Source organism: Saccostrea cucullata, unplaced genomic scaffold (genome assembly GCF_032062105.1).
Source record: "Saccostrea cucullata isolate Sc308-1 unplaced genomic scaffold, CSIRO_AGI_Scuc_v1 ctg363, whole genome shotgun sequence".
In the NCBI taxonomy this organism is placed as follows: Eukaryota; Metazoa; Mollusca; class Bivalvia; order Ostreida; family Ostreidae; genus Saccostrea; species Saccostrea cuccullata.
In genome coordinates this window covers 188,018-260,106 of record NW_026927640.1, presented here as the reverse complement: position 1 = coordinate 260,106, position 72,089 = coordinate 188,018, and the positions used below count along the sequence as shown (strand labels likewise).

General features: G+C 34.1%; 5 protein-coding genes across 18 annotated transcripts; 4 read left to right on the top strand and 1 right to left on the bottom strand.

The window, feature by feature from the left end:
- Nucleotides 1-5,701: 5,701 nt before the first annotated feature.
- On the top strand, nt 5,702-22,412 carry LOC134275090 (regulatory-associated protein of mTOR-like). Of its 2 annotated transcripts, none has more exons than XM_062757343.1 (30): nt 5,702-6,110; nt 8,183-8,440; nt 8,668-8,748; nt 9,036-9,182; nt 9,349-9,527; nt 9,674-9,733; nt 9,894-9,994; nt 10,437-10,581; nt 10,813-10,993; nt 11,214-11,297; nt 11,428-11,538; nt 11,695-11,769; nt 11,856-11,921; nt 12,108-12,206; nt 12,319-12,411; nt 12,645-12,782; nt 13,103-13,229; nt 14,617-14,849; nt 15,296-15,390; nt 15,637-15,799; nt 16,043-16,256; nt 16,660-16,774; nt 17,786-17,910; nt 18,334-18,441; nt 18,708-18,814; nt 19,068-19,198; nt 19,341-19,427; nt 19,754-19,870; nt 20,268-20,397; nt 21,700-22,412. In XM_062757343.1, exons 1-30 carry the CDS (start codon nt 5,952-5,954, stop codon nt 21,766-21,768), a joined length of 3,798 nt encoding a protein of 1,265 aa, XP_062613327.1. In that variant the 5' UTR covers nt 5,702-5,951; the 3' UTR covers nt 21,769-22,412. The 2 variants fall into 2 exon arrangements, with proteins under 2 accessions (XP_062613327.1, XP_062613326.1); XM_062757342.1 differs by having other exon boundaries at nt 13,103-13,259.
- Nucleotides 22,413-26,591: 4,179 nt separating this feature from the next.
- Nucleotides 26,592-30,411, bottom strand: LOC134275088 (microtubule-associated protein 1A-like). 12 transcript variants are annotated; one of them, XM_062757337.1, is made up of 6 exons: nt 30,309-30,411; nt 28,589-29,195; nt 28,071-28,127; nt 27,559-27,584; nt 27,484-27,516; nt 26,592-27,441 (listed from the first exon to the last, which is right to left on the bottom strand). In XM_062757337.1, the coding sequence occupies exons 2-6, from the start codon at nt 29,193-29,195 to the stop codon at nt 26,839-26,841; spliced, it is 1,326 nt and encodes a 441-aa protein (XP_062613321.1). In that variant the 5' UTR covers nt 30,309-30,411; the 3' UTR covers nt 26,592-26,838. The 12 variants fall into 12 exon arrangements, with proteins under 12 accessions (XP_062613321.1, XP_062613322.1, XP_062613324.1 ...); XM_062757338.1 differs by having other exon boundaries at nt 26,592-27,420; XM_062757340.1 differs by having other exon boundaries at nt 26,592-27,378.
- Nucleotides 30,412-32,398: 1,987 nt separating this feature from the next.
- On the top strand, nt 32,399-46,868 carry LOC134275087 (cyclin-dependent kinase 1-like). 2 transcript variants are annotated; one of them, XM_062757329.1, is made up of 8 exons: nt 32,399-32,476; nt 32,710-32,777; nt 42,374-42,530; nt 44,947-45,070; nt 45,354-45,524; nt 45,739-45,902; nt 46,098-46,239; nt 46,443-46,868. In XM_062757329.1, exons 2-8 carry the CDS (start codon nt 32,741-32,743, stop codon nt 46,554-46,556), a joined length of 909 nt encoding a protein of 302 aa, XP_062613313.1. In that variant the 5' UTR covers nt 32,399-32,476; nt 32,710-32,740; the 3' UTR covers nt 46,557-46,868. The 2 variants fall into 2 exon arrangements, with proteins under 2 accessions (XP_062613313.1, XP_062613312.1); XM_062757328.1 differs by having other exon boundaries at nt 32,408-32,483; nt 32,718-32,777.
- Nucleotides 46,869-49,851: 2,983 nt separating this feature from the next.
- LOC134275086 (xylosyltransferase oxt-like) lies at nt 49,852-64,831 on the top strand. Its single transcript, XM_062757326.1, is given in 13 exon segments — nt 49,852-50,006; nt 50,366-50,714; nt 51,439-51,567; nt 51,910-52,074; nt 52,696-52,862; nt 53,325-53,524; nt 53,611-53,691; nt 54,190-54,406; nt 54,598-54,774; nt 54,865-54,912; nt 54,914-54,971; nt 55,066-55,403; nt 63,428-64,831. Coding segments are annotated over 13 exon segments (2,736 nt in total). The 5' UTR covers nt 49,852-49,862; the 3' UTR covers nt 64,091-64,831.
- Nucleotides 64,832-66,999: 2,168 nt separating this feature from the next.
- LOC134275085 (UPF0489 protein C5orf22 homolog) lies at nt 67,000-70,929 on the top strand. Its single transcript, XM_062757325.1, has 4 exons — nt 67,000-67,426; nt 68,184-68,245; nt 68,820-68,945; nt 69,407-70,929. Exons 1-4 carry the CDS (start codon nt 67,147-67,149, stop codon nt 70,544-70,546), a joined length of 1,608 nt encoding a protein of 535 aa, XP_062613309.1. The 5' UTR covers nt 67,000-67,146; the 3' UTR covers nt 70,547-70,929.
- The last annotated feature ends 1,160 nt before the right edge of the window (nt 70,930-72,089 follow it).

The following is a 72,089-nucleotide window of genomic DNA, read 5'->3' as shown; positions in this document are numbered from 1 at the left end:
AAGATATTTCCAAGCATGCTATGATTTCTGACTCCTTGACCTTTCACGATTGACCTTATTTTTTTTTAAATTCAACTTCGGTGATTATTTCTAAATGACATATGATAGGGCTTTCATATTTGACACAATATGTCATTAAAAATGACATCTCACCCACAAAGACACCGAAAGTGGGGGACCACAATTGTTTGAATTTGCTTGTTTTTACAGAGATTGACAAAATATCCACAAGTGTTTTCTCGTCTTTTTTAAACACTGAGGGATTAGAGATTAAAAATAATAATAATCTGTTTCATGTATTTAAATTCGTTTTTATTTTCTTTACCGATACAGTGATTTAGTGGATTTCCTTTTTTAAACAAATGTTAAAATGCTTTGTTCAATTAAGTTTTGTATCGATTTTTGAAAAACATATCTATATTATGTATCAATATAAACCAGATCCTTCTTCATGACATTGTTATGTCTAACCACTACAGAACATCACGTCAATTATAAATTGGAGTTGAAGTATAATTTAAAAACAAAAATCAAGTCAAGCCTGCCTTAGCTGTTGACATTTCAGCACTATTTGTTGTTTTACAGAAATTATTTTCATTTTTAGAAGCATTAAGTCCATATGCTTATTAGAATCTATAAATAGTAACTCAAGTCTATGTGCTGTTATACACTTGATCCTGTGATCAAGTTTGAGCCAATCAGAGAGCTTGGAATATATCAGAAAAATAATATATACATGTATTTGATGATTTAAGTAGGATTTATTAGATCATTGGTATACATGTCCGTGTATGTTTCATTGATGGAACAGCCACGCTAGTGCTCAAGAAATCTATAGAGGTGATATGCTTGGTGGTATTTATTGAATGATAAACGGCAATGGTTTTCCTAAGAAATAAAGGAGATAATAATAAAATTCAATGCATGTAAATATAAGTGAGTACCAAAAATGTGACAAGCTTGAAATTTGGGTTTCAAATCTGTTATTCGACAAACTTTATGTATTACTTATCTTAAATGTTTCTGTAATTAAACTGTTTTGTGGCAAGATCTGTGTATATTTTTTGTGCAGAGATTAAAACAATTCTCTCTAAAATCCTTTCTTTCCTTAGTGATTTCTGTTCAGTAGCAATCCATAGTAAGTCATTTCACTCACCTAGATCATTTAACACTCTTCTTCTGAATGTATTCTTAGGCATACTAGCAACTTTTCGAATGAAGTTCATAACAATGATAAAACTGCCACTAAAGAGCCCGCTCCTATCATAATACATATAACTTGGATAACTTTGCTAAACTAGTAAAAACCGTGCGTTTCTAGAGAAGACTCGGTGCAAGACAAAGATTCAAAATTCATTTCAGATACTGTTGAAACTAAATACTCTACAATAGATATCAGGTTAATTACATGTTATCCTTACAATACACATCTATTTAAAATCCTGATTCAAATGTTCTTGAACACTTAAAAAAATGATATCCTCGCAATAAACAACTAGGACGACTTTGTGATTAAAAGGGTATGGACACAGTTTCCACTGATTTTTTAAAACCAATTTTAATGTTAGCTATTCCTACCTAAGGCATCATCTAATGATTAGCAAAAATTTGAACATCATTTGTTGATTAACAATTGAGATACAGAATTTAAGGTTCTTCATAATGTAAACAAGGCTCGTGCCTTGTTTTTGTTTACATATAAAAAATATCATAATTATAACAAAATGAAGTTCGGCAAATCAATAGAAACTGTCGAATCATATTTAAAATTATCTTTTTGTTGAAATTCTCTATTTTGAACGAACATATATTAGTATATTAACCTATATAAACAAAAACATGACACGGACCTTGTTTACATAACAAAGGTTTAGAGCTATAAATTTGTCTTGTATTTCGACTACTGACGTTCAAATTTTTGATGATCATTAGAAATACTCTAGTTAAATATTTGTAAAAATGAAAAAATAAAAGTTGAAATTTTAACTGAAACTGTGTCTATGCCCCTTTAAGTTCTTATTTCCACAATGGTACCCAACATTGCCGTCAAAAGATTTAGTTGTAGATTTAGAGAGGAGATCAATGCCACCTGTTTTGAGGTAGGGAAGGTGCGCTTACATCTTAAGACGCATTGTTTTTGAGAACGGGTGAGTATTACAAACAAAATATTGCTACGTGTATAAATTGTCTACAGAACAGTCAAAAGTACCATAATCCAAATGTAGTCTTAACATAATTTGATAAAATGTCACTTTAACTCCCACAATCTATTCAAATTAAACACTCTTCATCGAGAAAGAGGATTATGTTTGTCAAAGGAATGAGTTACAGCATCTATGCTATGTGTAAAATAAGGTCCATCTTGTGAAAACACGTTAAAAGGATTTAATGTATTTACGCAGCAGATATGTCCCTCTCAGGGTGTGTTTTAAACCGGTTTTGAAAATAGAACAGTATATTTAAAAAAAAAAAAGCAACATTTGGCAAAATAAATTAGACTGAAACTTTAAAAAAAAAAAAGAGGTCATGGGGCCACATCGCTCCTGGGCCTCTTTTTTTCCAGTTCCAGTCTATTTTATTTTTTATAATGAATATACCTGATCAACTGGCGAAGTAAAAGCAAATTAAAAATCAGTATTGAAAAGTTTAAATATAAAATTGTGTTCGGGAGGGGGGTATTTGAACAAACTTATGTTCACACTTCCTAAGGATGCTTTTGAATTAAAATGACACATAATGGCTTTGTTGTTTATAAGATGAAAAATTTTATTGATATGGCTTTAATTTTTAGCTCACCTGAGCCGAAGGCTCAAGTGAGCTTTTCTGATCAAAATTTGTCCGTCGTCTGTCGTTGTCGTTGTCGTCGTAAACTTTTCACATTTTCATCTTCTTCTCAAGAACCACTGAGCCGATTTCAACCAAACTTGGCACAAAGTATCCTTGGGTGAAGGGGATTCAAGTTTGTTCAAATGAAGGGCCACGCCCTTTTCCAAGGGGAGATAATCATAAATTTGTTAAAAATTAATGGCATTTTTAAAAAATCTTCTTCTCCAGAACCGATGGGCCAGGAAAGATGAAACTCATGTGGAAACATCCTCAGGTAGTGTAGATTCAAGTTTGTTCAAATCATGACCCCCGGGGCAAGGGTGGGGCCAAAATGGCCGACCCAAGTTTTACATAGGAATATATAGGAAAAATCTTTAAAAATCTTCTGGAATCATCCTCAGGTAGTGTAGATTCAAGTTTGTTCAAATCATGACCCCCGGGGCAAGGGTGGGGCCAAAATGGCCAACCCAAGTTTTACATAGAAATATATAGGAAAAATCTTTAAAAAATCTTCTTCTCCAGAACCACGGTGCCAGGAAAGATGAAACTCATTTGGAATCATCCTCAGGTAGTGTAGATTCAAGTTTGTTCAAATCATGACCTCTGGGGCAAGGGTGGGGCCAAAATGGCTGACCCAAGTTTTACATAGGAATATATAAGAAAAATCTTTAAAAATCTTCTTCTCCAGAACCACTGGGCCAGGAAAGATGAAACTCATGTGGAATCATCCTCAGGTAGTGTAGATTCAAGTTTGTTCAAATCATGACCCCCGGGGCAAGGGTGGGGCCAAAATGGCCGACCCAAGTTTTACATAGGAATATATAGGAAAAATCTTTAAAAATCTTCTTCTCCAGAACCACTGGACCAGGAAAGATGAAACTCATGTGGAATCATCCTCAGGTAGTGTAGATTCAAGTTTGTTCAAATCATGACCCCCGGGGCAAGGGTGGGGCCAAAATGGCCGACCCAAGTTTTACATAGGAATATATAGGAAATATCTTTAAAAATCCTTCTGAAGATCCACTGGACCAGGAAAGATGAAACTCATGTGGAATCATCCTCAGGTAGTGTAGATTCAAGTTTGTTCAAATCATGACCCCCGTGGCTAGGGTGGGGCCAAAATGGCCAACCCAAGTTTTACATAGGGATATATAGGGAAACCTTTTAAAATCTTCTTTTCAAGTACTTCAAAGCTATGATTAGTGATATTTATATGGAATCATCCTCAGGTAGTGTAGATTCTAGTTTGTTCAAATGATGAACGCCTGGAGGGGGGGGGGGAGTAAATTCAAGCCCGATGTGCTCAGGTGAGCGATGTGGCCCCTGGGCCTCTTGTTCTTTGTTATGATCCACTCTAATCGCTCCTCTATTCTTTAAAGAGATTTATTTTCTCTCAGAAAATGTTTTTTTTTCTCATAATTTCATAATTTTCAATAATGAGAAGTAAATTTAAATACTGAATTTAATTTATCAAATGTGATTTCTTAATATCTGACGCTATAGCTAGGTATTCTGCCCGCCTTATCCCCCCATCTTCTTTCGATCATGAGCTCACTTGAGCTCTCGGCTTGGGTGAGCTAAAAAGGAGACTTCTTAATATGAGAATTCCTCTCTGTTAATAATAAAAATGATTCAAATTACAGGTCATTGTAACCTCTCTTTTATTAAACTATTTGGTCAGGGTGTCCGTGTTAATACTTTACACTTCAAATTTCTAATACGATTGAGAGTTTAAGAATTTTAATATATTAGGTCAAATTTCTACGTTTCAAGAATTCAAGATGATTCAATTAGTATATTGAAATTTAATATTTTAATTCTAAAGTAAAACCTATTTAAACTTTCAAATTTCCAAACAGGTTTTAAAATTTAGAATTTCAAGATTGTTTTCCTTAAATATTCAAATTTTAAATTTCCAAGAATGTATTTGGTATTTTCTCAATACCATTTTTTGTATTTTGGTATTTAAAAATTTACTTCAAAATTCTAAATTTCAACTTTCAAAACGTTTTAGGTTAGAAATTTGAAATTTTTATTCAAACGCACAAATTCTAAATTAAACATCAATCTGAAACTACTGAGTGTATGCAGCAGAAATTATTTTTTTATGAGAAGCCTTGAGAAATTCCCACTGAATAAGATGTTATCTTTTTCATGTTATCTTAATCAAAATACGTTTCTCTGTGATTTTAGCACAGTATCAGGTTGGGTTGGTGCATTTTTACATTTTTATGCCCCCGTAATCAAAGATTCGGCAGCATATACAAGTACTTTGTGTCCTAGCTGTCGCTGTTAGTCTCTCTGTCCATTTATCCCTTTGTCTGTTTTTACGCAAAAATTTTAACATCGCTTATAAATTTTGATTGGTATGCTGTTCATTTTTCAAATATGTATTTATTGTTACGAGACCTTTATCTGAATACCAACATAATTTTTTTACCCTGGATTTTGAACCATTTTTTGCAAAACTTTTCAAAACTTAATTTAACTTAGTTAAATCTGTTATCGATCTGATTAGAATGCTAAATAATTCGAGGCAAAATAAGACAATATATTTTTATTTACTATTAAGTTTAATATATTATCTATAAAAGTACAAATAGCTAAAGTTATTCATTATTCATGAAATAAGGGTTCTTTTTCCAAACAACATGCAATTAGCGAAATCTTGTTGCTCTACTAACCCGATTGAATTAATTTTTAAACCAGTGTGTAAATTCAAATTCATATCAGGCTAGTTAAACATAAAATTCTTAGATTTGCTGGTATATTATTAATTGAATTTCATATGTACCAAATTTTTCTTTATCGCTTTATTATAATTATTTTCTCATTATGCTATACTCTAGGGTCTTTTGCGTATATTAGTAAGACACCACTTTGAAGTCTCACATGTCGGTGAATGTTTGGTGAATGTGTGGTTTTCCTCAAGAAAAACTGCGTCTCTTCAATTGATTAATGGAAAGTTTGATGATATTGAATTCATTTGATTTACAGAAGTATCCTGAACAAATGTTATCGTCTTCTGAGCTCGTTAACAAATTGAAAATGTCTAAGACAGTATGTAAACAAAATAACTTCAGCGTCCCAGGACAGAATAACCTTTAAAGACATCGCTGTTTATCATGTCTAGTGAACTAGAGCTACCTTTTCTGAATGATCTACACGAGGAAGAGGATGAAGCTAAAGACTGGGACTTATTAATTGCTTTTAATGAATTAAGACACAGAGAAAAAATCCAGGGGTCAAAGAAAGTGGCTCAGACATGGCGAATGAAAGAGAGGGTATGGGTTACTTGATCTGGTTTTCAGTCAGTGTGCAATACTGTCAAAACATTGTATGGAATGTTATAAAACGCATAAACGATTAATGCAAATACATTAGGTTTCACGATAGGTGTAGTTCCTGAAGATCTATTCATCGATTGTACTAGTTCTCGGACAGCTCCTCAGACTGCAAGTGCAATAGCACCTGCTTTTTACAAAAAAATGATCTACATTAAGACCACAAAATATTCCATAAGTTAAAGCTTGTAACTTTGAATTTGGTCCAAAACTGAAATTTGTGACATGATGGCGGTGTTTTTCTTTGAAGTTTACTGTTCTGTATTAGCAATACAGAACGGGACTGTGGTGGGCGGAGCTACTTTCCGTTCTGTATTAGCCCTGTATACAGTATTGTATTTGCCAACTATTCTGTATCTAACATACAGCACAGTCTAAAAATAAGTCTGATTTAATTTAGCAAAAGCACGTACAAATAGTAAATGCTGATGTTTTCCTATTATAATTTTGGAGAAATACCCAGTATTTTCCTGACAATGTAAAATGTCAAAATTTCTCGGCAGTCACTTTTTAAAAATTTATTCCACACAGAATTTACACGTAATTTCGATCCAAAGTAGATATAAAAAGGAAAATTCGCAATAACGGAAAACATCCTCTGTACGTAATTTCGATCCAAACGAAACGGAAAATTCGCAATAACGGAGAACATCCACTCTCCTCGTGCAAAATCATTCAAGTCCATTTTTTCCGCGTTTTTATTTTTTAAAATCCTTCTCGCGGACGAAAGCCACACATCTCTTTCATTTCGTTTTCAATGTTCAATTCAATTTGAAAATAAAATCCGTGACATCAAAGTCCATCGAAGAATTTTCTGTAAATCCTGTTTTTGTTAATCTAGTTAAACCGGATTTTAAGACCCCTGAAATATATTATGATAAATCTCCATCTACAATAGATCACAGCAATGACGGTTAAATCCTCCAATTTATCCATTAAGACCGACTATCACTCGATTACGTCTACCCCGTTAAATTATTACAACTAATCTGACCGAATTTTACGTTTTCCGTGGAAATATATATACTGCGATGCGTTCGGGGTCTCATTACAGAACTCTGAGAGTTTTGGATGCTACAAAGTTATAAAGTGGGCGGAGCTATTTTTGATTGATCGTGTCACAAATCATATAGGGAACTTTCAACAAGGTCCTGTATCGTAGATACAAATTTGGGGGTGGACGAGTGCTCCGCACGAGACTCCACCCCCAAATTTGTATCTACGATACAAAGTATACTCTAAATAATACTTATAAATTTGTCCTGGAAACATCGGCATTTTTCTGGGGATAATGTGCAGTCTTCACGAAAACTTTTCAAACTAACTGGCCAGTCGGACCAGTGAACTTTCAAAATTTACTGGCCCACCAAAATTTTTACTGGCCCCTTAATTAAAAAATAAAATACATACATTTTCATAACTGTAAATTTATACATGTTTACGTACTTCAACTTTTAAAAGCCGCCATTTTTCGTCCTTTGTGGCGTTTCGGTAAGTTGTTTGTTGGAAATTCACACATTTTACGTACTAGTTAATAGTTACTAGCTAGTTCCGGTTGTTACGTAATACATCCATGTTATAATATATTGGGTTACACCGTTACAATAATACGATTCAACAACACAAGCTTGTTCTTTTTATATTATATATCAATGAAATTTATGCAAGTAAGTCAGTTAAGAACTTAAGATATATATTGACTGTGTATGATTTTTATAATTAACAAGCCCATCGGACTTCTTGAATTTTGATTTTCACTGACCCGACATCAAAATTCACTGGCCTCGGTCTTCGGACCAGTGAGTTTTCGTGAAGACTGAATGTGTTTTCTGAATAACTTAAAGCGGATATTAGTAATTACAATGCAAATTATGTGTATTGATATGAAGTCTGCATAATATGTATTTGCTCGAGCAAGTATTGTACCCAAAGAAGGAGAAATTTTTAGAGAACTGTTGGTAAGCTGAATATCATAACATAATACCATGTTAACAATTTATCTTGCTATTCAGATGAAGACAGTGAGTGTAGCCTTGGTGCTTTGTCTAAATGTTGGTGTTGACCCCCCAGATGTCGTGAAAACCTGCCCCTGTGCTCGGCTGGAATGTTGGATTGACCCCCTCAGTTCTCAGAAAGCCCTGGAGGCAATAGGAGCAAACCTACAGAAACAGTACGAGAGATGGCAACCCAGGGCCAGGTACAAGCAGAGTCTCGACCCGACGGTGGATGAAGTGAAGAAATTGTGTTCATCCCTCAGAAGAAATGCAAAAGTAGGAGCTAGTTTTCCCAATACACAAGTCAATGTTTAAATGCATTTACTTAAGGCAGATTGTCTCAGATATTTTTCACATATAACATTTCTGCCAGGTTTGATCTTGTGTTGCAACACATCAATGACATTCAGAATTTTCATGATAGTCGATAAAATGGCATTAACTCTTTTTGTTTCACAATATTATGTGAATAATTTGTTTAGTGGAGAGATTTTTTTTTACAGGAAGAGAGAGTTTTATTCCATTACAATGGACACGGTGTTCCAAGACCTACAGTCAATGGGGAAATATGGGTCTTCAACAAGGTTTGTTTAGGAAGCAAATTAATTACAGTGTCTCTTGCTCTGAATTTTCTTCGCACATTGCTTGGATCGAGTTTTATTGTCCACTTTGTAGTAATAATTCAAGTTTTGGACATGATAAAGAATCTTCAGTAACTTGATGAATTTGATAAAGAAATGATAAGGCATACATTTTATGCATTGTAGAGCTACACCCAATACATCCCTCTGTCTGTGTATGACATTCTGTTTATTGTAGAGCTACACTCAATACATTCCTCTCTCTATGTATGACATTTTGTTTATTGAAGAGCTACACCCAGTACATCCCTCTCTCTGTGTATGACCTGCAGACCTGGATGGGGAGTCCTTCTATCTATGTGTATGACTGCTCTAATGCAGGGATCATCATAGAACTATTCAGACAGTTCTCATTACAGAGAGATTCAGAACTAGAGGTAACAAAAGAAAAGATTTCAGATTTTTTTACTTAAAAATGATTCTCAGAAAATCATGAATGATTTTCTGATTGATAAAAAATGTGAACAGTATAAGGATATTACTATATAAATGTCTTGAAATATACAATTCTTCATCAACTAAATATCTGTGTTTACTTAACAGTCCGCCCTGAATGGGTCAGGTCCCCGGTTTGGTAATCCTTCCCCTGCCACGTCCTCCGCTCGGAACTGTATACAGCTGGCAGCCTGCGGAGCATCAGAGTTACTTCCCATGAATCCTGAACTTCCTGCCGATCTTTTCACTTCCTGTCTCACAACCCCCATCAGAATAGCACTTAAATGGTGGGTATGACTTTCTGATTTTCTGAGGTAGAGATAGAGTTGTCTTTCTTCTTTGAAATCTTATGTGAATTTTATTCACTGTAATGAAAATTGAGTATTTAATTTGTAAAATATAGTTAAAATAATAAGATGTTTTACAAATTCAGGTATGTTCTGCAAAACACTGGTAAATTAGTACCAAATATTACCTTGGACCTTGTAGATAAGTAAGTTCCTACATTGCAATGATTATTTATTCCAAATGTTAGATCTGATTCCAATTTTGAAGTATTTGAGAGCCACTCTCTATATTTTTAAATATACATGTAGCTACAATGCATATATTTCAAGAACCATCATCTTTCAAATACAATTTTTGAATTCTAGAGTTCCAGGTCAGTTGAATGACAGAAGAACCATGTTAGGGGAACTGAATTGGATATTTACAGCCATCACAGACACCATAGCCTGGAACACGCTGCCAAGAGGTAATAGTCAATAACAATGTTATTAGATTGTTGAAATCATGTACTTGCCTAAAAAATCCACTATTAAAAGACAAGGAAGCAGTTGATTCATACAATTCTTATAAATGATGTAAATTTTATAAGCGATGTAAATTTTATTCATGCTCTTGAAAGGTTTTTATGATTTCTCACTTTTTCTTATTTTAAGATATTTGTGATGTAAACATTCCTGCAATATAATTATAAATGTAGATATGTTTGATAATTAATGCAGACATACATTTTGAAGAATCATAATTAACATGTGATGCAATTAAAAGTTTATTTACTTGTCATGTGCATGGAACATGTACGTGTATATCAAAGTATGAAACAGCACTTAAATGAGCGTTGTAAAAGTTTTTTGCATGCAGTGTATTAAATAGTTGTTCATTATGGTGTATGAAATGACTTTTATTTACAGAATTATTCCAGAAGCTCTTCAGACAGGATTTGTTGGTGGCCAGTTTATTCCGTAACTTCCTATTGGCTGAGAGAATCATGAGGTCGTATAACTGTACCCCCATGTCCAGTCCTCGTCTTCCCCCAACATACCAACACCCCATGTGGTAAGATGTCACTGTAGGAGAGAAATACTCTGTTTATCAATAACTTATTACATCAAGGCTAACAAATATATTTTATGAAAGACTTGTCCATGTCATGATAAAAATTCACATACCCACCCCTGAAATTCATTAACCCTGGGCTTTGAGCTATGGAATTTGTCAGCCCTAGTAGCAGTTATTTCACTAAGAGGTATAATCATTTTTCTATGTGTGATTTGGTATTGTTTCTAGGCAGGCCTGGGATCTAGCTCTGGACATCTGCCTGAGACAGTTACCTACCCTACTGGAGGACGAGAATGCCCAGTTCCACCACAGTCCTTTCTTCACAGAACAGCTGACTGCATTCCAGGTGTGGTTGTCTTACGGGTCAGAGAAACGGAACCCTCCCGAACAACTCCCTATAGTACTACAGGTATGATCTGTGTATGCAGGACATGATTTGTGTCTTGATTGTGTTTGTACATGTATCAACTCTGTTAAATTGTAAAAAGACCATAATGTACTGTACTATTCAAAAGTTTAAGGTATTAGGGTACTGAATTTGCTCAACTATCATAGAAGTAAAGGTGTATGTCTTTAATATGTTCATTTATATTTTGTATTTTAGACAGAAACTACTCTCTTTTTTTCAGGTGTTATTAAGTCAGGTTCACAGACTTAGAGCTTTAGACCTGTTGGGACGATTCCTGGATTTGGGTCCCTGGGCTGTCAGTCTGGTAAGTTACTTCTAATATCATGTACTCTATAATACATGTAGATTTGAGGGTTCTTTTGCAAATTTTCCCAGATTCCGTATTTGGAGTATACTCTAAAAATTGAATTTTTTCATTTTATTAATCCTTGCAGGCTTTATCAGTTGGTATTTTTCCATACGTCCTTAAACTTCTACAAAGCTCAGCCAGAGAGTTACGTCCCCTGCTGGTGTTCATCTGGGCCAAGATTTTGTCTGTTGATAGTGTATGTATGCTGTATTAACTTAAATAATGAAAGTATGAACTTGCAATGGTTTTTTTTTGGGGGGGGGGATAAAAAGTTAGGAAATGATATGAGTATGATGGAGTGTGCCAAATTATAAACTTTGGACTGAAAATTCAAATGTTTTTGTTTTTACAGTCTTGTCAAACAGACTTAGTGAAAGACAATGGCCATAAGTACTTCCTGTCTGTGTTAGCCGACCCATACATGCCAGTAAGTCACTCTCTCTAACTTGTAATCCCTGAAATATGTGTACCGATCAGTTACTTGTCATCTGATTATCTTGATTTGCTTCACAGGCAGAGCACAGGACTATGGCAGCCTTTGTATTGGCAATGATTGTTAATGACTACAAACAAGGCCAGGTTAGTCCATTTCACAGCAATGTAATTGAACATTTGTTTCTGATCATTTATTGCCCAAAGTTTAACAAAATTATTTTTGAAAATTGCAAATGCATATGCATGTAGTTGTTTTAAGTTTTTTCCTGTACTTTTTTTTTTGGCATTGATGAGATGTGTTGCTATGTGTAAATATAAATTCCTTTGTAGGAGGCAGCGTTACAGGGGAGTGTGATATCTATTTGTCTGGAGCAGTTATCAGATTCCAGTTCCTCATTACGTCAGTGGCTGGCACTCTGTCTAGGAAAGGTAACTCTTGTTAAATCATCCTAGGATGTAATATTTCAAGACTACAAAATACCATCCTTTGAACACATATTTTTTGATTTCTGTTAAATGTTTATATAAAATTTACTTGTAGGTCTGGTCTAACTTTGACAATGCTCGCTGGTGTGGAGTGAGAGACAGGGCTCATGAAAAGCTCTCCTTACTTCTGAATGATCCTTCTCCAGAGGTACGCTGTCATGGGATCTTAATTGGGGGTGGGGGAGAGAAAACAATAATAGTTAGAAAAGATAAAAAAGTAAAATGTGTTTAAAGTTTAAAAAAAAACACACAATTGACTGTAAATTTTTTACTTCATAAACATACGATGTTTAGTGAATAAGATTGTTTTTAAAAAAATATTTACCTTTATAAAGTGTGTCTAACCACAATGACCAAGATATTTTTGCATTTCTTCCTTAGGTTAGAGCGAGTGCAGTGTTTGCTCTGGGGACCTTTATCAGTGTGTCTGACCGCAGTGACCAGGCTAACAACATTGACCTGGGGGTGGGGATGATGCTGGCCTCTGTAGGATCTGATGGAAGTCCACTTGTTAGAAAGGTAACCAAAGTGATTATTAAATTTTATACAATATATTTCTATTACAGGAGGTGGTGGTAGCTCTATCTGCCCTGGTCGTGGAGTTCGAGTCCCAGTTCTGTAATGTGGTAGTGATTATTGTATTTCTCTCTGTTATAAGAGGTGGTGGTAGCTCTAACTGCCCTGGGCATGGAGTTCGAGTCCCAGTTCTGTAATGTGGTGTTGATTATTGTATTTCTGTTACAGGAGGTGGTGGTAGCTCTATCTGCCCTGGTCATGGAGTTCGAGTCCCAGTTCTGTAATGTGGTGGTGATTATTATTTGTATTTCTGTCTATTACAGGAGGTGGTGGTAGCTCTATCCGCCCTGGTCGTGGAGTTCGAGTCCCAGTTCTGTAATGTGGTGGTGCAGTGGATGGAGGAGGAGAGACAGAAGGAGAAGAGTGCGGTGGTGACTGGGGAAGTTCCGGGTGGGTGGAATCTAGTAACAGGCTCTACTGGTATTAACCCCTTCCTCTCCTTTGTTGCTTCTGTCTATTGTCTGATTTACTGGTAATCAATAATCATGAAGCATTAATATTTGGAAACAGTAACTTTTTCTGTGTCAAAAATGTCAATTCCTTTTAAATTAATGAATAATATGATACTAAATCTGAATTTGTTATATATAATTCTAGATCTCTTCAAATGCTTTTTCTGAAAATTGTTTTATATAATACAAAAAATTAGAGAATAAAGAAATAATTAAATTTCACGAGACTGTACATCAGAAATTTTAAAAAGCTTTTAATCTATGTTTATTTCATATCCTTATGCATTAAAATTTTACCAATTATTCAAATGAAGTTAAATTTAATGCATAATTTATATTGCTTATACATGTATACTTAATTCTCAGGGATTAAAGAATTTAGAGTATTTCTAGGTCATGGATTTGTTATATTAATAATATTAATTTACACTGTATGTCATTTATTATCATAAGCGTATGCCTATGCTGACATGAATGATTACAATACAGGCAAAGCATAAGATGCATATACATGTGCTAGGCTAAAGTATAAATCTCACTATGATAAGAAAATACACAGTATGATAAAACATGGTTATGGCGAAATGCCAGAGATGTGCAGTTTTTATTCATTATAAATGTATTTTATTATATCCATTAAGATAACAATACATTTTAAAATGACAGGGATTGAAAATACTTCGCTGAAAGCGTGAATTCATTTTAAGGGTTCACATTAAGCGTGTTTCACTGTATATGTAAACCAAGCAAAGAGAGACTAGTAACAATATCACAGTAGCTAGTCTTCCAGTTAGGGTGTCATTCATTGCTAAATCATATGCTTTTTTATATTCAGTAAATATGTTCACTCATGATCTTTGAATAGCTTAGCACCTCTGTATTCCTAGTATTCCACTGTAGACTCCATAATATACATGTATATCAGTACTCTTTGTACATCAAGCTTTATAAATTGATGGTGCTTCCTGTAGTGAAATGAAAAATCCTACATCTGGTGAAGGGATGATTTGCATAATATCTGCACAATGTTCACATATACATGTATATGTTAATTACATGTGCTACCTATACCTGCTTTTACACTTATTTCTTAGATGCACACAGATTTCTGTATTAATTTTTCATTAACATAGTGTAAAAGGATATTGAGCCAATATACATTTATTTTGTTTTAATATTTGAAACAGAAAAAAATTGAATATATTTTCACCTACATGTATATTTTGTTTTTGTTTATCTAAGTTACCTGTACTATGATTGCTGACAACATTCATGTTCTAACACTTGCTAAATTTCAGTTTTAAATGATTTTCTTTGATTTTTAGCTTCCCAGTCTTCAACCACTAACTCCTCATTTGGTGGCTCTGTCAGCTCCACTGACGGTTTCCATAGCGAGGGCTCTTCCATCAGGCGGACCCACTCCAGCAACACCCTGACTGGCACCTCCTTCAGCAGTGTGTACATGACGGTGTGGAAGGTGCTGGTCCAGTTAGCCACGGGGCCACACAGGGAGGTGGTGGAGATGGCTAAACAGATCGTCAATGTACTCAAGCTGAAGGTAAATACAGGCAATACTCAATCCATAAAAGTGTGACAAAGTTAGATTCTCCATTAAAGGCAGGTGTCAGAATCCTAATTTCTCCCTGTTGTATTCCTGCCAGGATAGAATGTAGCATACTTAAACAAACATACATGTAATATAGCATGCTCAAAATTCAGTGCAATCTTCATTAAATGATAAGCATAATGATAAGTCAGAACTTTTAGAATCAGGCTTTTAAATGTATTATTTTATGAGCAAGTACATGCACATGTATTAGCAAAAAAAGGCACTGAATATAGTTACAGCTAAATAAATTACATGTATAGTATAAATTTCTGTAGAGCTCTGTAATGTTATACATTATAAGGAAAATCAAATGGCATTCAGATTATTCTTACTAACACACAAAAAAAAATACTTAATGAAGATAATGTTTATTTCATTTCTTTATTTTCTTGCAGGCTTCATTGAGTGTGAGACCAGCCTATGTGATCCAAAACTCCAAGTCATCTCTCTCTGCCCCATCAAGTCCTTCCAATTCAGCCCCAATACATGGGTAAGGAGCTAAAAGATATTTTAAAAAATAAACAAACTTCTTATGTAGACATGTACATGTATATTTACATGGAGTTGAACTAAGTATATATATGTATTTCATATTGATGTGTCTAAAATTTTGCAATTACATGTCATGTCTATCTTTTTACAAAAATACTTTTAGGGTTTTAAACCGTAAGATATTAGAGAAAAGTAAGATTAAGTAAACTACTGATTTGAATGTTTTAACAATTTGTTGTTATAGCACACCCCCACAGAACCACTTTCATGAAGACAGTGTACACCTGACACCGGGAGGTCAAATGAAGCGGGACTACTCCTCCCCTCACCTATCAGGCAGGGTCAACTCCCACACAAGTCCTCACCCTCGCAGTAAAAGAATGCTGTCCGACAAAACCACAGGAATGGTAAGGAATTTAGCTGTATCTATAAATTAAAAGCTTCCTTATAAGTTGATGTAATAAATTTTAAGATTTTAAAAGTTACTAGAACTTTCTGCATGAATCATGTATACCAGTCATGCACATGTGTATACCTCAATGATTCAGAAAGATTTTCTTTTCTACTTTTGGATGTATATTAGTTTTAATAATAAAAGAAAAAAGATATACAATGTATTTGTTTAAATTCATTGTCATAACATTTTGTAGATACAAGAGGATTTAATAGATGATTCACGAAATATCAAGCAGATCTCAGTAACCACGGAGTTCTTTGAGTGGAGCTGTCGCCATTTCGCCCAGCCCCTGATGCGTCTCTCGGAGGAACAGGATCCCGAGAGCTCCTCGCATCATAAACGAGAGTTCCGATTTCTACGGAACGCTAACGTCCGACAGGAAGCGAGAGAGGAGCAACTCAGGGCAGGTAATAATTTTATAAAGTAAACACACCTGTAGTTATCTATGTCACAGTTGTAGTGATATACATAATTGGAGCTTGGAAATTAAAATTTTATCAAAGATCTTAATCCACTTGAAATATTACATTACTTATTGTGATAAACACAGTACATGTACATCCAGTCATCTGTATTCACTGGACACAGGGTAAATTACAACTATAGTACCAGAAATGGGGGGTTAATCATACTAGAAATGAGGTAAATTAAATTTTACTATGAATTTATTAATTTTATCCCAATTTCTGTTTCTGAATGAAACAAGAAATTAAGAAGTCAGATAGAATCAATGAAAACAGTTAAGGGTTATTTGACTTATTGTACAAATTCAGATATCACAAGTACTAGTTGTGGGTTTTCTGTTTACAGGCTTTAACAGACTTGATGTAGAAGTGTTTGTAAATAAGAATCAGGGGATCCCCACTGTAATTAAGTTTCATCCATACGAGTGCCATGTAGCAGTCGCTGATAAGGATGGAATTTGGTAAGTGTTAAAGGGAAACCACCATACATGTTAACCTACTGTGATGAAAAATAGGGAGATTCAGACGTCAAAAGCGGTAGCATTGCGCGCGCGTTGTTTTAAGCTAGGATTTATAAAGAAAATATATATATTTCTTGTAAAATACAATGCATGTATGGCCTTAAATAAAAACTACAATAATTAAATATTAACGGCAAATAAGTAGACAAAAACACCTACAAATATATTTTAAGCTTATCATTTTGCTTTGATTAATTCACTGGCTGTTTACTTAGCCTTTTGAAAAGTGATCTTTGCTAATATAGCCTAAAAGCAATAATTCTGAATGTTCATTCAGTTGTAAAACACAACAAATAATGACATGGTTTAATCTAAGCTTAAAACTAGTTCCTATCTTTCGTTAAATAAATAGATTTCCCACGATCGGATGAACGAAAACGAAAGTAGAGAGTGCCTCATGGCGTGGTCAATCGAGTTATTTCTATTGACTTTACTGATAAAATTGTGAACTCCTGTGCTTTTGTAGACAATGTCAAACGTTTTCATCAAATTCTAAAATGTTTTATCTCCTTTTTTATGGCAGTAATGTTGAAAATTTATCGTAACCAATGTAATCACTGGTAATCTTGTGCTGTTGTCGTTGTCAAATACATGCTTTGAAATCTATATATACATCGGTACAAAAAAGCGTTTGTATGCTTCCGGGTCAAATCACGCGTTATCTAACGAGATTTGATGACGAGTGGCTTCCAAAATGGATACCCAAGCGAACCAAAAATACTTCAGACGGAACTTTTGTAGAAAAGCGGTAGATTTACGAATAAAATCGGTAGGCGGGAGATGGAATGAAAAAGCGGTAGACTCCCGCTTAAATCGGTAGACTTAACATGTATGGAAACCACAAGCTACCTGTATTTACTTTTACCCGAATACCTGGTATTTCTAGTTGTTTAGAAAATATATGATCAAACAAGATGGTGTTCTCAAGAATTTTATATGTCTTTTTTTCAGTTTTTGGGACTGGGAACAGGGCACAAAGAAGAACTACATCTACAATGAGAATCTGAAAAACACCAAAATATCAGCCATGGATTTCATCAACCCCCATGATGAGACATTGCTCCTATGTGGGACTGGTAAGTCTTATAAATAAAACACCAAAATATCAGCCATGTGTGGTAAGTCATAAATAAAACACCAAAATATCAGCCATGGGTGGTAAGTCTTAATAAAAATATCAGTGGGGAATATCTTGTTTAAAGTTTGCTTTTGTGTTGGACTTGTAGGTCTTAGCAAAATGGGCAAAGGAGATGTAGAAGTGTTAGATATAAAGTTTTCCAATACTCTCCTACATGTATCTGCCTATAGGTTCATCTTTCCCCTATCTACCAATTTTGGTATAGATTATACCAATTAACTAATTATCTCACCTGGTCTAATTCCCATTTTGCACACATTTTTTCTATGCCTGAAATTCATATGCAAAACGGGAACAAATCCTTCAAATGAATGCATACATCCTTCCAAATGTTGATGTTTACGCTGTGTTTTATTTACAGATGACGGAGCAGTTCGGATATGGAGGAACTACCTCACAGAGGGGTATGATGGGAAGGAATTGGTGACTGCATTTCAAGCAATAACTGACCTTATTCCAACAGTCAGACGTAAGTTACTTCATAAAAACAAACTACACATACACCTACATTTACAGTTGTATGTTTGTTTTGCTGTTACTGTTAAAAACTACATGCCCTGATATGTCATAAAATTGATCAGGCTTTTTCAGTCATCAGTCTCATTTTCAATAAATTTTGCCACAACTGCTAGAAACTATATCCACATGCATTATGTCAAAATAATAAGCTGAATATTCTGTGTTGTATAGTATTAGTAAATGAGATAATAGTGCATGGGTATTTGATTGTTTTAGGAGCTGGTCTTGTGATGGACTGGGAGCAGGAATCTGGAATGTTACTGGCCTCCGGGGATGTCCGGATCATCCGGATCTGGGATTCTCAAAGAGAGACCAAAGTACAGGTAGGAAAGGATAAAGCAGACTTGAACAAAGAATATTTAATGACTCACTGTCATTGTTCCTTTCTTAACAAGAAAAAGGAAGAACGAGATATTTTGGGGGAATCTCTGTGCTAAAAATTTATAAAATTGTTTGAAATTGACAAGTAAAGCTAATCAAAGATGTTCTCAGTACATTGTACAATGTAGATTAAATATTTTTCATTGGGTGCATTTCCATTTAAAGCTAACAATGACCGTTATTGTGTATATATAGGATATACCGACTGGTGCGGAGAGTTGTGTTACCAGCCTGGCCTCCGACTCGTTTGGCCGGTCGTTACTGATAGCAGGTTGTGGGGATGGGACAGTAAGACTGTTTGACAGAAGGCTGGCTCCATCAGAATGGTGAGTTGAGGATTTGTAAGAACGAAAACTGTTTTCAGAGTTGTGTCCTTTGAATTTGCACAGTTTTAATTTGGGCACTTGTAACAAGGATGAAAAGAGCCATAACTAAACTGTTCTTTGAAAATTTAACTTCTGTTTGCAGTCGAGTTATGACTTTGAGAGAGCATAATAGATGGGTTGTGAAGGTTCATCTGCAAAAAGGCTCAGAGGACAAAATAGTTAGTGCTAGGTGAGTATAACAGAAAATACATGTACAGTGGACCTTCAGATATCCGGACGCCAGATATCCGGATGCTTCAGTATCCGGACGATTTTTTATCGGAACGAAATTTTAAAATGTTATTCTGTCTTGTTTAACTGGTGATTCAGATATCCGGATGTTTCACATATCCGGACAAATTGACTGGGAACCAAAGCGTCCGGATAAATGAGGGTCCACTGTAATCCATCTCATTTTTCACTGGTTTATATTGTATAGTATTGTGAATGTGTATAGGGTTCATGTATAAGCCTTACCTTTTTAATATTATTTATACATCTATTTTATGTTTGTAGCAATGCGGGTGATGTTAGATTCTGGGATCCTCGATTTACAGAGTCAGTAAAAACATTAAACCTAACGCAAGGAATCACTGCTTTAGAGATTCACAAGCATGCAGATGTTCTAGCCTGGTGAGTTTGGGTTTTTTATCACTGGTATGACATTTCCATAAAATATTATCTCACGCTTTAATAGAATTTCTAAAGCCGTCTATGAAGTGTTCTATTTTACACACACATCAAAAGGCAGAAAGACATAATAATTACTAGTACATAAAAAAACTTTTGTTTTGTTTGTCAGCTTTCTTACTCTTATTCAATTTCTACCTTAATTAAAGACTGAAGTATTTTTTGAAAGATACATTTGAAAAATCATAAATCAAATCATATATTGTATCATTATATATGATATAATTATTAAAGTCAAGATTATGTACATTTACAGTATCTATCTGAAAAATTGACTACAGTTAAAAACTTGCCATGCAGTGTTCTTTGTTTTTAACAAAAAGTCCTCTATGCTTTACAGTGGCTCACCAAACCAGTTTATTGGGGTGTATAACACATCAGGAGACAATCTGAGTACAATTAAATACCACGAGGGATTTCTGGGTCAGAGAATCGGAGCAGCTAGCTGTATGGCTTTTCATCCTTACAAGGTACAAAAAAAAATTGTGTACTTGTTAAAATCATCCCATGTGATCTATGATTATGAAATGTTACAGTCAAAGAAGTAGTTAAGACAGAAAAAGATTGTTTTTTTTTTTATTTCATTGATAAATGTAAATTTCAAAGAATAAAAAAAATTCACTTCCTGCAAATATTTTTACTCGCAGTACAGTTAAGGTGCGCAATGGAAATATCGACTAAATTTTGTATTAAAAAATGTATTCGTAATCGGGATGGCGATTATTTTTAGTACTTTATTTATATTAGATAATTGTTATTATGAACAATAACTACATATCGCGGACGATTTTATTTTATATTTAGACTAGTCACGTGATGTGGCATTCACGCGATTTTAGCACATTGACTTGCAGTATTGATGTTATATAAATATCACTAGTGCAAGGGCATAACCAAATTAAATTTCCATGTTTAGTATATAAATATTTTCGACACGCATTCTAGTTTCTAAAAAGTGCTGCGATCCTGTCTAAATTCTGCAATTTCATTATTAAAATTATATTTGTATGATCGAATGCTGTATTTTTTGCTGTTCATCGGCATGAAATATTGATATAATTTAATTGTTTTTAAGATTTCATCAGGATCGCAGCACTTTTCAGATACCTTAATAGTTCTAGAGTTGAAATGTAAAAGCTTAGTTTGATCCATAGAGTGTATGCCCTTGCACTAGATCGATTTATTAAGACCCCCAACATTACCCTCCGATGTACTTGCATACAAATATACGGCAGTGTGAATTAAATACGTAATGTACAGAAAATATATTAATAAAATAGTGAAGAAGACATTAAATTCCAGTTATTAGCCTATAGAATATCTGTAAATAATATTTTATTTAATTAGAAAGTACTCATTTTGTTGAGAAAATATTACGTTATCTGTCTATCACTGCATACAAACTACGTCACGTTGTAAGAAATGACGTCATATTGACGAGTGTATTGCGATCAGTGACTTGATTATAACTTGTTATGTTGGATTTAACTAACAACAAAACAGCACGCTGTAGTGAGTTTTTATGTAGTTGGATTACTTCTTACTGGTTAAATTAGCAAATCAACTCATTTTGTGGTATTTTAAAGAAATGTTGTATGACGTATAATGTGTATGATGTCATAGTCAAGTTTTCCCGTACAAATTAGGCTCCGCCTCCTTTTTGTAACCTTAACTGTGCTGCGCTTTTACTCTAATTAATTAGTTAATTAGTTAATTTTACATTTGCACATGGCTTTGCTGTGCTATCTCAGTGAATTATCTGCCCTTTGTAGGTGAAGTTGGCTGCTGGCAGTACAGACAGTTTTATCTCAGTTTATTCCACCCCGGTCAAACGCAGCTGATAAAGGCTCACCAAAGACACTCTTAGTTTTACTCAGTCTTTCAGTTGATTTTAAACAAATGATATGTATCACAATAGGCCGTTTTATCAATATTCTGTCAGAAGGCCAATGAAATGATAGTTTTATATGTTCTCTCAATAGATGGTATGTTATTGTATTTTGTAACTAGTCATGGACTAACATGCATACATGTATAAACATATTGAGCACCTGCTATGTGATTATTTAAATGGCATGTTTTACTGTTTTATGCAGAAAAATGTATTGGTTTACATATGAATGATATGCTATAGGCTGTTCTGTTTTGTTTGAGGTCATGTGTCTGGAATATTTTTATTGACATACATGTATGTGATATGAAGTATAGTCTTAAAAATTTGTATAGATGGTTCTGAATATCATTATCTCGTCTATGATATATGTGTAAATAAATTAAAATGCAAATTATACAACATTATTACCATATTAAACATGTATGTCCTTAACACAGCTGTTTCTCGGCAAATTTAAGATAAGGCTAAATTCTTTGCAAATGTGAAAAAGGCAAAAATAACAATGGGGGGAATTACTCTAAATACAGATGTGCCGATTATTTTGATTTAGGGTGTGTTAAAACATTCTCGGAAACAGTTATATTTATTATGATGTACAGCAAAACTCGGTTATAATGAAGTCACTGGGACCTATGAAATTACTTAAGCATTGAATTAATATTTTTGGCTGTCTTCGGTCCTACAACACACCTGGCCGTACCGACAAATTGAATACTGCACGTTAGCGCGGTATGATAAATTTGTCGGCACGGCCAGGTGTGTTATAGGACCGAAGACAACCAAAAGTATGAATTCAATGCTTATATTTACATTCTCTAATTTTCCTTCTTCATAATTGCTTATTTCGCTAATCTTAAATGTTAATTTAGCGCCCTTTAAAACTGCCGTGGTTAATAGATGTAAGAGCCGTTTGTGACGTCAAATGACGTTGCAAAGTTAAATTACGCAAACAAACACTGCGAGGAAAAAAAGGACAAATTAATTCTTAAAGCACATTACGTTAATTTTTACGTTAATTTTTCAGGGTTATAATTTTTCATTAAATTGAAATAAAACATTTTACAATTTGGTGTTCCTAGAGTATTGAAAATGCATATAGTTCCTACTGTGTATTCTAACGCGCGGTGACAAGGTTTCGCGTGTGTTATAGAAATTTGAACGTCGCGGATTTCTAATGGATTTCATAAGGAAAATTACACTGAATGTAAATATTTGGCTATATCCGTAATTCGCTACAACTGTATAAGAAATTCATTAAATTTATACAGCTGGGGATCCAAGATGACTTCGCAATATCTGTTTTCGTACTAAGGGAGTTTTACTGTGTACCAGTATACACTTCGACTTATCCCTCTTAATTTTCTGCCCATCTTTGCTAGCCAGGGGTTTTCAGTCTACTCCACACCCCCCCCCCCCCCCCCCCAACCACCCTTAACCAGGGTTTAGGTATAATGAGACGCATAGATAACAGGTTTTGTAGGGAGCATAGTGGACCCAAAACTCTAGGCTACCAAAGGGGATTCCTGTCTCTCATTTTATAAACATTGCTCTTAAAGAGATAGAAATGTATTTGCTTAATGATTTAAAAATATGTGTGTATTTGGCTGCTTTTCACTTCTAGGTTGTCATTGTTATTACAATTTAAATTGCGTTTCTACAGTATACATGCAAGCAATCATTTCATAGTTAAGGCACGTATTCAATTGTTCATGTACTGTATAATGCATTTTTAAGTTGACATTTACTAACTTGCCATTTGTTTTATTTCAATGCTATAAATTGTAAACAATGATTTTTCACAAAGAGAAATAAATGAAATTATTACTGAAAAGAATTTTATGTTTCATTGCTCTTTGTAGCTATGCAGTGGAGTCTCAGATTTTATGCATACATGTATTTAAAGATCAAGTGTTTGCAGTTACTGGTTACATAAATATATAATGATGGATAATTTAAAATAACTATAATATTAAATTGTGAAAGTATGTTTTTGTTTAATGTGTTTTACTTTGGGATTGTAAAAAAGCCTGAAAGGAGATGGGTGAATTTAGCGTGCAGAAAGTTTCAGATATATAAAAATCATAAAGAGTAAAGATCTTATCATTGTTTTTTATGAAATCATGATAAACAAAAAGTTTTGAGGAAAATTTTTCATTGAAATTAATTCTTTTATATATAAAAAAAAATAATGTGGTATCCATTTAAAATCCTGTGTTGCATTCTCTATTGACTAATTAACTGGTCAAGTGTGGCATTTAAATCATGTTTGTGATATGACCATTGACTTAATTCAGTTTTCTTGAAAGATATGAAAGCTACATAAAATTATATTTTTAAGGTTATTTTTGCTCCATAATTTTGGAAACCAAAATATGTATGTTTGTATGCAAACTTTGAGGATTAACTCTCAACAAAATTGAGAGAAGACCCACTCATATAAAAAAATAGTGTTATAGTGTGAAAAAATAACTCGTTTTGTCCTCTTTTTCTGTGTGTATAGTATTTCATAGGCAAATAACTTGAACCTTCATGAGATTTGTGTAAGTTGTAGAGATTTTACATGAAGTATAACAGTACTTTAATGTTAGATGAAATATTAAGGAAAATTTTGATATAATTGAAATTTAATTTTTCACTCTCATGTTTGTTGCGCTATGGGCTTATCTCACGTCATGTTCACCCATGTCCTTCATTGATGTTTTTATTATTCAGTACTAGTATTTCATTTTGAAATGGCAGTACCCTACACTACATGAGTTGAATAAGTTAATGTACATGTATATTGTATTGGCAATATTAAGGTTAAAATATTTGTGAAACATTGTTGACCTATGTCAGTTTATTAAATTCTCAAATGTGGTCAAGAGATAAAAAAATATTGTTACCCGAAGAAATGACATTGAGGATAAACATGGTAAAAATGGTGTGTTAATGTTTTGTTAAGACTGGGTCAAAATTCAGTGTCAAAGAGTTAAATTTAATGGTACATACCTGGTAGGTAAGACCTTTTTATTGAAGAAATTCAAATGCAATGATGCAAAATATGAAAACCCTAGCACATATGAAATATCTCATATGAAAGCAAACAAATCAGCCAGACAAACAGAAAAGGCCAAAGCTAAATATCCCGAATCTTTGATTACAGCAAGGGGCATAAAAAAAAACACCTTTCATAGATTTGAAATCAGAATGATCCTTTATACTTTGCACAAAACTGTAGACCTGAATGGAAAATATTGAACTTTGTAAATACAAAGGGGAATAAAAAAATAAGTCCAATGGCAGTATGAAAATTGAGTACATGTACTTGATTTTTAGTGAAATTCAGTGCAGTATCTAGAGGAATATATTTACTTGTACAATATTATGGGTGCATGACGATAAAAATTAAAAATACAATTTCCAAGAAAATTACCTTTTAAAAAATTCTTAAAGTGTGGTTAAAAAAAGCCAAGGGAAGCACATATACCCGGTAAGTACCGGTATATAGCACCTTTGGTTCATCTTCGGAAAAAAAAAATTTAATTAACAAAATAAATGTACGATACGTTTATGCATATTTTATTCATTATTAAATGATAATCTAATATGTACATTGCAAGTATTTTGTACAAATTGAACTACATTTAATACTCTTAACAAAGACAACTAATGAACAGAAAGAAATGATACAAAAGAAGTGGTAAAGAAAAGTGAAAAGATGAGAATTAAAAACAGATCTTTCATAAACTTGATTTTAAAATGAGATGTATCCAAAAAAATACTAAAATATTTACAAAATACAAAAAATTTGTGTAAAAGGACTTTCAGGGTTTTATAAATGTCTTTAAAAAGGTCATAAAATAAAGCAGCTCTATTCAGTTACCGGTAATACAAGTAGATCTATGCTACTATATAGTTGTATATACGTACAGTATGTCTCATCATCGCAAACCACAGTTTTTGAGTTCCAAAGCTCCCCCAAATACAGAGAATTGATGTGAATCATCCATGGGTTACCGATGATGTTAATTTCTATACATAGCACTAATGATACACATATTTATATATGTATTTCTGTGTACATAAAATATGTGTCTTCTGTGTTCATTTTGTGTTAGGAGACACGCAGTACCCATTAAACAAAATATACAACAAATTATTTAGACTACATGTATTTACAAAACTATTCTTCAAACACTAGACACCTCACGTATTACTTACTAGATAACCATACACACAAACATACACAAGTGTTAAGTCTTGCTTTAAAGATACAACATTTGTAAAAGACTCCCTCAAATGTTTTTATTTTTCATTAGAAAAATAAGTATTGTCTATAAAGCTACCATACATGTACATCTCATATTGTAATATGAATACTTGATACAAGTGCTGCCATTCTTTAATAATCGTGTTCTCAGACTCATACAACCCACATCTAAACAACCTGACACAACTTACTACAAGTAATGTCTAATACTTAGTTTCAAATACACACACATAAAAAAGTAATATCAGTATACAAAAAACATACACACAATTCACATGTTCACAAGATATGTAAAACATTCATTTATTATGTAAAAAATTGTATTGCACAAGCTGCCCTTAAGTATACAATTACGCACACAGTAAACCACTATCATACATGCTACATCAAATCTCTGTAACATGAAAATCCTGTTCACAAAAAAAAAGCATTTCTAAATTTAAAATGTTGTTTAAAAATTTGTCTTGAAAAATTATAGTTAAAATTTTGAAAATTCCATTTCCTGATTTTAATTTATGGTAAGAAAAAAATATTATAAGAATTTTTTCAAAAGCTTTTTAGTTTAAAAAATCATAATAAAATCTATTTACATTGAAGTCTTTTTTTTCTCTCATGCATTCAACATTAGTTAAAAACAAAAGCTTTGTATTTGTACACTCCCATCCGGAAACTAATGTCAACTACAAAAAATATGAAAACCAAATAAGAGGACAATCAAACAGATATTTGGTTGCTGCAGTAAGGTACACTATTCACCTTCCCTCTTTACGCCAATAACATGTTGACTGTACCCTCAATGTCTTCCCTACAGATAGGACACACTCTCTCTGGCAGTCTGTCCACACATCCCTGACATGAGATTAAGTGATTACAGGGAATGAAGGAAACCTGCACTTCCTGGACAAGGCAGATCTTACACTTGGCGCGGTCAGACTGGGCAGACAGTCGACGAATTTCCTCCTCCAGTGCCTCCAGTCTTCTCTGCAACTCCAACTCAAGGCTCCACTCTAGCTCTCGGACTCTCAGTCTCTCCTGCTGCAGTAGAATGTCCTTCTGAGACAACATCCTGTCCTTCTGTTGTAAGGCTTCATCCTTCTGTTGTAAGGCTTCATCCTTCTGTTGTAAGGCTTCATCCTTCTGTTGTAAGGCTTGGTCCTTCTGTTGTATGACTTGCTGGCTATTTGTCACGTCCTGTGTGGTCTCCTCCACCACTCTCATTGATATTTCCAATGCCTCCTCCATCTCCTGACGGGTCTCCTCCATCTCCTGACGGGTCTCCTCCATCTGCTGATCCTTCTCCTCCACCTCCCTCTTTGTTTCCTCCACCTCCCTCTTTGTTTCCTCCACCTCCCTCTTTGTTTCCTCCACCTCCCTCTTTGTCTCCTCTATTTCCCTGTCTTTCTCTTCCACCTCCCTCTTTGTCTCCTCTATCTCGTGGTCCTTTTCCTCCATCTCTCGATCCTTTTCCTCTATTTCTCTGTCCTTCACTTCTACATCCCTCTCCAATTGCACTACAAATACATGATCATTTAAAAGTAATGTACAGTGTATAATTTAACAATTTTACAGTACTGCCATAAGTCACTTATATTGTTCTTTAATTAAAATACAAGGCTAAATTACCTAAAATCACTCTAATGTTTCCTTACAGTATTTATTTATTGTGAAATCATCATTGGTTGTGGGGGACCAATGCTCAGATTTCAATGGTCACAGATTTACGTTTCTTTCGTAAGCATTAATTTCATAGAATCTAACGTATAAACGAGTAACCCGTGGAATTACATCCAAACAAACGTAAAATTTTGCATACCAACCATCATTGACCCTCACAAATTAATATGATTCCACAGTATGTCAAATTTAATCATAGATGAAACACATGTACATGTACGTATGAAAAACTGTAAAATTTAATAAGCTAATCATCAGTTCATCAACACTACATAATAAGAGATTATAAGGTACTGGATCATGATAATCAAACCGCTATTTACCTATACCTTTATAGTCATGTTGTATGGCTTTAAACTCTTCAGGAGAAGGATGAAAACCTAGAACAGACAACAATCTTTTTAAGTATAGATACGGTACATAAGTACTTGTTTGTTCTTAACTACTAAGTGAACCAAAGTAAGAAATAATCTGAATTTAGGACAATAGACTATAATTTGATCATGTTGGTTACATTGAATGTTTACTAATTTAATCAAAGGAATTACAATTCAGTATAGAACATCCAAGATAGATATATTTTTTAATACAAGAAATGTGTGGCCTGACTTAGTGCATAAACTATCAACTTCATAAACAGGGGCAAGAACTCTTTATAAAGATTAAGTGCATGGTGTACGAGATTGCACTTAATTCAATGTTTGTATTTAAATAAATATTATTGGGAACACAACCCTTAATCATATTTTCACACAGGCCACTTTCTGATGAAAATAAATGTAATTTGCAACAATATATCATGTAGATAACTGATATTGGCTGTGGATCTAATAATGCTTACTGTTGCTCTTCATGCATTTATCCCACAATTTCTTTAAATCCTCTGAACTATACCCCTTCTTCTCCACTGCAGTGTGAGGGGAATCTTCAGAACAGTCATCCAGGGAGAGGCCGGAGTCCTCCTGTGAGGAGGAATGGGACAGAGAGTGCTGAGATGTCCCAGCCTCAAGGCAGGTGGAGCCACTGGTTTCCTGGTTCTTGTGTTTTACTGGGGATCCTTTGACTGATTCATTGGAAACTGGAGAATTTGAGGTGCCTACACATTTATCTGAGACATTCTTTTTATTTCTTTTACTCTGAAGCCAAAATGACAGCAGAACGACTATGACAGTCAGAGCTATTCTACAGTTCTCTGAATTGATGGCGAAGTTTTTCATACAGTTGTTGTACATAATAGCCAGTGCTGTTATCACCAGGCAGATGTATACATCCTGTCTGATGTTTCTCCTCCTCCAGAGAGGGAGGTAACTCTGGAGCATCCTCAGGAGGGACATTTCCAGGAAACTGTAGTTCCAGTCGATGAGGATCACAGCCACGGAGGAGGACAGGAAGAGAGATTCCACCAGGAGGGGGAGGAAAGAGTTCAGGGAGATCTGGTCCAGGCTCATCTACAACATCATAATAGACAATACAGATAGGTGTGTATTATCATACAAATAGCAATCAATATTAATCTACCTATACATTGTATTTATTTCTATAATTATTATTATTTCTTAACAATTAAAGGTAAATAACCTGCATTGTGTACAAAGCACAATATTTGTATATCAAATTTTATTACATTATTTTCGATATTCATACTTTATGCATGATCATTCAATTTTATTGATTTACCAGGTTAGAGGTATTTATTTTTTAATAATCTTTTATCTCTGTAAAATGATTGCTGTTTCGCAGGTTGGATTCTGAGTCCAGAAATTTTGTACATTTTCTCCTTTCCTGTTACATAGCTTGGTACTATCAATTTCCACTAGACTTGAAGGTAACTGTCTTGTCATGGGCAGACTAATAAGAATTTGGATTGTGTCTTCAAATTATTAGTAAAGATCTAAACCTAGCTATAACTATAAGTGTACTATTTGTCTATCCTCATACTCATGCATGCTATGTGTTTTTATTTGTCATCATTGTTGTTTACATCTCGCTACACAATTGTAAAATTGTGAAGAGATCAATAAATTCAGTTCAGTTCAGTTCGAACTAGTTCGAATGCAAAGACAATTTATGGAGGGAGGAATGTAAAAGTTTAGTAGTGGTTATCACCTATTCGGAAACTCAGTTGGTAGAGTGATTGATTCAATTTCTGATTAATCCATACATTTCCTTCTTTTTATTTACACATGAAAGGTAAGTTTAAAGTATTAAAATGTGAATTTGACCTGGCACAAATATTCAACTTGAAAAAATTGATATAAAGCATTCGCACCCGAATTTCCTCAAGCCTTAACAATAATTCACACCTATCATAGCCTATGCATAGCAAATACGTTTTTTTCCTTTTAATATCTCTAAAATATCAGTAACAATAGGATAAAATCTTTATTTTTCAACACAGAAAATGTCTCTAAATAAGCAAAATTCTTCACAAATTAGTTTTAGAAACATTTTCACCGGCAGAAGAGAGTATTTTACATTGGAATAAAAGGCATTCATAAAGCGAATCTGCATATGACTTTTGATTCCCCATATTCTTAAAACATGTATCTAACGTCTCTTACCTTTGTTTTTGGATTAATTTTGTCGTAAAACAGTCAAATCAACGGATATTAAAAAAGTTCCTTCGAAGTGAAAATATAAACAAATAAAATGGCGACGTTTTCGGAACACCTTTTCCCTTTTCTAAAAAAATCCGCGAAAATGTAAACCTCTTTCTGTTTACTGCTCAAGAAAGGTAAATCATAATGATTATACATAGTGGTTTGTTAAACCATACTATGGTCCATAGTTAACAGGGTTAAATGATTACACGATCGGGTTATAATGTAACATTTAATTTTTGACTAAGCTAGGATCCAAATATATTTGTAAACAGATTTGAGGAATGGATCCTAAATTTTGAAGGTTTTTAATTAGTTAAAATTATGAAACTAAGAGTTCTAAATAAACAGGCAAGAAGTATCGGGTTCGCGCACACACACTTTTTCAGACATATTTTTTATACAGTACTTGTGTGTATACAGCAATAGAGTCAAATAAGAGAAATGTATTTATGACTAAAATACATGTAAAACTGCTGATGAAAGAAAATGGAACTAACCAGCTTAACCCCCATCCCCATGAAATAGGATTTAAGATTATGGTCAGATAGTTTTTTTTACAGGCAAGTTGATTTTTTTTCTCCGACTTCCCCTTTCAATACGAAAAACGATGCTACGTCCCTGAATATAGCTAGTTTTAGACATGGGGGTGTCCTTATCATTCGCGAAATAAATTAATAATATTTTTTTATTTAAAAAAATGCTCTGAAAATTACTAAAATTTGAAGATCTGTGGCTTTAACTTCTACTTCCAGAGTAGGGTTTTTAGTGAGAGGAATATTGGTTTGGGCGTATATACTAGTATCTTTTTATATTTCTATAAGAGAAATTAAGTAGTATACACCATAGAGAGGCGATAGAGGTGATTGATTTGATAGAAATTATTTGGAAATTTTCAAGGCCAGTGTGCATGGATCCATCTTGCGTATGTATAAATTGAAAAATAAATCAAGTTCAACGTTCACAAATTAAATATATATAGAAGAATGTTTGGCAGCAAATTAAGAAGTCGATCATGTCGGGGAAAATTATTAAAGGAAATCATAACTATACTAATGAATGACATGTAAAGAAATCATGCAATTCACGATAACAATTGGTTTGTTTATATTTTTTTTTCTCCTCATCAACATCTATAAATAAATTTTGACCACTTTACTTACAAGTTGTTTTTGTTGATAAAGTTTAAAATATTTATATATTGCAGCAATTTTACAATCATGCAAGCTGTCCAGAAAATATCTAAAGGAATGTCAACTTCGGTACCCTAAGTTTGTTTTTGTTTTTTTTGTTGTTTTTTTTTTTTTTTGTTTTTTTGACGATTCGAGGACCTATTTTAGACCTAGTTTCTATAGACGCTATTAGTGTTTTAAATTGAGGGGGTGTTACCAATACAAATTAAAATTATGTTTTGAATTCTGTGTCATGCTACAAAATACACCCACCCAACCCCCCAAAAAATTCATTCAACACACCAACCACCCTCTTCCAAGAAATTCGTATTTGAGCGGAGGAATTGTATACAGTTCATATTTCAAACTTCTTGTGAGGTTTAAAATAAAGTATAATCATTCATCCCCCCCCCCTCCAGTATAAATGTGAAATGGGGGTATAAATTAAATGAATATACTGCACAATTATAATAGATTTTTTTTTTTTTTTTTTTTTTAGAAAAATGCATGTTTTATTATATATTTATATTCCTTGCCAATTGCAATAAATCTCTTGACAAACTTGTTCACACAATTTCCCTAATGAATCTTGTTCAAAATATGACTTTTTATTAAACTTTTGCCCTGAAATTGAAATTTGACCTTAAGCTTTTTTTCCCTTTAATTTTTAAAGTCTTAACCAGGTTAACCACGCCCTCTTTGTGTGTCGAGTTTAAAATCTAATCTTATTTGTAATATTTTAATTGGAAATGTAAGTAGAAAAATGAATTAAACAACATTGCAACGCAAATAAGTACCACCCCATCCCCTCACAAAACGGGAGACCTTCGTTAAAATACTTCGGGATCAAAGTTCGCGAAATTTTTATTTTACCGGAAACTCTAGTTCGAACTCAAACAAAAGGCGGGTTGTTATTGGTTCATTCAAAAACAGCGGCATTTGTGAAGAAAATCGATGGTATGTGGTAGTAAAGGGAAGGATAATTTAATTTTCTATTGAAAACAGTGATATAGTTTATTTTTTTTAACTTTTTATTATGTTTCCTATTGAGTCGAAACTGAGTTTAAGTTTGAAAGCATGTCCTGATACGATCTGAGTCAGTGAATGCGAACAGTGCATTGTGGATTGTTTGATATACATGTATAAAACGTTATACACATAATGAAAGCAAATCTATTTATTTTTTTTAGAGAATAAGACAATAGCAAAGATTCAATCACAATGGAAGACTACATAAAAATAGAGAAAATTGGAGAGGGTAAGTGGGAAATCAATAATCATGATGAGGCAGTATTAATTTTCAACTTTGAAATGGACTGAAAACATTTCTCCAAACACCCACTTTTAAAAATGTTTCTCCTTTTGTGCAATTGCAATTAAAGATCTAAAAGTTTTGGGGCTATGTATAACAGTTAATCTGTGATTAAGGCAGCTACTTTAACAAAGACAAGCTAATTCAGAGAATTTGTGTTCCCCACTTAGGGAAAAAGTAAACCATGAGCAGTTGGGGGGGGGGGGGGGGGGGTCATAAAATGACTGAATTTGTAGAATTATTAATTGTATACATGTATAATGAAGCAAATAAATATGCCAATATGGATATAAAGGTTTGATTGCTTATTCTTTATGTGTATAGAAGATTCTTTTTTAAGGGAATATTTATCACACTGTAATGATGAATTTATGAGTTTGTACAAGCCAGACCTCATAATTTTTCATTTCACATGAATACTATCATTTGATAAAAAGAAAAGTATTTTGAGAAAAAATAATTAGGTCTCCCGGGATGCGAACCCGGGCCCTCTCACATGAGAACCAATACCACCACAGAGCCGTTTTAATCATAGACCTAAATCGATTTAGGTCTATGCTTTAAACTAGCAAAAATTATATGCGAAGATGAAGTCACATACATGTATATATTCAACAGTCAGGGGTGTGACTGAAATCCATCATTTTTAAAAATGATGGATAATGGTCAGGGATTTATCAAGGCTGTTTTTACTACCGGTAAACGGTACCTTTCCCCTCTTGAAAAAGGTGCAAAAATTCCCCTTTTTCAGATAGAAAATTCTCCAATTAAACGAAGAATATTTAAAACATCGTATCGTTCTGAAATTTTCCGTTTTTGTCCGATTGAAGTTTAACAGCTAATTTACCATCCTAGTCATTCAAACGCTTTTGAAAGAAAGAATAGAATATTCAAGCTTTTATTTGATATTGATCGGTAAACATGTGCCAAGTCCACTCAAGTCCATGATGTCGAAAGATACGAGTGCGATTGCAGAGTTAAAAAGAAAAGTGTAGATGAGTAAGATGGACCTTATATCACTATGAATCGGAAGAATGGAGTAACAACAAAAACAATGTTAGTAGTGAAACATGATAATAAAAACTGATTTGTGATAGATATTTAGAGAAAAAATTAAATAAAGTCTTGACCTGGTTAAATTTTTTTGTGTGTGTTATTTAGTATTTTGCATAAAAAGTGAAGTTTTTGTGGCCTTTGTAAAGGTCTACAAATGACCCTCAGAAGCTCTAAGAATGCTGGATTTTGCTCCTTTTATCTAAAAATTTTCCGGGGGGGCATGCCCCCGGACCCCCCTCTCGCGCCTTCGGCGCTCAGATCGAGCCTGCGGCTCTCATATTTCCCCTTTACATATAAAACGGTAGTAAAACAAAATGGCTAGATAAATCCCTGATGGTCATTTCTTCCAAGTATATAATGTACACAATTTTCTGATTTTTGTAAATATGACGTCTTTTCATCATATTTCCATTCTCAAGTCAATTTTCCCATCCCATTTACTACAGTAATTAGATATAGTACACTATCCTGCCATAGACCCTTGTGTAGAGAAACATCTTGACAAGTAATTGAAACCAAGATAATTTAGTGCGCCCCGTAAAACTAATGAGATAATGAAGTGTGCCCAGACCTAACAATTTGATAAAAAATGATGAAAAACAGTCATTTTTGATATCAGAGATAACTCTATTTCTAAAATAAATTTCAAAATAGAAATGACTGTTTTTCATCATTTTACTAAAAAAAGATGAATTTCCATCATTATTAAAAATCAATTTAATGACTGAAAATCATCATTTTTAAAAATGATGGATTTCAATCACACCCCTGACTGTTCAAGTTTCGATATTGTCAAAATTTTACACAATGCATGATATCTAATTTAACCTTTATTAAACACAGTTCTATTAGATGTAATAAGAATATAAAGTCCACCGAGAACCTGTTTTATACGTAGTAACTCTCCTCATGCCCCTGTGTTAAAAATAGCGACGTAATACAATAAATACTAATAAAACAAATGGGGCGGGACACTTTGAGAAGGGTGAGAGAGGTCCTAGGGAGTTTTCGTATAAAATTACATTGCAAAAGCTCAAAATCTTCTTGAAATATCGCCTGGAAATAATAGTGTTTCATACAGACAGAATGTATAAATTTACGACCTCGAACTTTGACCTTTTGACCTCAAAATCAATAGGGGTCTTTTTATGTAAAATTTCATTGCAAAAGATCAAAGAGTTCTCGGGATATAGCGCGGAAACGAAAGTGTTATAAAAGACAGAATTTGCAAATTTATGACCTTGACCTTTGACCTTTTGACCTCAAAATCAATAGGGTTCTTCTTTAGTGTATAGGGAGTTGCTACACAAAATTTCATTGCGAAAGCTCAAAGGATTCTCGAGATATCATGTGGAAATGAAAGCGTTACAGAAAGACGGACGGACAGACCCAAATTAATATCCCCACTTTTCAAGTGGGGGACAAAAAGCAGTTTTGGTCAACAAGATGATTGGTAATAATTCAGCACAATTCAAGGCAATCACACTTAGTCATGCCTCATCGGACTTCCAGTGAGGGACAACTATCCAAACAATAGAGATGCATTTTTTGGTTAAAGCTATCGTGCAAAGTCTTAAACCTATTATACGCAACAAGCAAAGCGGTGTCTGCCATATTTCTCTACTCTGCGATAGTAACAATTCCAAATATATGTGATCAATCGCGGTCACGGGCTATCGCACACGCTTGCAGAAGGCCTAGAGTGTACACTAAACCCCCCAAAATATGTCAAACTTGTACTGTCTTCCGCTAAGTTTCAGAAACTTATACAATACAAATTTTTGAATGCTTTAAAACTAATAATAATAAATTCATGAAAAAAATAAATGATGCAATTTTACAAGCACGTGAATTTTTGCTTATGAAAAATACATTTATAAAACAACGTATTACAATGCTTACCAGACGCCAGACAGTACAAGCTTGATCATGGATCATAGGATAAGTAAAAACAAGAGATATAAAAGTAAAAGTATTGAAATTCTTTCCCAAGTTTTCTTTCAGCCCCTACATCAACACATCCCGTTTACGCCCTGCGACATGAAAACAACAGTTATCTGTGAAACCGGCCTGTCCAGTTTTCTAAAAATAGTAACAATCTCTTCATACCTCGTTGACCGTTCGGGGATCAGTTATTATCTGGGAAAATATTACCCAGATGAAAATACTCTCAATATTTTGAATGCAAAATTTAGAATTATATATTCTTTAAAAATTGTTAATATATTTTGTAACCAAATCTTTTTTTCTTTTCTCTCTCTCTCTCTCTCTCTCTCTTACACAATGTTCATGCATGAATACAGGACACAAGGGTCGGAAGTAAATTGAAATGGGGGGGGGGGGTGTAAACAAACATAAAAAGGTAAACTTCAATAATTTCCCATGCCAATATTATGTCTGTATTTGCAAATTTTTTGGGGGGGGGGGGGGGCTAACCCCCCTTGTCCCCCTTTTCCTTTCCAAGGCTTGCGCAGGAATGGATTATTAATAACTTTTCCTTGACAGAAAAGGGAACATAATAATAAAACATCGGATATGGAATCAGAACTATAAACGAAATTTTAACTTTGGGCAATGATGAAGAATTACATTTTTTGGATAATGTAGAATTCAGATTTAGTATTGCCCAAGTTATCTGCAGTTGAATTATTTGTTTGCAATAAATTCCTCGCCAACAATATTTTCCTGAAAAAGGGGGAACTTTTTTTTAATGCTAATATAAAGAACAATACAGTTGGTAAACAATTATTTTCCGTAAAAGTTTGAACATGGGTCGAGTCTACATATATGTCACCTTCGCTAGCCAAGGGTTTCCAATCCGAAAGCTACTCTACTTGTGAGGTCGATTTCGGATCGGAAACCCATGACTTGTGTACTTATGACTTATGACCCATGACTTATACCGGTAATAAATATGATTTTAAAATGTGCATGTTCTTGTGTATGTCAAATTTACCTATTAAAGAACTTTTATATAAAATAAGATTTTTTCCGAAATCTTAAATGAGAAGGGGTTTTCTGACCGTGGCAACTCGGGCTAATTTGTTACATGGTAAAGAAAAGTATCAGTAAACGATTTTAATTGTCCGTGGAGGCGTGGACTTTTCTAATGCATAAACTGCATCAATATTCAAAGCGGTTGATAGAGGGTGTATCAAATATATAATAAGTCATCAGTTTTAACAAAAAATGTAGCGTAAAATAAAGTAAACAATAATTATATAATCATGAATCCAGGAAAATGAAATTATAATATTTTAAAATAGAAATAAGAAATACTTATATACAATTTTATGTACAAATGAACTGATCCACGTTGAAACTTGCCAGTCAGAAAGGAAAATAGATGTAAAATTTAGAATTAAATTATATTTGTCATTGTGTACATTTTCACAAAACTTTTCAATTCACTGTTTGCCCCCCCCCCCCACCCCCCCTACATAAAAAACATTTAATTTCCTAGCGAGATTTATGCATGCATTTAGAAGAACAGATCTTTGTATTTTCCGCAAATGGTTCTCTTGCACATGTAAAAAAAAAAACCTTGTCCGAACAATTGTTTCATGATGAACATAAACTGTGCCTCTTTTTTTCTCGCAATAATTATTCTAGCTTTCAATTTTTAAGTTGTCTGTCTCTTTGCTTTATCCAAATATGCTTTGTAACAACATCTTATATTAGTTATAGATCTGTAGCTTGATGGAATGCAGCTGGAAAAAATAAGGATGTCCGTCCAGGAAGCTTATTGTGCACAAAAGCGCACTTTTCCCATTTATTAGTATTTCTCCGTTATATAAATTATGCTACCACCTAAACTATTTCCTAACCGTGTTCTAGCACATCACTACGCCCACAACAAAAAAATTCCCAAAACTGTTGTTCATAGCCCTTCTGGGCCTGATATATTGAGTCCACCGAAAAATGTGTAACATATATACTCATTGGTAGATCCAGAAGGGGGGGGGGTTCCGGGTGTTGGAACCCCATTTATTTTTTGCCAAGTGGAGAGAGATAGAGAGAGAGAGACAGGGGTACAGCGTTTTCCGAGAATAAATATTTGTAGTCTAATTTTACATGTATGTATTGAATAGATAGATTCTCACGATTTAGTTTCCTCCATTCAACTTCACGATTACTTTTTTATGAGAGAACGGTAGAAAATATTCTACTTATTTTTTTATATCTGATATATGATATTGGATATGTCACATGCGAGGTTTAATTTGATATAGATTCCCGCGATCTGTGGCTGCGTTGGCTATATATGTACCGTTTTTTGATCATAATATCTTTTAAAGGAACTAACTTGTAACTCCTTGTTTAACCCAACCTCTACCCCACCCCAAAAAAGTTTTTCAAATTCTAAAAAGAAAATTCTTTGTACTCTTCGGAAATGCTGCAAATCCATTCAATTTTAAGGCATCGGTAGTTTTTAAAATGTGTTTGTTTTTTATGCGGATTGGAGGTACACAGGGCTCGACATTAACTTTTTTCCCTACTTGTCTATTCGGACAAGTGACCAAGATGTTTACTTGTCCGAACTTCAAGTTCACTTGCCCGAAAAAAATTTTATTGAATATCTTATTCTGTCAACTTTAAAACTATTCCAAAAATGAAAAAAAATTAATTGATTTATTGGTCTTGTTATTGATAAAAAAGACAAACACATATAAAACAAAATTTTATCTAGACTACCTGACCTGACAACAACATAATTTTTTTCAAGTGAATCTATAATTCAATCAGATATATTCCAAACCGGCAAACATTGTAAGATCCACGCCATGCAATGGTATGGATGCAATTAGTGAATATCGATCCCGATCAAGTGTGAACTTCAACTTACAAAGGGATTGATATCGGGATCGAAATTCGGGTTTATGTACTCATGCTTCCGTTTGTATTCGATTAACTTTTCAATTAAATAAATATTTGTTTTGTTTATTATTATTCAAAGACTTCTTTACATGAAAAATCACTTGTCCAATCGGACAAGTGCCCAGCAATATTCACTTGTCCGTAATTGTTTTTCATTGGTACCGGACAAGCGGACAAGTGTTAATGTCGAGCCCTGGTACAGTATCTTTTCAAAGAAAAAAAGGACGTAAAACAAAGTTATTATTACCACAACCTTAAATCTTTCTAAACGTGTGTGTGAATGTTTCCTTGAGAGTGTGTGTGTGTGCGGGTGTGTGTGTGTGGGGGGGGGGGGGGTAGAGGGGCACATATATTTGGTTGATGCATGACTTGCACATGCATTTCTTTTGTGAATGGTGTAAATATTGGAATATGTAAGAAACTCAAGGTTAGTTAATATTTTGATATGTATGGTGAAAAAAAACACAAAAGCAAACCACTGTTTTGTGCACAATAGATATGCACTTATTTTTTTTTAAAAATGTTTAGCACTGTAGTTCTTTTGCCTGGTAATCCCCTATTACTGTTTTAGACCGGCGAACTTCTTATAAATAGGGGTGAAACAGAGAGAAAGAGAGGGGGGGTTAAACATTTTTATATTTGTTTTATTTATTAATGCATGAATTTGAGAAACCAAAGCATTTTTGTTTCCAGTGATGTAGGTCTTAAAATGTTATCTTCAGTACCGATGTAGAATGGAAGGTATTCGCAGAAAAAATATAATTACAGAATTAAATCTATTTATAATTTTTTTAATTAAAAAAAACATTTTTGTTACCCTAACGTGTAATTGCGTCTAAAGTGTGTACAATTATTTGGGTTGTGTCGAAAAAGACCACCAGTTTACAGAGATTTTTTGTAGATTGTATAACATTTAAATAATCAGGATACAATAATAACAGGTCCCTAGAAAACACCGAAGTGTGAGTAGATCCTATTTATAGAAACTGGACGGTCCGGTTTGACAGATCAGTTTTGTTTACCGGGACAGGGTGTGTGCACTAATGGAGTATGCGAAAGGCAAATCTTTGGATGAATATTGCTAAACTTTTATAATTTTTGTTTGACTTATCGTATGTTCCATTCAACTGATCAAGCTTGTACTGTCGGCGTCTGGTAAGCAATGTAAAAAGCTTTTGCATATGTTTTAGCGGAAATCTTTTACTTTCGTGTGACTAATATTTTACTTTTTACTAAATATCTATTTACGTACTTATTTTTTTAAAAATATTTTTTTGCAATTATTTCCTCTCATCATATAGTATTTATTTTCTAAAACTTAGCGGCAGACAGTACAAGTTTGACTTACGGGGGGGGGGGGGGGTTAGTGTACACTCTAGGCCTTCTGGAAGCGTGTGCAATAGCCCATGACCGCGATTGATCACATATATTTGGAATTGTAACTATCGCAGAGTAGAGAAATATGGCGGACACCGCTTTGCCCGTTGCGTATAATTGGTTTAAGACTTTGCACGATAGCTTTAAAAAGTGTTTAAAAGAGGTAATGTTTTTACTATCTATGCCCTAGGTTGTTTTTATCAAACCTTTTTTAAAAAAATATCAACCATAATTTTCATGCGACTTTTGGTCTGCTTTTCATAAAACAGAAACTTATTCTAAAATAGCTAAATAAAGGTTTATTACATTTTTACCCGTGAAATACTGTAATTTATTCATTGAATAAAAATGATATCCTGTCACAGTGTGAAAGGATATCAAAATGATATCCTGTCACAGTGTGAAATATCAGAAATGTGGGAAAACTCTCATTTCCCTTCCCATAACAAAGATTGCTGTAAAAAAATCTTCCTTGACCTAATATAAGATAGATGGAAATAAATAAACCATTCTGAGAGCGAATAGAACTGTCAAAATTACCAAAAATATGTTGCTAAATCAATGTTTACAGTGTTTTCACTTCACATAGCTATGACGTCTCAACTGCTCAACTATGACGTCACGAGCCTATGACTGTGTTACAAAAAGACAGAGGCAAAGGAAAAACCAAAGATTTTTTTTTTAAATGTAATAAACAGAAAATTCAATGTTTTGTAGTAATATGGAATTTATTTCACTCAGACAGAATTTTTTGATATTTTCACTCGTGCTTTTTCGTGAAAATATCAAAAATTCTTTTCATCGTGAAATAAATTCCATATTCAACTACAAAACATTGAATATCCTCTATATATTATATAGGTAAATAAAGCTATATATGTAATTTAGCTATATAGCTAAATATAGTGATTTTCCTGGACCTGATAAAAGACACCTCGGCCCAAGCACAGGGACTTGAGACGATCTTAGAAAAATCATATATATATATATATATATATATATATATATATATATATATATATATATATATATATATATATATATATATATAATTGGGGAGACGGGGAACTACCATTAATTCCTCGGTGCCTAACTTCAAACTCTATCTAAAAACTTCAATTATATATAGTATAATTGGGGAGACGGGAACTAACGAGCCACCATTAATTCCTCGGTGCCTAACTTCAAACTCTATCTAAAAACTTCAATTTTTTTTTTAAAAACCCATGAAAAAGCTTTGCCATTTGAAAGACAGAATGTTGTCCTTTATTGTCATGAATTGATTATTTACCTTACTTCATTAAAACTTAGAAAAAATATTCAAACTTCTGAGAATTAGGTCACCGTCATTAACCCTACATTAGTTTATCCATTCAATTTTCGTGCATTACTTAATTTTTCCGCGCTTGTCATGTGTTGCACTCTATCCTAGAACAAAGATTAAAAATTATAACTGCTTTTGGTCATCCTCACAATATTTGAGGGACCGTTGAGCGTTCGTCTTGAGAGATCAGCTCCATTTTCACATTCGATTAGCTTCTGAGTTCAATCGGGTCAGCCATATTTGATTCTGTAAACAACTAGTAATATTATCCAATCATCTTTCACCGTTTAAACTTACGTCATTCAGTGCGGACTTCATTCAAAATGGTTGACCTGATTGAACTCAGAGGCTTATCGAATGTGAACATTGCATCTGCTATTCCAGTATCATGTCTAAGCTGTAATGTTAAATGTGCTGCTGAATTAAGGAATCACTGTCTAGTTAGTATAGTATGCGAGGGCATCAATGATACTGGGAAACATTGATAATCTGCATAGCAGGTGAAGCCCGTTATGTATAAAATTGGCATACTATACTAACTAGACAGTGATTCCTTATATTTCCATTTCATTGCCAAATAAAATTGTAGATTTAGACTTAAAAAGTGTAGAGACAGAATGATTTAAATTACATGAGGACTCCCATGCCGATTTCAATAGTCCTCGCCCACTGACGTCAGACACGCACAAGATTTGCATGGGTATTAGGCCTTCTTAGCTCCTGACCTATCGGCCTGCATAATTTACATTCTGGTAGAATTATCAAGAAATCAACTCCACTAACTTTCAAAGGTTTATCACAGAGAAAAAAAAATTAGAAATGGAAATAATACCACATCAGTACATCTACAATTTAGTTTATTTATTCACTTAATTTGTATACTAAGCCCATGTGGTTTGTTTTATAGGTACTTATGGAGTAGTATACAAAGGAAAAAACAAAAAAACAGGTAGATTGGTAGCCTTAAAAAAGATCAGATTGGAATCAGAAGAGGAGGGGGTACCATCTACTGCTATCAGAGAGATCTCCCTACTGAAGGAGTTGCAGCATCCTAACATTGTATGGTGAGTTAATCCTGATCTCTCCACTAAAGGAGATACAGCATCCTAACATTGTATGGTAAGTTAATCCTGATTTCTGTACTAAAGGAGATACAACATCCTAACATTGTATGGTAAGTTAATCCTGATCTCTCCACTAAAGGAGTTACAGCATCCTTACATTGTATGGTAAGTTAATCCTGATCTCCCTACTAAAGGAGTTACAACATCCTAACATTGTATGGTAAGTTAATCCTGATCTCTGTACTAAAGGAGTTACAGCATCCTAACATTGTATGGTAAGTTAATCCTGATCTCCCTACTAAAGGAGTTACAACATCCTAACATTGTATGGTAAGTTAATCCTGATCTCTGTACTAAAGGATTTACAACATCCTAACATTGTATGGTAAGTTAATCCTGATCTCTGTACTAAAGGAGTTACAACATCCTAACATTGTATGGTAAGTTAGTCCTGATCTCTCTACTAAAGCAGTTACAACATCCTAACATTGTATGGTAAGTTAGTCCTGATCTCTCTACTAAAGCACTTACAACATCCTAACATTGTATGGTAAGTTAGTCCTGATCTCTCTACTAAAGGAGTTACAGCATCCTAACATTGTATGGTAAGTTAGTCCTGATCTCCCTACTAAAGGAATTAGCTACAACATCCTAACATTGTATGGTAAGTTAGTCCTGATCTCCCTTCTAAAGGAGTTACAACATCCTAACATTGTATGGTAAGTTAATCCTGATCTCTCTACCAAAGGATTTGCAACATCCTAACATTGTATGGTAGGTTAATCCTGATCTCTGTACTAAAGGAGTTATAGCAAGCATCCTAACATTGTATGGTAAGTTAGTCCTAATCTCTCTACTAAAGGAGTTACAGCATCCTAACATTGTATGGTAAGTTAATCCTGATCTCTGTACTAAAGGAGTTACAGCATCCTAACATTGTATGGTAAGTTAATCCTGATCTCTGTACTAAAGGAGTTACAGCATCTTAACATTGTATGGTATGCTCCATTCAATGTGTGAGGTACGAGTCATCCAAGTGCCCTGCATCAATACACACTGCACACTTCATGCCGACTTTATCATCGTATAACGATTTTGAAATCTCGTGGTGGGTCGATTTTCTTCACTAGTTTTTAATCTATTTCTATTTTATCATCTTGCTTACCTTAGCGCCGTCAACAAACTTGTTTTAACAATTAATAAATCATAGTTTGATACTTGCGTTCATTGAAGAAGCCATTACTAGATACTCATAAGTGTTTAACAGATTATGATCGGTCGGTTATAGAGAATTTGTACGAAATGTAGTCGGATTTTCACAAGTTGCTTTCTTAGTCATTTGGACTGACACAGAACATAAAGTTATCGGTCCTTGTTTGTTTTTATAGGTCTTGCCGACAGGACCGAAAGATTTCAAGAACTCTGCATGTGGGGGCTAATTTTCATAAATTTTAGGCTTATGGTGTTATGTAGTTTGATATTCTTACCTGGCTTAATGCTATCAATAAACTTTACTGCCCACATTTTTACATTCATCAATCATAGTTTGTAGGGCTGAAGCGATATGTTCCCTTCATCAGGGCTTCATGATCATGATGATTTGCTACGTATTGCAAACCTTGTGTCACAATTCATTTTTTTGATTCAATACATTTTAAAAAAAAAAAATAAAATAAGATAAAAAAAAAACATGTATTCAGATTTCAAAAGGTAAGTGAAAAGTGGTAACAATAAATAGCGCTACTTGTGCTTCTGAGATAAAAAGGGCACTTTGTTAATGTCAATACTGGCAGTGGCAGCCTGCTCTGAAACTTTCTCCTTCTCCATTTTCTGCCCTGTGTGTGTCAAGCTATTAAAATAAGGTCGAACCTGATCTATTTCAAGGAGTAACTTAACCTAATTGTAAAAAAATGTATGGGACTGAAAATCAAGATAGTGAATTGGACATTGAATCAAGCAAATATATCATGATGATGTATATTGAACAGTATCCCAATATTTCAGTGAAGCACTGCGTTTCAACCCTTATAGTTAGCATTTGTGTTTATTGAAGAATCCATTATTATATACATAAAAGCATTTAGCAAATTACAATCCATTAGTCATAGGGATTTCATACAAAATTTAGTAGAAATGTTTGCAAATTACTCTGTCATCATCTACCATCATTTTGACTAACACAGCACCTAAATTAATTGATCCTTGTTTATTTTTTAATTTTATCAGTCTTGCCAACTGGACTGAAGGACTCCAAGAACACTGAAGTTAATTCTAATCTTGTAAATTTAATCTCTAAACACATATATGGTAAATGCTGCAAGTAATGTATAGCAACAAAAATATGATGCCTAATATACAAAAACATGAAAAAGTTTATAAATGTTAAATATAAAATCAAACTTTTCTTTGTATGCAGCCTAGAAGATGTTCTGATGCAGGAAAACAAGCTCTACCTTGTGTTTGAGTTTTTATCGATGGATCTGAAACGTTATATGGACACCATTCCTAATGGACAGTTTATGGACAAAATGCTCGTTAAGGTAAAAATTAATATGGGTATCTTTCAATTAAAATAAAATTCAGATGAAAAATATGGATGAACAATTCAGTATAATATATATACAGGGTTATTTTCACCTTGTGTTATTTCTCTGTATACAGAATTTGGAAACTACATTCTGCAATGTGTGGTGGAGAACTGTTGCCAGGCCCTATGTTCCACCAGGAACCAAAAGGAACCATGAAGATGAAAATGAAATTCTGCAATAAGTTAAAACATTGTTCATTTTTGATGGTTTAAATGTTGCGTTTGTTATTTGACAGAGTTACTTGTACCAGATCCTTCAGTCAATCCTCTTCTGTCATCAGAGGAGAGTCCTCCATCGTGATCTAAAACCCCAGAACTTGTTGATTGATAACAAAGGAGTCATCAAATTAGCAGACTTTGGCTTGGCCAGAGCCTTTGGAATTCCAGTCCGTGTTTACACTCATGAGGTACTTTTGGCAGTGTCAGTTTCATTCATGAATCAAATTGTTGTCATGGGTCTGCACTAGAGATGGTGCAAACTTTTGAAATCTTATTGGAAAAAAGCAAGAACACATGAAAAAATGTATGTATAATATTGTGCTCAAGATGAAACTTTCCTTTTATATAACTTGATATACAAATTTTGAGATCAGTAATGACTTTTGATTGGTTGGTTTTAAGGTTGTGACCCTGTGGTACCGCGCCCCTGAGATCCTGCTGGGTAGTCAGAGGTACTCCACCCCCGTAGATATCTGGAGTGTGGGGTGTATATTTGCTGAAATGATGACAAAACGACCCTTATTTCACGGGGATTCAGAAATTGACCAGCTCTTCAGGATATTCAGGTAATGTTAATTGTATGATCTGAATTCAGTGGAGGTTGAAGTTAAATTTAGGTTATACATAATTTTAATAGTTGTACATTACTTTACTAGAATAATATAATTTGAGAGTAATTGAGAGGAAATGAAATTATAAAGTATTTACAGTGAAAAAGAACTCAAAAGACTCTTCTTTTAAATAAATATTTAATTTCCTAGGACGCTGACCACACCAACAGATGATGTTTGGCCGGGAGTGACATCATTACCTGACTACAAACCTACCTTCCCTAACTGGAAAACCAATCAGTTAGCCAGCGCTGTCCAGAGGCTAGATAATACAGGCCTCGATATTCTACAGGTATGTCAAATTATGTTTATAGACAGGGGTACATGTTAAAATTGTTATTCCTTGTCTTTATCTAATTAAGAAAAGAATGTTGGGTTATGTATAAGTACATTTAGACAGTTCTAAGTCCATATCAATGTTGAATTTTGTCAATTTGATTTTTGAAAATTGTTTTATACAGTGCATAAACTATTCTTTTCATAAAACTTTTTCAGCAAATGTTGATTTATGACCCAGCAAGCAGGATATCAGCTAAGAAAGCCCTGAATCACGTCTTCTTTGCCAACCTGGATAAATCAGCCTTACCAGCATCTACCATCACCAACTGATCATCCCCAGACACATCACACAAACCACAACGACATCACACTGTTACTCCTCCATCTTAAGCTGATCTTCCTGGCCCTGACACCTTACTACAACACACAAGCCGAACAAGAACACCAAACTTACTGTATCAGTGTGTCCTCACTGTGCTTTCTGTAGTTTGTTATATCCCACCTAAGATAAAATCTACTTAAGTCTATGTATATTTGTTAGTTGCAGACAAGTTTGGACATTTTGGCTTTAAGCATGTTTAATGTAATCTTTCAGTGCCATTTAAACTTTGTGTCTTTAATAATATGAAGACAGTTATTTTATATTTGCTTCAAGGTTTATTGTAGAGATATTTTTTCAAGGCTTTCGTATTTTTTATTTCATGTGCAAGTTTTCAAGAATATATAGTGCTATTTGAAATGAATATGTACTTTCATCTTTAAAATTTACAGTTTATCTGCCCTGTAACTGGTAGAATGAAAATTATTTGAGTAAACTGATTTTTAATTAATGGCAAACTCAGGTCGAATAGATCATGCTGTGATTGTATGTAATAATTATAAATGTAAGCATTGTGTAAATGCATACATGAACATTGGTTTCAGGAAAATATGTATGTAGAAAAACAAGGCCATACAAAATTATCTTCTGAAAATGTGGAATTCCTTTTTTTTTTTTTTTTTTTGTTAAATGCATGAAATTGTATTTTTAGCTGCTCACCCAATTTTATTTTTCTCCAAAACCCAAACAAAATATTCAATATCAAAATTTACAGTGGCCCAAAGATCAAATGCAGTATTGAGTGGTAAATGTAGAGTTATCTCCCTGTATTACATATGTACAGTGTATTATTACATATTATGTACAGTGAATGCCTGGTATAGTTTCTTTCTTTGTCTTCTTTCTGTTTTCTAACTTATCATTTGTATATACATGTAGTGTAATAGGTTTTATTGAGAGAAATTGTGTGAATAGGCTTTTTGTGTCATTCATCACCAGGGTTTATGTACATCAAGAAGGGACCAAAGGTTTTTTTCAAATGGACCAAACAATTTTTTTATTTAAAGTTTAAACACATGTCAAATCATTTCATGTCAAATTCAAGATCATTTCTAACTTTATGATCTGTGACAGACAGATTCATAGGTAGAGATATTATAATATTTTTGCTGAACAACACAAAGATGTCTGCCTGGTACATGATTAACTAACGTTAGTTTACTTTGATGTGTGGAGAGTGAAACAATATGTGATTATACTTTTGAAAAAAATATTGTAAACATTATTACCTGTACCATAATAATCATTCACAAAAAGGGAAATTGTATCAAATTCAAAGTCATTTTTCATATAAATAATTGTTTCAGTAGTGCTGTAGGTTTACTGTTAATACGCCTCACACACCACACTGTGTTCAATATAAATGTTGTCTCCACTCTAGGTATGTATGTGATTTATGAATGTGCTCATACAGTGTATATCTATTATACAGTGATAGAAATGGGTCATGATGTTTTCCTTTAAGCTAACATTTTATAAAACTGAAAATTAATTAAAAAAATGCAAAACATTTATTCTTGTTGGGTTTTTTTCTTTAATGGGAACAATTTTTTTCTCTTACATTTGTTTTACTGATCACTGAAATTAAAATAGTTATCAGTCAGAATCTATGTTACAAAAAGTTACAGTAAATAAAGCCATGCATCTACTTTTCGGCTTGTGCTACCTCACTTTTAATAGGTATATTTCAAATAGTTGGAATTGTTGCAGACCATTTTCATAAACTTGTTTTAAGATACTTCAGATGGTGAATTTTAAATAAGTAAGTGAAATTTTTCAATTTCTTCTGATTACTCTAGAAACAATTTAGTATACGAAGACAATATTAAAAGGTAAAAAAAAAATTTAATAATTCTGAGATCAGTTTGTAGAATATAAATGTTTTGTAAAGGTCGAATTGTTCATACAGGCAATAAATTATGTTATAGGACCTTTTTTCTTTTTAGGTAAGGTTTAAATGTAATTATGAATTTGGATTGATGATGGTACACTTTATTTTAATTCATTGGCCTTTTAGTATGCAAAACAAAAAGTAGGTCACAATGACCTACTTCCTAAATTTTGCAATTGATTTTCCATGGTGTTTTAGACCCTGAAAGATGGTGTTTGCTGGATGCAATTTTAACAAGAGTTACTGTAAACCAACTATTATTCACAACATCTTTTGTTCTTCAATTTAAATTCCATCTGTGTTGGACAACTAATTTTCATGACAGAAGCAATATTTTATATAATTGAATATTTGGTTTATGACAAGAAATATTTGCAATTAAAAGAAAAGTTGCAAAACTTGTGGATATTTCCTGCTTGTGAATAAAAGTTGGGTTACAGTACTGTATTTCTCGTTGGTCACCATAAAAGAGGTCAACAAGCCTAGATTCCTTCATTCAACCATTTTACTCTTGTTATACTGGACAAAGAGAAGAAGACAGTTTTTTTCTTAACTGTTTGTGATATGACCCTTGACTAAATCACTAGTGTCAAGTTTTTCTCAGAGAGATAGGTATGTTGTGCCATAAAGTTGTATTTTTTAGGTATAGTGGGCCTTTGTTCTATATTTTTTTCAAATCAAAAAATGTGTTTTGATTTTTTTTTTTATGAAAACCCTGAGGATAAAGTTTTTAAAAAAAAATGTTCAGAAGCAAAGTCCCAATCATTAAAAAAAAAGGTGTAATGATATGAGAAAATGATGTTTTATGCCCTCTTTAGTTTTAGTGTTTGGACTACATATTTCATTTACAAATAATTTCAATCTTCTTGAGATTTTTACAAATTTTACATAAAGTAAACTTTAATGTTAGATGAAATATCAAAGATTGAAGTTTTCATCATGTTTGTCCCACTACAGGCAAATCATTCTGGGTGTTCACCCTTCTTCTTCAGAAGTATGTCACAGTGACACTGTTATCAGAAGAGTGATTCTAGGCCCTGTAGTCTCTATCTAAAATACAACGATTTAAAGCACATGAAAGAAGACAAAGTGACTACCAGATTAGGATTTAACCCCCCACCCCACCCCTCCTTTCCAGAAATTCCAGGCACTGGTCGAACTGTTTTTTTTCGCAGTAAATTAACCTGCAGCACATCACTCATTATTTTGGGGTAATAAATATCAAAGAAAATATAACTAAGAAAGTAACTCAAAATAATTTATTGACATATTTGTGGTTTTTGCATGACTTTGATTTACATGTTTTGACACTCCGGTATCTTGATTTACCCCACTCCTCTTCAGCTTTTGGAGGTAGAAATGTTCGATGGCTGCCTCACGGATTGCCTCTTCGAGAAGATTGTGTTGTAAATACAGATATATATTTTACATAGCGTTTGTAATACTGTGTATTCAGTTTATTTTATATAATTTCAACATCAAAGATACGGAAATTCCTTCAGGAGACAAGGTATGGCCTAAATTAATGTTCTTCTTCGGTTAGTGTCTCGTTGAACAATCAAATATTATAGATAAATTAGATGTATCCTAAAGACACTCCATTCATTATGATCATTTAAATATTCAAACAGGAAACAAATATAATTGATAATGTATATTCTTCATAAAAAAATTAAATTAAAGAGTTCTTGAATTCTCAAAGTTAGAATGGATGTCCCTGGCAGGACTACTAGTACTACTAGCCTAATTTTGTATTGTCAAGTTAATAAGTTTAACAGTTGGCAATGTGTGCTCTAGCTGTCATTAACCAATCCCCCCCCCCCCCCATTTTGTAAATATTTTCAAAGCCACCTTTTCATTTTAAAACAGCCAAAAGATGATACCCTGGAGAAACCTGAAGACAGAGACATCGTTGAGGAGCCTTTAGGGGAAGAGAAAGAGGAAGCTGTAATTGTGGACCATGATAGAGATGATAGTCACCCTACTGAGGTCCTCACAAGTGAGGAATCCCATAACTTATCTGGAGAAGATCCTCGACACAAGATGGGGTTTCTCCAGGATTTCATCCCTCCATGTACGATAGAAAGTGCACAAGCTCTGTCAGCCATTAAGAGAGCCAAAACCAAGGAGTGTAAGCAGGAAATAGCTGACACGGCCTGTGGGATACAGGAGGGGGGCCTGTACCCAGGATCTCTGCCCAACACCTGCCACCTGAAAGGTAAGACATGCTCAAAAGTGAGTATTGATAGTGTGATTGAGAAAATTATTGACAAGCAAGTTGATGAAACAAGAATATCAGCAGTCTCATTTAAAGTCATCATTTCGTAAGTTCTATGGTCGATACAATTACCTTGTCAGCAAATACAATTTATCATTGAGTCAAATGCTGACTGACGTTTTTCATACCAATTGCTATTCCATTATTTATACACTGTATTGACGACGAATTTTTCTGTTATTTCACGATCATGACAATGAGCACATGGCGGGTGTGACCGGTCAGCAGGGTATGGCCCGATGCTCACTCCTGCATGGCACCTGATCCCACCTCTGATGTTTCAGAGGTCCGTGTTTGATCTGCTCCTATTTTATATTGTATTATGGACTTTGATATTGAATACTGTTCGTTATCTCCATATCCTTCATATATAACAAGAAGGAAATTATTTACATCTAAATTAATATTTGTGTTAACTGAATTGATAATTTTTTCGTTAAATATTGATAGTTTTCTGACTGCTTCTTTCATATATCTTTCAAATGAAATCTATTCATGAACCCATCTTCAAAAAAATGAGGGGAAAAATGTTGGATGAAAAATTATGTTATTCACAGACTACCTCAATGAATTTTGTCCAACTTCTGACTTTATAAAGAGTGAAATGACACACATGCATTGTGGTGAATAAGATTGATGTGAGAAGTCTAATCTTTATTTGCAGGTAACCATTCTAAGGGGCATTACTATGGCTGCTATGTGGACAATCCAGACGATCGAGACTTTTCTCATCAGAAGACTTTCCCAACCGAGAACTGGTCTCAGCTGTGTATAGACTATTGTATACAGACAGGTAAACTAACAACTAACTGTGTATAGGTGACTGACATTCAGTTAGTATATCTAGAACATATATAGCTGTGCATAGAAGACAGTAAACAGGCACATCCATTGCAAATGCATTAATAAATTTTACATGAAGCACACAGCAACTGAGAGAAGATAACTGATTACAATCAGGGTAATTTTTGCACGTGACTATATTATATAACAGATTACTGTCTTTATACAGGCTATTAAAAGTTTGCAAATAAATGTAGTTTATAAGACTGGAGAATTTCAATTTTAGAAAAAAATTATACACCAAAGTTTAAGAATTTGTGTTTAACGTGATTATCATTTTTGATTTGGTTAGGCTTTCGGTATGCAGGCCTGCAATATGGAAGGGAATGTTGGTGTGGGAATTCATTTGGTAAACATGGGACTGAAGGAGCTTCATGTAACCAGGCATGTCCTGCTAAAACAAGTGAAATGTGTGGAGGATATCTCACCAGTAGTGTGTACAGTACAGGTATACAAGGTAAATACAGATATCTACTCAATGTGTGGAGGATATCTCACCAGTAGTGTGTACAGAACAGGTATACAAGGTAAATACAGATATCTACTCAATGTATGGAGGATATCTCATCAGTAGTGTGTACAGCACAGGTATACAAGGTAAATACAGATATCTACTCAGTGTGTGGAGGATATCTCACCAGTAGTGTGTACAGTACAGGTATACAAGGTAAATACAGATATCTGTACTGAATGTGTGGAGGATATCTCACCAGTAGTGTGTACAGTACAGGTATACAAGGTAAATACAGATATCTACTTAATGTGTGGAGGATATCTCACCAGTAGTGTGTACAGTACAGGTATACAAGGTAAATACAGATATCTGTACTGAATGTGTGGAGGATATCTCACCAGTAGTGTGTACAGTACAGGTATACAAAGTAAATACAGATATCTGTACTCAATGAATGCATTGTTTTTTACAATATTCATCAGGTAAAATATGATTTTGATCATATGTTATTTGAGTTTTATCATGAGCCATCAAACATCTAAATACATGTAATCACTCTTTGGTAGTCTAACTCTAGTATACAATGGTATAGTAGTTAGTACTTTTGTAAACTGTTTGTTACAGAGAGGCTGAGTAATGGACCAGGAGATCTACATTTTGAGGAGGATATCCAACCAAAGGTCAGGGTCATGTTTGTATTGACCTTGAGTGGTCGACAGGTCAGACAAGTTAGAAGGTTACTGAAGGCCATCTACCATCGAGACCATTTTTATCTTCTACATGTTGATATGGTAAGAATCAGGCCAACAATAGATAATGTTTGTTTGATCATGTTGATGTAATCTTGACTTACCCAACACATTGCCCTGGGCTGATCTTGGTTTTTCAGTATTTTCATTATTTTATCATAATTGATTTCTGGGAAAATGCAAATCATCAGATTTGCTTTTTTGACTTTAAGTTCCATGGAATCCATGCTTTTTAACTCATTTGGATCAGAGTACACCAAACAGAATTTTTTTAATGATGGCCGCTGCAAGGATCATTGAAACTATAAACTAGCATAGGACTTCTGATTAGTTAAGATTTAAATTAATGAACCCTGTCAAGTTTGGTTCCATTTTCAGGTCTTCAGCTAATGTTTTAATTTTAATACACGTATAATGGATTTTAATATGTAAATTACATGCAAACACAGTATGCACTGTTGCTCCTAAAACAATATCTGTATCTACGTTTTTTTCCTCTATCAGAGACAGGAATACCTATATAGAGAGTTACTTCCTTTGGAGGATGTGTTACCCAATGTCCATCTTGTCCGTAAGCGTTTTGCCACAATCTGGGGCGGTGCCAATCTTCTAGATGCCCATTTACACATCATGAAGGAGGCACTCAATTCTTATAAAAAGTGGGATTACTATGTTAACCTGAGTGAAAGTGACTACCCAATTAAGTAAGTCTATTTATTAAATTACTATTGATATTCAATTTCCTTTTACATTATATTCTTTTGATATATAAAGATTACAACTATTACAGAAGATTGGATGCCCTGATTTCCTACCTGACTAAGTACAAAGGCTATGTGTTCATTAAGTCTCATGGCAGAAACACTGCACTGTAAGTAATACTTGTTCATAAGTCAGGACAGTAAGGTAACATAATTCTAAAAATACTGAGAAATCACTTAATTTCATGGAAGGGGGCTGAATTTTTTTTCTGGTATTATGTATGAAGAGACTAATTCATGTCCTCCACAGAATGTTAACTTTCTCAATATACAATAGCTAAACACTAAATAAGTAATAACATATACATGCAAATCACTACGGTAAATCTGGAAATTTTTGCTGTAGATAAAGTTTTAGCAAATTTGCGAGTTCATTGCATTCCCAAAAATATTTTTCTTAAAAATAATTCAACAATAAGAAAATGTTTACAAACAAAATAGTGGTCATTCGCAAAATTTTTAAACGTAAAAATTAGTCAACAGCATTTTGACCTAGATTCGCAAAATAAAATTGACGTTAATAATTTCCAGATTTACGGTATACACCTTTACTGGTATATCTGCTAAAATAGTTTTATGTAGATGTGCTCCTTATTGTGAGCTTTTAGGTTTTTGAGGAAACAGGGCTTGGATCAGACTTTCCTGCAGTGTGACCACCACCTGTGGCGTCTGGGACCACGGACCCTCCCCACGGGGATTCAGATGGACGGGGGGAGTGACTGGGTGGGGCTGCCTCGTCAGTTCTGTGAGTTTGTCACAACCTCGGAAGATAAACTCCTTACTGGACTGAAGAAGCTGTACAAGTACACATTACTGCCTGTAGAGGTATATAGAGTTATTATACCAGTGTTGTATAATATTGTAAAGGGAGGGAGATTGTTGCACATTAATTTTTTGTGGCTTGATAATGGGAAAATATATAATTGTTCCATTGCAAAACACTGAATCAGTTTGTTATTATATTAATGTGCTGTATCTTTAAATAACCTGCTGGATTCCTCCATATCCTGTTGTAGTCTTTTTTCCACACACTGCTCCATAACAGCCACTACTGTGATAAGTGGATGGAGAACAACCTTCACGTCACAAACTGGGACAGGAAGCGAGGCTGTAAGTGTCAGCACAAGAACGTCGTCGACTGGTGCGGGTGTTCTCCCAACGATTTCCTCTCCAAAGACCTGGATAGGATTCTGGTCAGTTACCACTCAGTTTCCTTTTTACCTGTAATGTAATGTGAAAAGTTGTAATAAGGTCTAAATCTTAAGTTATATATGATTTTTCAGAGTATTGAATCAAAGCCAGTATTTTTTGGCAGAAAATTTGAGCCTAGTAGTAAACCAAGATATTATCAACAGTATGGATGTTAACTTGTTTGGAAGTGAGATGAGAGGTATGTAGAATACAACTATTAGATATTGAGACATGACATCAAATACATTTTTCTTATACCACATACCGGTACATGTTTATGATGTTCTTTCCAGATGTAACAGCCCTGACCGACTACTGGCAGAATGAATACCATTATCTAGACTCTGGTGCGAGGGTAGATGACACGTACCTGAGTTTTTACCTGTCCTTTATGAGATTGACTGCCGCTCGTCTGGTGGCGGACACAGCCACCCAGTGTCAGGTGGTGCCAGAGAAACTACTTCAGGTCCACATATTCCAGAGAAGTGATAGGAACCAGGGACTTCTGGTGATGTTTGAGGCCATCACAAGGGGTGGAGCCAAGGTGGTTCTTGAGAGTCATGTGATGATGAGGCAGTATTACAGTGTGATAGACCCCCCAGGGCCTGCTGGCAGGCTCATTAATATAGAGGTGTGTGATTTCTTTATTCTTAAAAGTTTATTATATCAACTTTAAAGTTCCCTGCATTATGCCCCCCAAAAATGAAATGGAAACCGAGACTAATTCAGTATTTTAAATTATTATACTCCCCGCAAACGAAGTTTGGGGGGGGAGTATATAGGAATCACCTTGTTCGTCTGTCGGTCTGTCTGTCTAGCTGTCTGTCGGTCCGTCTGTCTGTATGTCTGTGCAATCGTGTCCGGTCCATATCTTTCTTATGGAGGGACATTAGAATCTACTACTCCACACTAAGATTGCTCATGACCTAAGGGTGTGTCATGACCTTGACCCAAGGTCATTTCGGGAACTTCAAGGTCACTGGAAGAAAAAATTCATAATTCGTGTCCGGTCCATATCTTTCTTATGGATAAACTTGGTAGGTTCTCATTTCACACAAAGATTGCCCATGACCCAAGGGTGTGTCATGACCTTGACCCAAGGTCATTTAGGGAACTTCAAGGTCACTGGAAGAAAAATGTCAATATTCGTGTCCGGTCCATATCTTTCTTATGGGTAAATTTGGTAGGTTCTCATTTCACACAAAGATTGCCCATGACCCAAGGGTTTGTCATAACCTTGACCCAAGGTCATTTTTGGGGAACTTCAAGGTCACTGGAAGAAAAATGTCATAATTCGTGTCCTGTCCATATCTTTCTTATGGGTAAACTTGGTAGGTCTCATTTCACATAAAAATTGCCCATGACCCAAGGGTGTGTCATGACCTTGACCCAAGGTCATTTGGGGAACTTCAAGGTCACGGGAAGAAAAATTTCATAATTTATTTTTAGGTCACCTGAGTAAACTCAGGTGACCTATTGCTATCCGTTTTCGTCTGTCTTCGTGCGTTGTGCGTTAACATTTGAACATTTTCAGCTTCTTCTCTGCAACCACTGAACCAATTTCAACCAAATTTGACACAAAGCATCTATGGGTGAAGGGAAACAAAAATTGTGAATTTCATATTCCCTTCCCCCCTGGGGCCTGAGGGGTGGGGCCAAAACCACTAAAACTAATGCTATCTTTAAAAATCTTCTTCTTTACTCCTAGACATCAAGCAGTCAAACTGTTTGCATGATTGTAATCAGCATTGAGTCCTCTACCAAAATTGTGAAATTCATGGCCCTGGGGTCAGGGGTTCTAGTGCTAGGGCGGGGCTAAATAAGTAGGTAGTGAAAATGCATTATTTCTTTGAAAATCTTCTTCTCTGCTCCTGGGTATTAAATAAACCAACTAAGTACATAGTTATGATGAGCAAGAGTGTCTCTACCAAACTTGTGAATTTTATGGCCCCAGGGTCAGGGGTTCTGGTGTTAGGGCGGGGCTCTATAGATTATATAGTGAAAATACATGAATACTTTGAAAATCTTCTTCTCTGCTCCTGGGTATTAATTAAACTAACTAAGTACATAGTTATGATGAGCAAGAGTGCTTCTACCAAAATTATGAATTGTATGGCCCCAGGGTCAGGGGTTCTGGTGTTAGGGTGGGGCTCTATTGATTATATAGTGAAAATACATGAATTCTTTGAAAATCTTCTTCTCTGCTCCTGGGTATTAAATAAACTAACTAAGTGCATAGTTATGATGAGCAAGAGTGCCTCTACCAAAATAATGAATTTTATGGCCCCAGGGTCAGGGTTTCTGGTGTTAGGGCGGGGCTCTATTGATTACATTGTGAAAATACATGAATTCTTTAAAAATTTTCTTCTCTGCTTGAGGGTATTAAGCAGATGAACTACCTATATAGTTATGATGGACAAGGGCCCTAATCTTCCAGAATTTTGAATTTCAAGGCCCCAGGGCAGACCTGCCAAGTGACCCGCATTCGGTGGGTCACACCCGCAAAACTGACCTCTCACCCCCCACTCGTAATGACCCGCGGCGGGTCATCATTTTCACCCGCAAAATCGATTGTCCCCATTTTTTAACCCAATTTTCGGTAAATAATCCGAAGAGAGATAACTCTAATTTATTTTAAATTTTCGACACCAGACGGCGCCTTTGATAATGGAAACGGAAGTGTAAACAAGACCATGAATAATGCCAGCGGCTATGTTTTTTTAACGATGTATTCGAGGGTCATTTTCAAAAAAAGTCCATTTTTTGAATGACATATTTTTGAAAAATGAAAGTGGTTTTACTATGATTTTTTCAACTTTATTTGAATAATATAGTAATAAACTACTAAAATCCACAGCATTGCATAAAAGAAAATATTTCTTTTAAAAAATATTGATATTTTATCTTAGTCATTTAAACTTTAATGTCCTTCCTGTTACTTTCATAAAAAGAGCTGTAAATCTCTATTTCAAAATTTTCATCAAATTATCTTTTGTATATCGTTAATAAATGAAAAAATTATCATTGAATGCCAAGATATTTGACATTCATCTAATATATGAGCGTTTAAAAGCATGTCAAACTACCATATACCAAACAGAAGCAAAATCTACGTGTTTTTCTTCATGAAAAGCCTTATTGCGGAATGTTTATATGCTATAGTTGAAAAAAAACATTCTTGTACATTATTTTTGTGATTAGAATAAACAGTTACAGAAAGTTATTTAAACAGGTGCTCTGCCAAAGCAATTTAAACTAGGAAAATATACTGGTAACAGTAAGGACTCGGGTAACAGGAAGGACAAAACAGTAACAGGATGGACAAAACAGTGTAACAGGATGGACAATGAAATCTACATTTTAAATAAATATTGACTTTTTTGTAAACTTTATTGGTTAGGAAAAGAGAAATAAATGTAGCATAAAAACATGATTTTGTCAAATCTGGCAAATTTGAGACAATAAAAGACATTTATGTCCATCCTGTTACGAAATTTAATTGTAAAGTGCTATTAAAATATTTATCAGTTCAATTTTTTTTATTAAAGGTACTCTATGCTGTTGCAAAACTAAGAATTTTTCATAATTTTAAGAAAAACAAATGATGAAACTTAAATAGGTATATAAATACCAGGATAATTTGTCCCTCCTGTTACAATTTCTGTCCATTCTGTTACAAGAGTGCATGTTTAAGTTATAATGGCACTATTTGAAGCACTAGCTTATTTCAATATGATTTACGAAGTTTTTTAACATGTGTTATTAAACTTATATTACTTAGAAAAATAAAAGTAATTGTTTTTATTTGTTAAAACTCATGATATGAAGTCCAGTTTTCCTTACTGTTACCATATTAATGGTAACAGGAAAGACAGTAACAGGATGGACGTTTCTCATATAAATCACCCGTTATTTAGTATAACGTACTCTTTTTGCATCATCGAGACATTGAAACAATTTCTTTGTACCTTAGTTAATCTAATTGTTTTTGCAGAATAAACAATTTAAAGAGTACTTGCATAATAAGAAGGTAACAGATAGGACATATTTTCATTATACTCTACCAATAAGACAAACTTATCGACCTTTGAACCCTTTCTTTACTCACTTTCAAATCATGGCGCTCATAAACTTGAGACAACAGAAAATGATGATATATTGTGGATCATGAAAACAGTTCCTAGGAAAGTGAGATAACTTTTATTTTAACATTTTCTTTTGGTTACAGGAACGACATAAACTGGAGGGACATGTCACTTCTTGAATGTTAAATGCACAATACTAGTACCTAGTGGGCGGCATAATTAAAACAATCATATTAAATTAATCTGTAAATGAATGGAATTAATATGAGGTGCAAAATTTGTACATATCTTCACAGGGTAATATTTTCCCTATCATTTAAATAAGCATGTTATAAAATTTTTAGCTCACCTGAGCCAAAGGCTCAAGTGAGCTTTTCTGATCACAATTTGTCCGTTGTCTGTCGTTGTCGTTGTCGGCGTTGTCGTCGTCGTCGTCGTTGTCGGCGTTGTCGTTGTCGTAAACTTTTCACATTTTCATCTTCTTCTCAAGAACCACTGGGCCAATTTCAATTAAACTTGGCACAAAGTATCCTTGGGTGAAGGGGATTCAAGTTTGTTCAAATGAAGGGCCACGCCCTTTTCCAAGGGGAGATAATCATGATTTAGAGAAAAATTATTGGCATTTTTAAAAAATCTTCTCCTCAAGAACCACTGGGCCAGGAAAGATGAAACTCATGTGGAATCATCCTCAGGTAGTGTAGATTCAAGTTTGTTCAAGTCATGACCCCCGGGGGTAGGGCGGGGCCAAAATGGCCGATCAAAGTTTTACATAGTAATATATAGGAAAAATCTTTAAAAATCTTCTTCTCCAGAACCACTGGACCAGGAAAGATGAAACTCATGTGGAATCATCTTCAGGTAGTGTAGATTCAAGTTTGTTCAAGTCATGACCCCCGGGGGTAGGGCGGGGCAAAAATGGCCGATCAAAGTTTTACATAGGAATATATAGGAAAAATCTTTATAAATCTTCTTCTCAAGAACCACTGGGCCAGGAAAAATGAAACTTATGTGGTATCATCCTGAGGTAGTGTAGATTCAAGTTTGTTCAAGTCATGACCCCCGGGGGTAGGGCGGGGCCAAAATGGCCGATCAAAGTTTTACATAGGAATATATAGGAAAAATCATTAAAAATCTTCTTCTCAAGAACCACTGGGCCAGGAAAGATGAAACTCATGTGGAATCATCCTCAGGTAGTGTAGATTCAAGTTTGTTCAAGTCATGACCCCCGGGGGTAGGGCGGGGCCAAAATGGCCGATCAAAGTTTTACAGAAAATATATAGGAAAAATCTTAAAAAATCTTCTTCTCAAGAACCATTGAAACAGGAAAGATGAAACTCATGTGGAATCATCCTCAGGTAGTGTAGATTCAAGTTTGTTCAAGTCATGACCCCCGGGGGTAGGGCGGGGCAAAAATGGCCAATCAAAGTTTTACATAGGAATATATAGGAAAAATCATTAAAAAACTTCTTCTCAAGAACCACTGGGCCAGGAAAGATGAAACTCATGTGGAATCATCCTCAGGTAGTGTAGATTCAGGTTTGTTCAAGTCATGACCCCGGGGGTAGGGCGGGGCCAAAATGGCCGATCAAAGTTTTACATAGGAATATATAGGAAAAATCTTAAAAAATCTTCTTCTCAAGAACCATTGAAACAGGAAAGATGAAACTCATGTGAAATTATCCTCAGGTAGAGTAGATTCAAGTTTGTTCAAGTCATGACCCCCGGGGGTAGGGCGGGGCCAAAATGGCCAATCAAAGTTTTACATAGGAATATATAGGAAAAATCTTTAAAAATCTTCTTTTCAAGTACTTCAAAGCCAGGATTAGTAATATTTGTATGGAATCATCCTCAGGTAATGTATATTCTAGTTCGTTCAAATTATGATCCCCTTGGGGGTTAAAATTCAAGCCCCCCCCCCAACTTAAATTAACTTTCAGTTCTGATCTGATGTGTTTTTTCCTAGCTGATGTGCTCAGGTGAGCGCTGTGGCCCCTGGGCCTCTTGTTGTTAATGTGACATGGTTTTACTGTTAAATTTTACTGGGAATGCATAGAATATTTTTTATAAAACACCTGGGAGATGATCATAAAATAACTTATAAGCTGTATGACCACGTATATTAACCAACGGGGAAAAAACTTTCACTCTAAAAATTTTTTTCCTATTTTTCTGATCAAAAGACAAAAAAGTGGACTTTTTTTGAAAATGACCCATGAGCTGTGATCATCAGAAAACAGGTAATTATTTTGATAAAGAGTTCACAATCAGTTTGAAAATGTCTTCGGTAAGGAAACGATCGATGTCTGGGCCATGTACACTGACTCCTACTAAACGTAAAAAATACAGTTGTAAATACCAAAGTACATGGGAAAAAGAATTCCAATGGATTCAAAAGTGCAATCTAGGAGAAGATTGGGCTTATTGCAAGCTCTGTCATATTAATTTTTCAATTGCTTCTGGTGCATTGTACGATGTGAAATGCCATGCAACTAGGTCAATTCATGTGAAAGCAGAAGAGGCATCAAAATCTTCAAAGAGTATTGTTAGCTTTGTTGAAATAGCTAAAATGCAGGACATATTCACAAAACAGAAAAGATTTCCTTGTTTGAGCAAACTTGCTTTAATGTGTATTGTAATCCCCATCTCTAATGCAGATTCTGAGAGAATGTTCTCCATAATGAGAAAAATTGTCACAGAATGCAGATCTGAACTCAAAAATGACACAGTTTGCTCATTGCTATGTACAAAACAGAACAAAGACCATGACTGTTATGAATACTTTCCATCTGAAAGTGTGCTTAAAGCAGCAAAACTGGCATGTAAAGATTATAATTTAAGCCTGAAATAAAATGTAATGAATACATGTGTGTGTTTACATCGATGTCTAAAAATTTGGGGACTATATTGTTACTCAACCCTCGAAAAATGTCGTCACGCGCTATGACCCAACATTTCATTTCTGAATGTTGGGTCATGACCCCCCACAGCATCAATTTTGGTTGGCAGGTCTGCCAGGGTCAGGGGTACCATAGAGGGGAGGCTGTACTTATATACTGAAAATGAATGAATGGTTTGAAATCTGCTCCTTGTAGGGGTGGGACGATATACCGATACACCGATACATATCGATATTTTCCTCTAAGATACGGTTTACGATACAAGCATTCAAATATCGGTACGAAACGATACACGAACGACCTATCCAAAAATTGAAAATGAAAGTACCTGTCCTTGAAAATGGCGGCCTGTACGAAGCGAAGAGATGGTGTTGATATTGAAAACACACCTTAGAACTAATAAGCCTTTGATTAGGGGTAATGCGTTTTCACTTTTAAGCAGCCGCGGAAGATTGGACAAGAAAAGTTCAGTGTGCAAAGCGTGCTATACACAGAAAAGTATCGTTTCCAGAACAATTGATATTATTAATTGTTAGTCCATTCATACTTTTTTTTTGTAATCTCAACTTGGCTACAGACTTTCAGCGATTAATAATAATGTAAATGTGATTTTTTTAAATGAATTTTTAGTCAGTGTTCATTGATAAACTACACAACTATTTGTAAACAACTTGTTAATAGAAATTTGGTAATATATACAATTCTCCTTTACTATTATTTTTGTAAAGTTTTAGTCAATGAAGTTGATGACCTTCAAGTATTAATTTCATAGCACACATGATTTGACATAGAATAATTATTTGAGTAAATGTCAAGACAAAAAAAAAATAATAATCTACTTATTATTTTGAATACTTAAATAGTTTTATAATTTATCATGTGTTAATGTCAAGAAAAAAATGAAATAAAATGCTATTTTTAATAGTTTTATGATTTATCATAATATCGAGATACGTATCGTATCGTGCCAATATATCGAGATATGTATCGTATCGCAAGATCTGTGTATCGTCCCACCCCTAGCTCCTTGGTATTAATCAAATATCAGGCTTAAGGGTCAGGGGTTCATATGTGGTAGGGGCACTACTGATTATTACTGAATATTACTGATTATAGTTGAAATACATTTTTTGTTCCCCTACCCTGGGTATGGGTATTAAGTAAACAAACTAAGCAACTGCTAAGTGTATTGTTATGATGATCAATGGTGCCTCTTTCAAAATTGTGAATGCCATAGCATCTGGCTTAAAACATGAATCAAATTCAATCTCTGGAAAGTTGTTGCATAATGCTCAGGTGACCTATAAGGCCCATGGGCCTCTTGTTGATACATATCTTTCTTTAAATTTGGAAAAACTTACTTCTGAAAAAGCCAGCGGGGGGTGTTTTGTCCCGTTTGGACAGTTCTAGTTAATTTTAATTTTTTAGACATAAGAAACAAGTACAGTGGAGCCTCATTTATCCGGACGCTTTGGTTCCCAGTCAATTTGTCCGGATATGTGAAGCGTCCGGATATCTGAATTACCAGTTAAACAAGAATACATAACAATAAAAAATTCTGTTCCGAAGAAAAGTCGTCCGGATACTGAAGCATCCGGATATCTGGCGTCCGGATATCTGAGGGTCCACTGTATCAAGATGACTGGTAATTAACAATGCACTTTTTCCAACAGGTTGGCACAGATTATGACTTAAAGGAGTCCATATTTAGGAACTATGGCTTATTCTTAGGACCCTACAGTGACCTAGTTCTGAAACATACCTGGGGACCAGGTGAACCATTAATGGTATCTATTGCATGGATTGACCCTGCCAAGGTCATAGCTGCTTCCTATGATGTCAACATCACAAGCGAAGGTCAAATCAAACCATTCAAACCTTTGCTTAAACAGCCTCTACGACCAGGAGTGTGGACCAGTAAACTCATGTACAGGTGGCAAGTGTTTGCGGAGGTGAAATTCCTTGTTCTTCCTTTAACTGTGTTTAGGGGTAAGACTCTGGACCCTAGCAAAGCAATTCTACATCACAATGGACCTATTGGTTATTATGCAAAACAAGATTTTTCAGAGTTTGAGGAAGTTTTGAAAGTGACTAACATTGGAGAAGCTCGAGCAGCTGCTGATGAGAATGGACAGAAACACGGACGTGTGTTAGAGGAATGGACAGATGAACTGTGTCAGAAGTTCTGGAGCATACAGGAAGTGTGTCAGATAGGGGAGATCACTGAGGAGTGTTCCCCCATTAAAAAGTGTGAAGAAACATCATGGAGTTCTATGTCACCAGATCCTAAGTCAACCATTACTGGGGTAAATCTTGAGACAGGTCTTATACGATAGTGAGTTCACCATTACAGGGGTGAATCTCGATAGCTATTAGTCAACTTAAAAACTGGTCTTACTGAGGATACTTCAGAACCTTAATCAACAATTGCATCAACATATTTTGTCTCAACATTGGCAACATTTACATATGCCACTATAATGCCAGATATCAAAATTCAATTTCTTTTATTATTTTTTTTTTTTTTTTTTGCAATTTACTAAAATTATGTTCTTCCATTTTCTTTGACTAGATTACTTAATTTGTATACACAATGTAAGAGAAAATTAATGGCCTAATTTTTAGTTTTCATGTACGCATGTTCATGTATTTCGCCAGTGTCCTTAACTTTTTTTAGTATTTTTTTACAGACAGATGTTAATGAAGTGGGATAGGTTTACCTGTTTTTATGCTGAGTGTTCCAAGCCTGTGATAAGTTTTGATAAAATCCAGTTCATTTGTTGTAAGTGTTTGTAAACTTATTGTCTTCCATTTTAAATGGGTCTCTATGTTGATGATTAATCAGGTGCCTGTTCTTTTTTCAATACATAGATTTTTTGATACATTTTGTTTTAAAAGTTGATATTGAAAGTACATGTATTGAAGGGACATGTTGACATTGCACTGCCTTTACTTCCATTTTATACATATATGTTAAATTTGTTTTGTTTAAATCTATTGTTTTAAAGAAATTGCTCTCCAATGTTCACTTATACTGACCAAAGTCCAGGCATTAAGATTCTGAACACATGGAAATTGTTATAAAAAATATTATTATTTAGACTTTTTTAATATGATATTTCTTAATGAACACCAAATAATTTGTCATTGCAGTACAAGTGATTTACTAACAACTAGCTACTGTAGTTATATTATATTTGATGGGAGTGATATTTTGCGGAAATTGATTTTTTTCAACAAGATACCAAAGCACTGATGAAGAACCTTCTGTATATAATACCGGGTAGATTTTTTTTTTTGAATTTACGATGCATTTAACTGAATTTAGTATATTTACAATACACAATATATTTACCCTTCTTAGACTGAAGATAAGTAAATAATAGATTTCTGTCATTACCAGGATGATATTGTGTTCACAGAAGATGCACATATGGTAGACTACATGATGTATGTACAAGTATTCACTTCTGCAAAGCGGAACTTGATGAAAATGTCTGGTTGCTTTAAACAACAATACACCTTATTTTCTCATATTTGTGTCATTTTTCCTGTGATGAATGCATGTAAAAGTTGCATCAGTATTTTTAAACTTGTGATATATATGTATGTACCCTTTATTCTTTCACATTGGTGCTATCTCATTAACATTATTTTATTACCACTGAATGAGTTATAATGTTTATAGTCACTGCAAAGCCATGTGTTCAAAATAAGATGATACGGAATTAATTAAGTGCAGGGAACAATAATACAGAACAATCATTGTATATAATCATAGATGTGTATGCATGAGACAGTGAATATGTAGGTCTATACCTGTGGTTTGAGACTTTTCAGTGTCATGGTCTATTTATAGAAACAACATAGACTAAAGCAAATCCCAATTTCTTTCAAATTCACTTTTGCATTTAAAGCTTTAAATTTGCAAGTTGAATTGTGCAATTCTAATATATTGTGGGATTAGTACACATAGTTTATCTTTTTTTTGTCCTTCATTTAATGTTAAAATGATTGTTTCACAAACTCAGACCAAGTAATATATTATTTCATCTTTCAAAGTTTTAAATACAGAATTAATGAGGAAGTGAGATTTACAGTGAATATGGTTGTAATAAAATGGCTGTACTGCTTCTTTGTCCATCCACTGACAACACATTTTGTGAAGTGTACTTCTGGATCAGTGGATGTTCAATTGAGTTCTTAAAAGATATATTACCAATATTTTATTCAATTTTTATTACTGGCAGAACCAAAAAAAAATACATTTTCTTACAACTTCATAAATTCAGCTTTATTATTTTTTTTTCAACTGCATCCTTAAGAATATTGCAATTCACAAAGATCTCTTTTAATTTTACACATATATGACGGCAATGATTATTATAATACCAAGATTTCATTTATTAGTTTTTTTTAGATGCTACATCAAAGTCGTTGCTGAAATTATGCCATTCTATAATTTACATTTTCATGAATGATCTCTGAACTTATTTTGATCTGTATGTTGAGATATTATGCATTGTTCTTTTACTGGAACATGTGTATGTACATTTATTTTATGTAGATACTAATGAGTAAAAGCTGCTTATTTTAACACATTTGTTTTACTTACTTACATGAAGACTATCAATTTTTTATCACATGCATGAGCATTTATTTAAGTTTTGATATCATAATAGAAATCTGAATATTACATGCATGTTTACTTGAATTTATTATAAGCACTGGTTGTTTAGTATAGCATTTAATCCTGTAAAAAAAAAAGAAGCAAAACAGATAGCCTTCACATGTAATATAAAGCTTATTTTTCTAATAAAACTTTTGATACTGAACAAATTTGTTTTTCATTACTGTTTCCTTACCTGGTGCCCCCCCCCCCCCTTCCCCCCTTTACACATAACGCTACTGCACATAACTAATCCACAAGCATTTTCCTTTATTGGATAAAATGTATTTTTTTTTAAATTATGATTTACAGCAATATTATAAAAATAAATCATTTCTCACTTTTATTTTAATTCTAAGATATTCAATATCTAGCCAAATTAATTTTGCCTTCAAAGTTCATTTTACTGATTTTTATATCATTTTTTTTTTAAATAAAGTAAACAATATCGATTGAAAAAAGATATATTTTAGCGGGAACTTAATACTAAACTAAGTATATTGCAGGTTTTGTGATAAGTGTTCTGATCGAATAGTAAAAAGTACGAGTTATCAATTAACCTTCAGAACTAAGAACGACAACTCTATTTGGAACTCTTTGACAGTTTTTGCATGAAGAAAATCAAAACAACAAATTGTTGACGAAAAAATGGACATTACATAATGTAGGCAATACCATTTCTTAGAGATGTAGATTTGTTTGATTTAGTCAAAAAATAAATTCATGGTAAGAAGTTTTATTCGCTGTTTGAAAGCCAAAATGCGGGTGACTTGGAGACGAAATCTGGCAGGAAATCTCGTCGCCCTGACGGTGGTGACAGCGTTCGTCGTTACTTATGTCAAGCTGCTACAGTACAACAAAGCCAGTTCTACCACATTTAACCTCGTGGCCAATCGTCATCGCAGGATCCGGGGGCTACACAGTAGCCATGTGGACCATAAATGGAAGAACTGGACCAGTAAAAATAGGCTGCCTGTGCATGTAGTAGAAGAACACCATCAAGGTAAAGTAACTCTAGATTTTTGAGAAAAAATTATTATATTTTATATTGATTTTTTTTGGGGGGGGGGAGGGTAACATGAAGGGGCTGAGGAACAGGGGGGGGGGGTCACTGGAAGCCGCAGTAGTCTATAAAAAAAATTTAAATAAATAAATAAAAATAATTTGAGCTGACAGTGACACTGAGCATTTTACAGCAAGCTGCTGTTTTGTTGCATTATGCTATTTCAGTATCCTATATTTAACATAATTTTATCCAGTTTTTGCACAAGATGCAAAGAAATGGAGTAAGCGATAATCATGGCTTGGTGACCCCCCAGTTCAAATACCTGTAGCCATGACCTTGTCAAATTTAGATTAGAGAAGTCTCACATTCCCTGGGCCCTCGCTCATAAGACTTCTTGGTAGTGCTAAGTCTTGAGAGTGAGAGTCTAAGAAAAGCAAGATAAAACTTAGAACTTGGTCCATAATCATGATCAGATAATGAAAATTAAACAACCTGCAAATATTATTTTTTGAGGAGCTAATTTATAAGTATTGACTGTTTCTGTACACAAAGACTATACAGACTTGTATTTTCTTTACTAATATCTAAAGTTTTTACACAGGTATACTACATGGTTTTGTACCACAATACAATTTTTGGTATTTAAATCATGGCATACCAGTCATTACAGCCCATCTACTGTATAGTACTGAGGTATGACACTTCGGTTAATTTAAATTTTTCATGATTTTTAAGATTGTGCATATATTTGTAGTGATTCCAATCTGGATGAATGCAGTTAAATTTGGAACTCTGAAACCACATGGCAATGTTCTGGTATGTCAGTTAAAATTTCAAAAATAATATTCTGTATTTGACCAGTTGACTTGCACATTTATCATGTTTATGACTCTTCTTTTTTAATTAAGCTGTTACCATCAGTAATGTTTGCAGCAAACCTCTGATTGTATGATATCTAACTTTTACTGATAAAATCAAGTGTTTGTGCAAACAATTTTTAATTTACAGTAATGACAGATGCTTAGTGGTGTTTTGATACAAGTGTTTTTTATCATGTTGAATATTGAAGAAAAACACACTTCAAAACATCTGTTTATAAGGCTTTATGGTTGATAAGAAATTCTTTTTAAAAAATTGTGTTGAAGTCATTTCATATAATTTGCCATATAATGCATAGTCAAATAATTGATGTTAATATGTGCGTAAACACTTCTCATACATTAAAAAAAAAACTTTCACAGAATTTTTATTGGTAAGCATTTTTGGTTTCCCGGCCACTGACTTTTTCACCAGTTATTACCACTGTTTGAGTTTGATGAGTTCAGTAGTAAAATTTGCACATTCTAAATCTGATGATTGTTTTAATGATACCTTGATCACTCGTATTCAGATTCATATTGATGGTCACAGTGACATGTCGGCACCCTTCTACTTCTCGGGATATCCAATGTTCAGAATGCCAAAGGACAGTAGAGAAATCAATATGATGGTGCAGAGAAATGATGTCTTTATTGTTGTAGGTAGCCTTTAGATTAATCAAAGAGAAATGTTAAGTATTCACTATACTTGTGTGACAGTGAGGCAGGTTAGATAGTATGTGGCTTGATAACTTAGTTATAGAGCATCTTACAAGTGATTCAGAGGGTCGGTTGTGGGCTGCCACTTTTTCACAACTACATTAGAATTGTTTGAGTATAGTTCATCTGAAAAATAAAATCAGACTCTATATAGCTATTAAAAAGCATGTGTCCATAATATCCTTTTAAGAAATTGAACAGTATGCAAGTCAATGTATTCATTCATGAAAACTTTGTAGGATACAAGTGCATTGTACAATGATCAAGATGAGTAAAATAATGGTAATGCCAACAGATCAAAATCTATAACAAAAGTATAAATAACATGGTCTTAAAGATACACAATTTTAATGTAAGATCTCAATAATAGTTAATAAATATTACTTGTTCCTATTTTCAGCAATCTATCGTGGCAGGTATGTTGAAAAGAATTATCTGGGTGTGGCCCAGGTGGGACCAAGAAAACCATGAAGGGGTGTATGAAAAGGTGTGGGGAGGAGTAGGGACTGCTACTGTCAGATCGGGGGAGGCACTCAAAGAAAAGGTCATCTGTACCTGCTACAAAAACCAGTCCAGTATCAAGGAATGCAGCTATACTCCATTTCCTCATGAGGGACTTCTAAATGTAGGTACAGAGAAAACAATAAAACCATCGCTGTGTAATATTAAGAGAGAGTTTGTGTTGGAATCGTTGTGTGAGGACGAGGCGGTTCGCAAGGCGTCTCGGAGTGAATGGATTCCGAGGCAGGATCATGTGATGCTGGATGTGGACCTGGATTTCTTTGGCTGTACACACGTGTCTCAGCCCCTGGTGGACCTGGGAATGTCTGTGCCATCACTAAAGATGATGAACGGTGTCCTGTGGAAATTGTTTTGTCCGAAATCTGTCAAGCAAGAACAAGATACAGATAAAATTCTAGTGAAAGCTTTAAACTTGTTCTTAGTTGCATTAGATTGCAAATCAAAACCACAAACTAAACAAATGTCTTACAAGAAATGCAAAGATAAGGCAAGAAGAGAGGCATTGGACATGTTAAAGCAGTATCTCTGGCATCAGGGAAATAGAGTGTCGTGTGAGAAGAAGAGTAAGGAATCAGAGAATCTTCTCAATCAATTGGTCGATCTCTTCTTTGGACACCTGAATGCCAAGCAGATCTCCATGCTCAAAAAGATCGGCTTCTGTCTGACAACTACGCTCAACTCCTACCTACCTCTGACCAACCCGGGATTTCAGATCTGTATGGGGTCCAATACACCCGACGACTCAATGGTTCTCATCCACAGGCCCACCAAGAACGAGACTGTACAGAGAACCTCCATGTTGCTCAAGTTTCTGACCAACCTGAGATTGTGGCACAGACCTCGGCTGGTGACGGTGTGTCGGTCCATCCGTGACGGCTACACCCCCAGGTTCCTGTATTATCAGATTGATCATGGGGTGATGAAGTCTATAAATAGCTGCTTTGGCAATACCAAAATGCACTACGATTCATGGTTACTTGGCGGTAAACATGGATGGCCTCACCGACATAGAACATAGTGTGAATATTAACAAACATGTCTGTCTTGGTGATAGGGATTATCTAAAAATTGTGATAGTTATTCTGTGTTTGTGAATTTGTCTTTAATCCAAATGGTTATGTCATATATAATATATTCAGCAATTTCTTCTAAATAATCACAAAAGAGCTTATCAGTTATTTGAAGGTAAAGTGCCATTTCTCCACAAGTCTGTTTGTCTCTCATTATATAAAACAGTTTTCAAAGTTATTCTTCTACAGTTTTGTCGTAAAATATTTCAAAAAACAAAATGATTATGGTCATGTACATGTATTTTTACATATACAAAAGTCAACTCATCAATTTTGAAGTTTCAGATGAATGATGTTTATACTATGTAATGTTTACATAGATAAACTAGTACAGAATAATCTTTAAAATTATTTTCAAAATGCTTTTTCTCTAAGGATTTTTTTTCTGATAAGATTTTAAAAATATAGAAAACCAGAATTTTCAATGTAAAATTCTTTGTGTTGGTTTTCAATTTTGATTAATAGTTTTTCTGATATTCAAATTCTTAAGTAATTGTAAGTTTGCCGTGACAGTAATTTGATCTGCCAGACTTTAGATCTGAAATTCTGTGTAATATTTAAGTTAAATGATTTTATGCCATAACCATAGCTTGGATTTATAGAAAATCTTGATTTATTGTGTTCTAGTTTGTTAGAAATTTTATACCATTGCGTGTTACATAATGCAGTGATGAAATTATGAAATGTTTCTTCAAACAACATGTTTCCACCAAACAAGTATTAACCTACATAATTTTTGCAAATAATTATGAATGTAGTCAAGAGGATTATATTTATTTAAGTTATTCATAACTTCAAGTGCTATTGGATGCATTGCATAATAATCAGACCCAAGGGACATAACCCAGGGATAAGGGCTTCATCATCATCCACTTATTTATTTCAAGTTGAACAATACCCAATATAATTGTAATACATTTAATTTTAGCATATTTTAGGGTAGCTGTGCCATGACTGATGTAAAAATAGTGCAATGTTAGTATAATATAATATATGTCTAAACCTTTGGTGCTTTGTGTGATATGTTCCTACATGTATTGCTGCTGCATGTAATATTAACCTTTAAAATAATCAGATTTTATTTTGATTTATGAGTGTGTGTGTGTGTGTTTGAGGTTTAATGAAGTGCTGTGTATGGTTGTTAGCACTGTTGTAGTTTCACCGAGAAGAAAAACTGAAGATTTTATCCATTTTACAGCATCAATTATTAATGTACAATTGTTCATCCTCAAATTTTTTTCAAAAATGTATTGAGGTATTATGACTATACATGTATTTTTTTTATGTCTAATTATAAATAATGTATTTTTATGTTGAGGATCCCTTAAAGTCAGCTAAATTTTTTTAACCATTTACAAAAAATGAATTTTAAATTTATACAATGTATCAGTATTCTCACTTTTTCCAGTAAATTTTTCAATAAAAGTACAAGATATTTTACATTTTAAAGACAGTTCAAAGGACCAAATTCCTCAATGACTGACTTCTGCT

Coding starts and splice junctions, on each gene's coding strand:
- LOC134275085 (XM_062757325.1), top strand. CDS start 67,147: ATGGTAAGAAGTTTTATTCGCTGTTTGAAAGCCAAAATGCGGGTGACT. Junction 67,427..68,183: donor AGTAGAAGAACACCATCAAG/GTAAAGTAACTC, acceptor ATATATTTGTAG/TGATTCCAATCTGGATGAAT. Junction 68,946..69,406: donor GAAATGATGTCTTTATTGTT/GTAGGTAGCCTT, acceptor TCCTATTTTCAG/CAATCTATCGTGGCAGGTAT.
- LOC134275088 (XM_062757330.1), bottom strand. CDS start 29,195: ATGAGCCTGGACCAGATCTCCCTGAACTCTTTCCTCCCCCTCCTGGTG. Junction 28,128..28,588: donor TAAATGCATGAAGAGCAACA/GTAAGCATTATT, acceptor TGTCTGTTCTAG/GTTTTCATCCTTCTCCTGAA. Junction 27,585..28,070: donor ACATGACTATAAAGGTATAG/GTAAATAGCGGT, acceptor ATGTATTTGTAG/TGCAATTGGAGAGGGATGTA.
- LOC134275090 (XM_062757342.1), top strand. CDS start 5,952: ATGTCTAGTGAACTAGAGCTACCTTTTCTGAATGATCTACACGAGGAA. Junction 10,582..10,812: donor ACATACCAACACCCCATGTG/GTAAGATGTCAC, acceptor TATTGTTTCTAG/GCAGGCCTGGGATCTAGCTC. Junction 11,770..11,855: donor TAGCCGACCCATACATGCCA/GTAAGTCACTCT, acceptor TTTGCTTCACAG/GCAGAGCACAGGACTATGGC.
- LOC134275087 (XM_062757328.1), top strand. Junction 45,525..45,738: donor TCCGTGTTTACACTCATGAG/GTACTTTTGGCA, acceptor GTTGGTTTTAAG/GTTGTGACCCTGTGGTACCG. Junction 46,240..46,442: donor CAGGCCTCGATATTCTACAG/GTATGTCAAATT, acceptor AAACTTTTTCAG/CAAATGTTGATTTATGACCC.